Source organism: Artibeus jamaicensis, unplaced genomic scaffold (genome assembly GCF_021234435.1).
Source record: "Artibeus jamaicensis isolate MK-2021 breed Jamaican fruit bat unplaced genomic scaffold, CSHL_Jam_final scaffold_537, whole genome shotgun sequence".
NCBI classification, from domain to species: Eukaryota; Metazoa; Chordata; class Mammalia; order Chiroptera; family Phyllostomidae; genus Artibeus; species Artibeus jamaicensis.
Window position 1 is genome coordinate 45815633 of NW_026522047.1, and position 71786 is coordinate 45887418.

A 71786-nucleotide genomic window follows, 5' to 3' on the forward strand; every position below is an offset into this window, starting at 1 on the left:
GAGAGCTGGGGTTGCATGGGGTCAGGGTCCCTTCACAAAAGTAAAAGCCTTTCCCAGGCCCCCTCCTTGACTCCAGCAGAGCCCGCTGGGCTAGGGAACAGGTATAGGAGGTGGAGCACCTTGTTCCTCTGATCAGCTCCATAGCTCCCACTCCACCAAGGCAGCCACAAGTCCTGCCATCTGTCAGGCTCCCAACACTCTGGGAAGGGGCTGAGGGCCCCAGCAGCAGTGCAGCCTGTGGATTAAGGGCAAGAGGCCTCTGGACAGGAGAGGCCTAGGGAGACGAGGGGCATGTGAGGACAACAGTCATAAGGGTGGGGAGAAGGTAGCCAGGGGTGCAAGAGAGGCTCAGGGACACCAGGAAGGGCTGGGCCAGGCAGGGAGCCAGCGCTGGGGTCATGGCCTCAGATACAACAGCTGGGCGAGCTCTGAGAGACCCCTCCACTGGCTGCATTCACAGACATTTGTAGGTTTTTAGTATGGTCCCTTCAGACAGAGCTGAGGATTCAGGCTCAGCCTCCAGTTTGCTTGTCCAGGGCCAGGACCTAGTGCTAGGCCAGGGCCAGGCAGCTGGGTGGCACCCCTTGGCTACTTGATGGTGGGCTGCAGTTCTTCGAGGGCTGCTTTTCACAGCTTCATCTCTCCCACCTCCTTTGTCCACTGCTCCTGCTCCACCTTGATCTCCTCCTCCAGGCGACTCAACATATTGACAGCCTGGACCTCAGCCTCAAAGGAGCTCCTGTGTCCCTTAATGCCTTTGGTGAGACGTTGATCTCTGGGAGGAGGGCCAGTGCGTGCAGCCCTTGTCCTGCAGCTCCTGGCTGCTGCCTTCCAGAAAATCAGGAGGAACTCCTGGAAGCTGGGCTTGCTGTCAAAGTCCTCATCTTGACCATATATTTTTTTTAATTGATATTTCAGAGAGAGAGATGGGATAGAGATAGAAACATCAATTTGTTGTTCCCCTTATTTATGCATTCATTGGTTGATTCTTGTGTGCGCCCTGACCTGGCATCAAACTGCAGGCTTGGCGTATGGGGATAATGCTCTACCCACTGAGCGACCCACCAGGGCCACCTTGATCACGTTTTTTAGGCTCAGGTGGGTGTGTGTACCTCCAAGTTTCTCCATCATGAACTTCAGCTCCATCAGACTGATGAAGCCATCCTGGCCAGCATCTTACAACTTGAACATCTTCTCCATGTCCTTGATTTGCTTTCTGGAGAACTCCTAGAACTCGGTGAAGGGGTTAAAGACACAGCGGCTGGGTGACTCTGGCTGTGCATGCCCTGGTTGAGATGGGTACACTTCAGCAGCTTGATGCTTGGCTCCTTGTCCCACTGTCCAGTGCCATCCTCACCCCACCCCTGTCTGCAGCTACTGGCCCAGCTTGCTGGCTACCTTGTCTGTAGTCTTGGTGGGCCATGCAGCACAGGCCTCAGCCAACCCCTGCTTGCCTCAGCCCATACCACTTCTGGCCATGCTCTTTCTGTCTTGAGATATTACTAAAATTCTCTGTAAAACAGCCCTGGCTGGTGTGGCTCAGTGGACTGAGTGATGGACAGAGACTCAAAAAGTTGCCATTTCGATTCCCAGTCAGGGCACATGCCTGAGTTGCAGGCCAGGTCCCCAATGGGGGACACGTGAGAGGCAACCACACATTGATGTTTCTCTCCTTCTTCCTCCCTCCCTTGCCCTTTCTCTAAAAATAAATAATAAAATCTTTAAAACTCTCCTTAAAACACAATTTGTCTTTTTTTCAGGGCCTATTATTTTTATTTTTATTTATTTATTTTACTATGTGTTTTATTGATTATGCCATTACAGTTGTTCTATTCCTCTCATTCCCCTCCACCCTGCACACCCCCTCCCCAACCATTCTCCCCTTTAGTTTATGACCATGTGTCTCAAGTTCTTTAGATTCTATATTTCCCATACTATTCTTGCCCCCCATCTACTTTCTACCTACCGTCTATGCTACTTATTTTCTGTACCTTCTCCCTCCTTCTCCTCCTCCCACACCCCTGTTGCTAACCCTCCATGTGATCTTCATTTCTATGGTTCTGCTCCTGATCTAGCTGTCCTCTTAGTTTACTTTTGTTTTAAATGTGGTTGTTAATAACTGTGAGTTTGCTGGCCTTTCACTGCTCATCTTTTTTATCTCCTTTTCCTTAGGTAAGTCCCTTTAACATTTCATATAATAAGGGCTTGGTGATGATGAACTCCTTGAATTTGATCTTATCTGAGAAGCACTTTATCTGTCCTTCCATTCTAAATGAAAACTTTGCTGGATAGAGCAATCCTGGATGTAGGTCCTTGCCTTTCATGACTTGGAATACTTCTTTGCAGCCCCTTTTTGCCTGAAAGGTCTCTTTTGAGAAATCTGCTGACAGTCTGATGGGAACTCCTTTGTAAGTAACTGACCCCTTATTTCTTGCTGCTTCTAGGATTCTCTCCTTCATTTTAATCTTGGCTAATGTAATGATGATGTGCCTTGGTGTGTTCCTTCTTGAGTCCACCTACTTTGGGACTCTCTGAGCTTCCTGGGTTCCCTGGAAGTCTATTACCTTTGCCAGATTTAGGAAGCTCTTCTTTATTATTTGTTCAAATAAGTTTTCTACTTGTTGCTGTTTCTGTTCCCCTTCTGGTACCCCTGTAATTCAGATGTTGGAATGTTTAAAGATGTCCTGGAGGTTCCTAAGCCTCTCATTTTTTTTTTTTTTTTTGAATTCTTGTTTCTTCACTTTTCTCTTTGGTCATTTTTTTCTTCCTTCTGGTCCACTCCCTTAATTTGAGTCCCAGTTTCCTTTCCATTACTATTGATTTCCTGTGTATTTCCCTTCATTTCAATTAGTTTAGCCTCCATATGTTCCTCTAATTTGTGACTAAAATCAACCAGTTCTGTGAGTATCCTGATCACCAGTGTTTTGAACTGTGCATCTGAAAGACTGGCTATTTCTTCTTCACTTAGATTTATTGGCTCTGGGGCTCTGAGTTGTTCTTGAGCCATGTTTTGATCTGTTTGTGCCTGTTACGTATGAGGAGCAGAGCCTTAGGTGTTCACCAGGGTGGGGCCACCCAGGTCGCTGGTTTGTGATGCCATGTGGGGGCGGGGTCAGAGAGGGACAATGGTGGTCCCCTCTGCTGCTTCCCGCTGCTGGGGCCTGTGAGGTAAGTCTCACCACAGCTAGCTCCTTCACCGGTTTATCTGCACTCGCAGTGAGTCTGCCCGCTTCTCCACACCTGGGATCCGCCTACGGCTGCTGGCGCACCTGGGTCGCTGCCCAGGTTGTTTCGGTGGATCTTTCCTGCCTGACCCCACTCTCCTGGAAAAGACTATAAGTTGATCCAAAAATATATTACATGGGATATTTAAATATATCCTCAGGAAATAAAAAACACAGTAATAGTTCTTAGCATAAGAGTGCTTAGGAAAAACTTATTATTTCTTCAGAAAGTACAGAAGCATTTACTAGAGGAAAAATTCACAGAAGTTTAATCACATACAACCAAGGATAATTGAAATCATTGAGAGATTATGTTCAGCCACAAGTAACTGTAAACATCCAGAAACTGCATGAAATGGAGAAAAGGACTGAGTCTCACATGGAAGGACTGGCTCATAGAAGTCACTGCACAGTGTGGTAGAAGAACAAACTGTTTCATAGCCCTTTGCACTGCACCACTGTAGATGTCGTAGTGGAGTCAGAACCACAGTCAACAGTGGTATTGACAGAACAAGGTGATCACTTGTCAAAGTAGAACTCACATAAATACAGTCTAGAAAAGAGAGGTGTACCCTTCAGGTAACAGTCTCAGCCAAGACAGTCAACATTTGTAGCCCGGTGGGCTCAAATGGGCTTGCAGGAAAATCCAACCTACGCTGCATCTTTAATGCTGAATTCTGAACAACTGTAAAGCTTACTCCTGAGAACAAATGGAAGCCAGGCAGTCTGGTGGTGGATTACAGGATATTCTTGTTGGCAGGGCAAAGACGGAGGGAAACCAACACACACAAAAGCTCCAAGCTTCTGCCTGCCTCCTTTCATACAAGTGGCTTCAAAGCCAGTCTAATCCTATTTCACTCCTGCATTCAAGTTTCATGTAGGTGAGGCCTTGCTGATTTCTAACATGCAAACATGAAGGCAACAGACTGTAGACAATGTAGTTCACAGCATTACACATGTCATATAACAGAGTCAGGAAGTGTCACCTCCAAGTCTGGATCTTACTGTCCTGTCACAGGTATTTGCTTCTAAACATGGGCTTCCTAGTCCAAATCCCAGCCAGAAGCAACAACTAAGAGCAAGGGACAGTGGATGAAAATACTTCACACGGGACTACGGTCTGTAACATTACAAACTTGGCACACTTACAAACATGTGGCAAATATTTATTGAATAAAATACTGAATGTCAACTGTCATTGAAAAATTAAAAAATATTTATTGACAAGAAAATGGAAGAAAACCCTTCAGGCCAATGAAAAGGCACTTTTCTGTTAAGGTAGAATATATATATGGGTAAGGCATATTCATTCAATACTTGCTACAGGAAGTGACATGGAAAACAGGAACAAAGTCCAAAGTATCAGTTTTTAAATGTTCCTTGATTTGCAGAACACTTAAAAATCACAGAAAAATTAAACCTACTTAGCAAAACACTAAGTATTATTTTAAAATATTAGTAAAACATATTAGTAAAACACTTCAATTCCCCCAAGGATCTAACAAACTTCAATAAAGAAATACAAAATGTTTACTAACTGACCAGAAGGGAAAAAAATACCTATTGAACTTAAAACCTCTTGCTTACAGAATAGCTACAGAATTAATTACCTCAGTGCATATTTGCAAAAGTAAGTGGACTCAGTGCTACAGAAAATCACTGTAAGAACGAGTCAGTCATAGTGACCATGTATGCCTAACATTTATAGTATTTCTTCCATGCTGTGACTTTTGGGGAGTATGTGAATTAATTTGCACCAGGCTTACATGTAGTAGTTGCTGTAATGTGATTTCCTCCCAGGGCAGTTTTCGAGCTGCTCTGAAGGTATTCATTAAAACTTTGGCTTCATTTTCAGTCATACAGTATCTATCCAGTACACATTCTCACATGGTATGGTGGGGATGTGAGGCAAAATGAGGGGTTTCCTACAGTGTTTACATTCAACAGAATTCTCTCTACATGAAGTTTTTGTCACGGCTTTCCAAGGAGCTGGGACAGCTGAAGGCTCTCCCGTGTTCTTTACATGGACACGATGGCTCTGCAGTGTGCACTCTTACGTCTCTGTGAAAGGCTCCCCCCATTCCTTACATGCATACGCTTTCTCTTAGGTGTGAGTTCTTTCATGATTTTCTCAAGAACTGGGACGATGGAAGCTTATCCAGTCTTTACACTGAGAGCCCTTCCATTCTCTATACTCAACTGGAAGACATAATGCTTCCTAACAGTCCTTACATTTACAGATCCATCTCCAATCCGCACTATCACATGTGAGTGCAGAGCTGAGCGACAAATGCAGGTTCTCCCACATTCTTTGCATTAACAGGGTTCATCTCTACAACGTGTTCTCACATGTCTACGGTAACTACTTGGGCAACCAAAGGCTTTACCACATTTTACACATTCATAGGGCTTTTCTCCACTGTGTATTCTTTCATGCATTTGACAGTACCTGGGACAACCAAAAGCTTTTCCACATTGCTTACATTGATATGGTTTCTTCCCACTATGAGTTTTCTCATGAATTTGAAAGTAACTGGGACGACTAAAGGCTTTCACACATTCCTTACATTCATAGGGTTTCTCCCCAGAATGAGTTTTTTCATGATTTCTAAGAAAAGTGGATAACGGAAAGCTTTGCCACATTCCTTACATTCACGAGGCTACTTTCCATCATGAGTTCTTTTATGTTTTCTAAGATACCTGAGTAAACTGAAGGCTTTACCACATTCCTTACAATCATAGGGCTTTTCTCCCTTGTGTGTCATTTCATGACTTCGAAATTTTCTTGGACAAATGAAATCTCTCCCACACTCCTTACAGTTGAAAGGTCCATCTTTGCTGTGCTTGATCATGTGTTTTTGAAATACACTGAGAGAACTCCAGGCTTTACCACACTTCTTACACTCATAGGATTTCTCCTGAGTATGAGTTAATGCATGTCTACATAAATTACTTGAATACCTGTAGGCTTTACCACATACTGTACATTCGTAGGCCTTCTCTGCCCGGTGTTTCTTTTCATGCACTCCAACATACCGGCGCTGCTTGAAAGCTTTCCCACACTCCTTACATTTATAAGGCTTCTCTTCATATTCCCGACACTGGTATAGTTTGGCTCCAGTGAGTGATCTTGTGTGGCTAGTCAAGGATGAAAGATGAATGAAGACTTGTGCACACAACCTGGATTTAGGTAGTTTTATTTCAGTAGCAGTTTTTTTCTTTTCATCATGGTTTGGAATCTGGCTGAAGGTTTCTCTACATTCATTACCTTCTTTCCTTTTGTAGAGTCTCTCTATCATATGACAGCTGTAAAAATCAAAAGCGTATTATTAATACTTTTTATTAGTGGTTCCATATTTATTAATAGTATGACAATGACATTTTTACCATTTTCAAGGAAAGTGTAGGGTTTCTACACATACTTACTGTTTGAAGTGGCTGTACTAATAGCTCTGAAATTGGGCTTGATCATAGAGATTACAAAAACAGTAATATTCACTAATGCTGTTTCTGTGTACTGTTTCCAAGTGTACTTATTTATTTTTTTATACACTAAATATCCAGGTGACATTTGAGAAAAACATTTTGATGAAAGTAGTCTAAGAATCAATAAATTGGAAGCTGGGCTGGTATGATTCCTTTGCCTCTTTCCTAAATTTGGTGACATATTACGATTCTCTCAGGGGACACTGCTTTCTCACGTCAGGGGGACTCACCTGGGATTTGTCCCACGTTTCTCATACTGATCTTCACTGTCATGGTCTTCCCATTTTTCTTCCAAAACACATGCTAGGAAAAAACATTATAAATTATTAAAGAACATGAAAAATGGCTAGATTTTAGGGCCACAATGAGCTGTGATCATGACTAATTTAGTTATCTCTGTACTTTCTTTCCACATTTCACTCTTGAAACAGCACTGATGAACAAGCCACACTAGTTTTCTAACTGACTGAAACAGTAAGTAAGAAGCTGTCGTCACTACCTACGGAAGCCAGGTTCCTGATGGTTTCCTGCATCACGTCTCTGTACAGTTTCTTCTGGGTCGGATTCAGGATAGCCCACTCCTCCATGGTGAACTTCATGTTAACATCCTCCAAGGCCACGGAGTCCTAGAACATCCCACACATGTATATATACAGGAGGGTGGGTGAGACAGACGGCACTGGGGATCTACACACAAATCATATGAAGTTCGCACATGACATGGGGTCCCCAACATTTATTCTATGACTTGGTTGTCACACTAGTATTTATTAGCCACAACTCACTTTCTCAGGATACACATTTAATTTTTGTTACATTTTGTTACATTTTTATTGTGTTAGGCGAACGTGATAACCACTACACTACAGAAACCCCTTATATTTTTATTGTGATCACTTCAAGTCACTGCTCTCTAATGTCAGGGCACAGAGCTCTTTGAAGAAATTTTATCCAGATAAAAATTATTTCCAGAAGATTTTGTCCTGGGGACTTCCACCAAGATCGAGGCATAGGTGGAGACGCTGTGCCTTCTCACACAACCAAGTTTAGAGACAACAAAATTTTAGCAACAGAAAACACAGCCAAAACACAGAAAATTGAACTTTTCGGAAGTCTGATAACAACAAATTCTTCAGCTGGATCGGTAAGAGAGGTTGCACAGGAAAACTTGGTCAGACAGACTCAGGTGCACGCGGATCCCAGGTGTGGGTTGCAACAGACGGACCCAGTGAGGGCACAGGGTGGCAGGCTGACCGCGGTCACATATTCGAGCACAGATAGACCGGTGGGGGAGTGAGCAGTGAGACAAACGGAGCAGGCCCCAGTGGCGGGAAGCAGCAGAAGGGGCCACCATTGCTCTGCTCTGACCCCGCCCCCACATACAGCATCACAACCCAGCAACCTGGGTGGCCCTGCCTTGGTGAACACCTAAGGCTCCTCTCCTCATACTTAACGGGTGTGAACAGACCAAAAATGGCTCAAGAAGATCTCAAAACCCCAGAGCCCATAACTCTAAATGATAAAGAAATAGCGAAACTCTCAGATGCACAGTTCAAAAACACTGGTGATCAGGATGCTCACAGAACTGGTTGATTTTAGTCACAAATGAGAGGAACATATGAAGGCTAAACTAATTGAAATGAAGGGAAATGCACAGGAAACCAATAGTGATGGAAAGGAAACTGGGACTCAAATCAAGGGAGTGGACCAGAAGGAAGGAAAAAATGACCAAACAGAAAAATATGAAGAAACAAGAATTCAAAAAATGAGGAGAGGCTTAGGAACCTCCAGGACATCTTTAAACACTCCAACATTCGAATTATAGGGTTACCAGAAGGGGAAGAGGAACAGCCACCAGTGGAAAACTTATTTGAACAAATAATAAAGGAGAATTTCCCCAATCTGGCAAAGGAAATAGACTTCCAGGAAATCCAGGAAGCTCAGAGGGTCCCAAAGAAGTTGGACCCAAGAAGGAACACACCAAGGCACATCATCATTACATTAGCCAAGATGAAAATGAAAGAGAGAATCCTAGAAGCAGCAAGAGATAAGGGGACAGTCACCTACAAAGGAGTTCCCATCACACTGTCAGCTGATTTCTCAAAAGAGACCTTACAGGCAAGAAGGGGCTGGAAAGAGGTATTCCAAGTCATGAAATCCAAAGACCTACAACCAAGATTATTCTATCCAGCAAAACTTTCATTTAGAATGGAAGGACAGATAAAGTGCTTCTCACATAAGATCAAATTCAAGGAGTTCATCATCACCAAGCTCTTATTATATGAAATGTTAAAGGGACTTACCTAAGAAAAAAGTTAAAAAAACATGAACAGTGAAAGGACAGCAAAGTCACAGTTATTAACAACCACATCTAAAACAAAAGCAAACTAAAAGGACAGCTAGATCAGGAGTGGAAACATAGAAATGAAGATCTCATGGAGGGTTAGCAACAGGGGAGTGGGAGAAGGAGAAGGGGGGAAGAAGGTACAGAAATTAAGTACATAGATGGTAGGTAGAAAATAGGGGGAGGGCAAGAATAGTATGGGAAATATAGAATCTAAAGAACTTGAGACACATGGTCACAAACTAAAGGGGGGAATGGTGGGGGCAGGGGGTGCAGGGTGGAGGGGAATGAAGGGGGGAATAGAACAACTGTAATGGCATAATCAATAAAAAAAATAAATTAAAAGAAATAAAATAAATAAAATTAAGTGGAAAAATGTTTTAAGATGATAAACTCAGGGAGAGGCAGTGCTGATCTAAAAACACTCAGGAAAATTACACAAGAGGAACCTCCACCCAAAAGACTTCCCATAGGATGTCTGTGCCCAGGAAAGATCCTGGAAAGAGAGGTACAAAGATTTTATGCAAAGAAGTTCCAGGTGGTTATTAGCTACTGTTCTCTCATGTAAAATATCCACATGCACAAACCTTTTAAAAAACAGTCATTCACTGACTGTTGAAAAATAATAAACAATTAAAATATTGAGTCTGTTTTATTTAAAAGGAGACAAGAGGCTGACAGTGGACCACTGTGCTAAGTCACATGACCACAGCCAAAATTTAATACAGTCATATAACTGAGCCATGTAACAACATATAGCCAACAACAGACCACATACAGGCTGGTGGTACGATAAGATTTATAATGGATCTGAAAAACTCCTATCACCTAGTGATGTCATACCCATCATAACAAAGGGCAATGCATTACTCAGATATTTACAGTGATGCTGGTATAAAAAAGCTAACTCTGCTGCCAGGGCTAGAAAAGTATACCGTATACAGTTATTTACAGTACATAATACTTGATGATAATAAATGACTGTGTAACTGGTTTACGTGTTTCTGATACTATACTTCAGGGGTGTCCAACCTTTTGGTGTGTCTGGGCCACCCTGGAAGAAGAGGAGTTGTCTTGGAGCACACATTAAATACACAGACACCAATGAAACTGATGAGAGGGGGAAAATGTTTTAAGTAAATTTACAATTTTGTGTTGGGCCACAATCAAAGCCAGCCTGGGCCTCATGAGGCCCACTGACTGGACACTCTTCCTCTTTATTTTAAAGCATACTCTTTCTGTTTATTAAACATTTTTTGGGGGGAAACAGTATGCTGTTTTATGTAGGCAGCAGCCTCACAGATCTCATGTTCACTGTCTTTTTAATTTTAATTTAAAAATTTTTATTTACTTATTTTTAGAAAGGGACAGGGAGGGAGAGAGGGAAACATCAATGTGTGGGTGTCTCTCATGCGCCCCCTACTGGGGACCTGTCCTGCAACCAAGGCATGTGCTCTGACTGGGAATCAAACTAGTGATCCTTTGGTTCTCAGGCTGGCACTCAATCCACTGAGCCACACCAGCCACGGCTAATTTTAATTAAAATTACATTTTAATTATGTAATTAAAATTTATACTTTATTTTAATTTTTAAATATTTTATTGATTATGCTATTACAGTTGTTCTGGTTTTCCCCATTTGCCTCCCTCCACCCAGTGCTCTCTAATCCCTCAGGCAATCCCTCTGCCTCCACTGTTCATGTCCATGGGTCATGCATACAAGTCCTTTGGCTACTCCCTTTCCTACACCGTACTTTACACCCCCCTGGCTACTCTGTAACTACCTATTTGTACTTCTTAATCCCCTCACCTCTTCACCCATTCTCCTACAACCCCTTCCCATCTGGCAACCTTCTGGTAACTATCTTCTCTTGTTTTTAAGAGTCTCTCTTTATCTTTAACCTTTGGCGCTTTAATTATGTGTCTTGCAGTATTCCTCTTTGTGTCCATCATAATTGGAACTCTGTGCTTCCTGGACTTGCATGTCTATTTCCTTCACCAAATTAAGGAAGTTTTCTTTTATTTATTTATTTTTGTATAGATTTCCAATTTCTTGCTCTTTCTCCTTTCCTTCTTGCCCCCCTAGGATATGAATGTTGGGCCTCTTTAAGTTGTCCCAGAGGCTGTTTATACTATCCTCATTTTTTTCCCTTCTTTTTGTTCTACTTGATTGTTTTTTGCTCCCTTGTGTTCCAAATCATTGATTTGATTCTTGGCTTCATTCATTCTACTGTTGTTTCCCTGTAAATTGTTTCTTTATTCCAATTTTTATATCCTTCCTTTCTGACTGGATCTTTTTTATGCTGCTGAGGTCCTCACTAAGTTCCTTGAGCATCCTTATAAACAGTGCTTTGAACTCTGCATCTGATAGATTGCTTATCTGTTTCATTTAGCTCTTTTTCTGTAGTTTTTATCTATTCTTTCACTTGGGCCATGTGTCTTTGTCTCCTTGTTTTGGCAGCCTCCCTGTGCTTGTTTCTATGTATTAGGTAGAGCTGCTTTGACTCTGTGTCTTGATAGTGTGGCCTAATGCAGTAGCTGTCCTGTAGGTTCCAGTGGCACAGCCTCCCCTTTCACCCAAGCTGGGTACTCAAGGTGTGCCTTTGTGTAGGCCGAGTACACCCACCTCTTGGTGTTGCTGTTGGCAGATCAATGAAAGATATTTACCCAGGCCAGTCAGCTGCAAGGATTGGCTGTGATCACTGACCACCAACCTCTACCCTTCGTGGAGAATCAGCTGTGCAGGAGCAGGGTGGTGGTCCGTAGCTCTCCACTGGGTGCCTTTGCCCTGGGCTTTTATGAGTGGTGCAAGCCAAGGTCAGCCCCCACCTGTGTTTTGCCTGGGGCACCCTGCCACAGCTGTAAAGCAATCTGAGTTGGCTACTACTTGTGCTAGTCTTGGGGATTCCCAGGTAAAGCCAAGCTGTGATTCTAATCTGGCTGCTGCTAGGGCTCACTGAAGCCAGCTGTTGTTTGATACCCTTTAGGAGACAAAACCAGCCATTCTTCTGGGAAAACAACTTGGGTTGTTTTCCCCATAAATTGAGTGCAGTAGAGCCTCTATGGATCTCCAAGATGGGTCACACAGTGCTAGCCAGGTTGATGAAATCTCAGATATGGCATCAGCCTACTGACTTTGGGGGGGAGAGGGCACAGCAAAGGGACAATGGTCTGTGCTCACCCCAATGCCAGACACACTGCAGTCTCTCCCTGTATTGCGCTGGTGCCCTCAAGCTGCCACTCCGGTGCTGGAGCTCAGAGGGAGACAGTCATGGTAAATGAGTCCGTGTGTGGGTTCCCTAAGAGGAACTGCTAAGGGCTCTAAGCAGCCTCCTCCACCAACTCAACCCACACTGGTTTTGGTCAGAAGTTGTGAGGACTTATCTTCCTGGCACTGGAATCCGGGCTGGGTGTCCTGCTGTGGGTCTGGGATCTCTCACCCTCGAGATATCCTTCCCGAATTTTTATCCACATGGGTGTGGGGCCAACTTGTCCCACCTCTGTGCCCCTCCTACCAGTCTGGATGGATGTAGTTTCCTCAATTCTGTAATTGTCAGACTTCAATTCATCTCAACTTCAGAGTTATCAGACATCCATTCAACTCCATTTCTGACATTCCTGAGTGATAGCTGTTCTATATTTTAGTTGTAATTTTGATGTGGTTGTGCAAAGAGGTGAGCCATGTCTGCCTATGTTGCCATCTTGACCAGAAGCCTGCTGTGCCTTTTAACTGTATCATTTTCTCCTGTGCTTTATTTAATCTGTTGTTTTTATAAGTTTAGTGGCCTAAGCGTACAGTGTTATAGTCTACAGTAGTGTACAGTAACGTCCTTGGACTTCATATCCACTCACCAATCACTGACTCTGGCAGAGCAACCTCCAGTCCTGTAAGCTCCATTTATCGCAGTGTCCTATAAAGGCATAGCATTTTTTATTTTGTACACTATATTTTTACTGTACCTTTTCTATGTTTAGACTCACAAATACACACTCTACTGCATTACAATTGCCTACAGTATTCAGTACAATAACATGTTGTATAGGTTTGTAGTCTAGGGATAACAGGCTATACCATATAGCCTAGGGGTGTATTAGGCTACACCATGGTATTTTTGATATTTTATTTTTTTATTGATTTTAGGGAAAGGAAGGGGTAGGGAGAGAGATAGAGAGACAGAGAGAAACACAGTTGTTCCACTTATTTATACAGTCATTGGTTGCTGCTTATATGTGCCCTGACCAGGGATGGAACCTGCAACCTTCATCAACCTTGATCAGGATGATGTTCTAACCAAGTGAGCACCAGGACAGGGCTTCGCTATGTGAGTTTGTGTACCTGAAGTCAAAACAACAAAACTGCCTAAGGATAATTCTGGTTAAGGGGTGTAAGACTATTTCACTGCTGTTTCAACCTCTCCCGAGAATAAAATTTAAAACTGATCAGCCTGGAATTTCCTGATCTACACTAACTTGCCTAGTAAGACTCTTGCTGTTCCTTTTCCTAAGGAAAGGTGACCTTGCCTCAGACAATCCTTTTCTCTTTTCCTAATAACCTCTTAAATTGCATTTCTGCCTATAAAAAGCCTTCCATTTTGTGCAGCTCCTGGGAGATTCTATTTACTAAATAGGATGCTACTCGATTCATGAATGGGGAATAAAGCCGATTATTTCTTCAAATTTACTCAGTTGATTGTTTTTTTAACAGTTTGAAACGCACCTCAAAAACGAACAATTGATAACAATCCGGTGAATCAGAGAGGCAAAATGGCGCTTGGGAATTAGGGAGAGAGATTGGAAACGCGGGCATTTGTCGCACAACTAGGTCTGGGGGACAGGTGGTGGATTTGAGAGCCTGCTCCATGAACATGAAAACTCAGGAGAAAACCGGTTCTCTCGGGAAGAAAGGAGGGATAAGGAACCCCACGAGACCACAGCTTCTTCCATGCACAAACCCCAGAAACCGAGTCTGCCCCTAAAAAACCTCCGCGTGGTCACCGCACCAACTGGGAGACACGGCAATGCGGGTGCAGAGCTGTCCGGGGACGTAGTCGCTGTGAGCAGGGACAGATCGGGTGCCCTGAGTCACGGCTGCCGGCCCAGCGCCCACACTGCGAGCCCGAGAGGACTGAGGTAGGAGCCGAGGCCCCAGGGGACTTGGATCCGCAGACTCCAGTCCCGCCGCGGAGAGACCAGCCCGCCAAGGCCATTGGACCAGCCCCTCTTCCCGGGATCTGCACCCGGTCGCACACTCACCATTTCTAGGTTTTCTGAGTCTCCCTGACTCCCTTCTACAAGTCCCACAACCAGTACAGATCACAGTTCGAAGGATGAAGGCAGAGACACGTGGAACTTTAAGGGCAAGAGCGAAGGGACCCCGGACTCCGAAGGCACCGCGAGCCAGCGAGCAAGACTTCCGGGCGGCTGCTGCCGCCTAGTCCCGCCCACCTACCCCCGAGCTCCAGAGCTGATGGACAGTTCCCAAGGCAACGCTCCCAGTGCCTGAGTTACAGTCCCCGGTGCCCCAAACAGCTAAAACTCATCCCGTGCAGGGACCTGTGCACCGAAAACTTAGGGCCGAAAGTCCACCAGGCAACTGTGATCCTTCCTTGCAAACACAGACACTAAAGACACCTCATTGCATGCAATAGTTAATATGGCTCTATTTCGATCTTTGTTCGCAACTGGAGTCTGACGTGTGGTTTTGCCAAAAAAGATGCACAGACTCAGATACCAGGGATGCGAGCCACGGGGATCATTCCAGAACGTCAGTCAGACTCCAGAAAATTGCCCTGAACCCAAGAACAAGCCATCATTTCTGGGCGGAGGGCGGGGGGCGGTGGAATGACTTTTGGGTATTTAGAATAGCTAACTTTACATGAAAAATTTCCTAAGTCATAGAGCATACAAGCAGGTGGGTATGTTTCCTCAATGGTGATTGAGGGACTCTGCGAGGTCCTCAGCCATCCCTTACTTTTGGTAACACTATTTCATCACTAAATAATGAGACTTACCAGAAAACTGGGTTTGGTCTAAACAATAATCCCCAATAGGTGAGTTGGTGATGCTAGCATATTGTTTACTCTCACAAGGATAACTTCCCCCCCCGCCTGGCACCCTCCTTATAGTAGGCACAGATACTTTCTGACCATCTCCTCTCCATTCCCTGAGAAATGCTCGTCTTTAGTTGTCTCAGAGACAAACAGCCCCACACAAGTCCACCCAAACTGCAGCAATAACTCATCATGCCTGGAGGCCATCAGACACGTGGAGCCCGACGGGCAGAGCCAAAGAGCCACAGGTGGTCTCAGTGGAGAGAGACGAGGAGGGCTCAGGCTGCAACCAGGACTCCTCACACAAGGTGGGCCATGGTGGGAGCAGCAGCATCCCTGTGTGTCACCCTACAGGGTGGGAGGGAAAGTCTGTGGCTAGTCAACATAAAGAATTGAGAAACGGGGAAGAGATTTCTGTTTCACACTCATTTTTTCATCCTCCTTTTAACAGCTATCTGGAAACAAAATCCTCAAAGCAGTTTTACTGGAAATTAGTCTGATTTTCTAATGTCGAAAATACCTCTGATTTTTTTGTTTTGCTTTGTTTTATCTCCTAACTCTTCATCTTCGCTTCAAACAAAGGACCTTCTGTTCTAAGAATGTGTGTTCACTGGGGAAGTTGCATAAGTCTGGTCTCCTCTCTCACACTGTTGAACTTCAGACACATGATGCTGAGGAAATCACCTTTCATTCCTGCCCTTCCACAGCCCACTTCTATTTGTACCTGTGGGAACTGAACAGTCCAGCAGCAGCCCTCCCTGGGCAGAAAATGCTGATGTGCTTCCTGCACTGGTGGCCGTGGTTGCTCTGCTTGTCAAAGGTTCTTTAGCAACATTGGAAATCTTGCTTTCCTACACTGCCCTCACTTTGGCTCAAATAAACGCTTATAAAAATTCTCAAAGGAAAAAAAAAGTCCTTTAGTCACTATGGTCATCACTGTAGACATGACATCTTAAAATTGTGTTTGGTAAGAGGAGGTGGTTCCTGTGATTCTCATCATGGGAATACAAGGGCCAGAATACACTTCGAGTGTTGGTGCATCCACCCACTCCACAGAAACCCGTGAGGATTCAAGACATCTGCAAGGTGGTCCTCTCAGGCAAAGTGCTCCACCAAAGGAGCTCAGGGAGTCCTTTGAATGCATGGAGAGGGAGATTTTTTCATCATGATCTTGGGAAGTGACTGTAATGGAATAAATTACCCAAAGTTCTGGAAGGTGCTCTTGGCTCTGAAAAAGAATAAGAAATTGATCCTTTCTGTGGTTGAAAGCATGAAGTAACTGTAAGTGGCAAAGCATCAAGATTCATGTTTGTACTTAAAAATACTTTTTTTGTCATGGTCTGCTAAAATATTAACGTAATGTTTGAAGTAATAGTGGGAGAAAGAACCAACCAAATTGTTCTGTCTTGTGGGGAAGGCATGAATTGCCATAAATAATCATCTCAGCATTTATGTTAAAGATTTGGAAGTATGGCAAATAAGCACCCATAACGAGAACAAAACAGGCATCACGGAACCTTATTAAAAGGGTTACTTTTCAGTAGTTTTACAGGCCAGTTTCTCACACTTCAAGATTCCTAAGTAAGGTAGAATGTTGTAGATTCCATCAAGAGGAGTTCTGCTTTTAAGTCTAAAATGATAATGACGATGAGAAAGGAACAGTCATTCTTATAGTAATTCAAAATGCACATTGGAAGGGCTTAGTAACTGTAAGGCACTTGGCACCATGTATGGATTGGCTCATTTCTCTTCATCTTCTTAGACTTCTAAACATGGAAGCACTGCTGGGCTCTCTCCCCTGTTGAAGGAGGCAACTGAGACTTAGGGGAGCTACATGGACTGTTCAACTCACAGTGGCAGGCATCAGGGAGCTCAGATTCATCTCCAGGACAAAAAAGTCAAGCACTACCACGCAGCCCAATTCTCCTTTTATCATGAAGTGAAGACAAATGGTTCATTGACAAGGACAGACTCCTTTGTGTGAAGCAGAAACAAATTTATTTCTTCACAAGCATTATTAAGATCCACACTGTAGAATAGATTTCTTTGAGCCTTGGTTGAAATTTCAAGTGGGTTCCAGAGTCCTTTTTGTCCCTTTTTGGTGCTGAAATCCTGTGGTCACTTCAAGCATGGTGACAGCCAGGGCAGTCCAGCATTCATAGAAAGCATCTGGGAGCAGAGCTTTTGTCTGTAAGACGGAAATAAGGGCTTTGAAGGCGAGTCAGAAATGACATTTGACATAACAGCGAGGCTTAGTGTATGCACACCTTTTCTCAGGGCGCACCATCCTGTGTGGGTTCAGAACAAGCCGCTGCAGGCTGTGCCACAATGGTGTGCAGGAAGTTTTGAACTCAAGACACTTACCAGCAGGCTCAAGAGAAGCTTCTGCCTCTCCCTTCAACTACCCAGAAGAACTTGAATTAGAGGCTTTGGCCATAAGAAAAGATGATCAGCAATAACCTCCTTTTGACCCACCTATATAGCAGGGCAACCTTCTATTTACTAAACATCTGCTCTTCTTCTCACCCTGTAAGGACCCTTTGAAGACCCCAAGGTGCATGACCTCAGCCCTAGTGCAGGGTGTCTCAAATACCTGATCCCTTCTTATCTGAACCTGAACCTGTCCTGGGTGTGGGTGTAGGGTCTGTGCTGTGGAATGAACTCGAGAGGGGCGAGAGCAGTGCAGAAGAAGGTAACTCTCCAATTGGGAGGACTCCTTGGTGTGTGTCACTCAGTGTGTAGAGCAGCAAAATGAAAATGCCGAATACTTCAACGTTTTCAGATTTGAAGATAAATGAAAAATCCTTTCAATGTTCAATGTAAAAGTACACCACAAATATCTGTGATTCAAATCAATACAAAGCCGTGAGTTCCAAACAACAATGTCCTAAGTCACAACCACATAACCCAGATACAAAATTTGCAATGATGGCAAAAATGATGAGGAACCATGTCCATATCTTTATTGGGAATCACTATCATTTATCAAAGAGCAGGGCATTCTGTATTGCCACCTTCTACTTACTTTCACACCCTAGTGGTTCCTGAAACAGTTTTTAACATTTTTTAGATTACGGAAATACAAGTGGTTAATGATGATATCCTTACTCACGAGGCTGTACCCTCATGTAAGAATATATACACCCGTGACTCCCTGTTATGTCACATGTCATTTCTCACTTTCCTCCAAAGCTCTTAGTACCATATCACAAAACAAAGCTTTATGGTTTGCTATTCACCTCTCTATTCTCACAAAAGTATAAGTGCCAGGATTGGAGGAACTTGTTTGTTTCATGCCTCACATCCAAATCTCAGTGTCTTATCCCAGGTTTCTCTTCAGTGTGATTTCATTGAGCCATATAGTTAAGGGACAAAGGATGTCCAGGAACTGTCACAAAGACAGTAGGAAAATCCCAGCAAATGCCGAACTGGCCTTTTCCAACGACCCCTTCACAGAGGACAAACAAAGCAGTATAAAAAGTTTCACCTAACTATACATTAAAATACACTTCAGTTCACCCAGAGATCTAATAGGCTTCAAAAATGTTAGGAAAATATTAACTTATTTAAGGAAAAAGCACTGTCTAGTAATCTTATGGACTAACACTGCAAGATAACTCCCAGAGTTATCTCACCTCAGTATTTTTTTCTTATTTAGAAATCTACATTGTGCCCTTGCTGGTGTGGCTCAATGGATTGAGCATGGGCTTGTAGACCAAAGACTTGCTGGTTCAATTCCCAGTCGGAGCACATGCCTGGGTTTCAGACCAGGTCCCTGTTGGGGGGTGTGCGAGAGGCAACCACACATTGATGTATTCCTCCCTCCCTCTCTCCTTCCCTTCCCCTTTCTCTGAAAATAAATAAAACCAACACGAAATCTACATTGCAATGATATACTTCACAAAACAAGCTTGATAAACACTACATACATACAACTTTAAGACTAATTCTTCCATGTTGAAATTTGGAACATTATACATGGATTAATTTCCATCAAGATTTTTCATGTCATATAGCTTTCTCTCTTTTCCCTGAGATTTTTCACATGTAAGGATATATGCAAATTGAAGCTCTTCCAACACTGTTCATACTCAAAAGGTTTTATCCAATGAGTCCTTTCATGCCTTTGGAAGGAACTGGAATGACAGAAGGCTTTCCTACATTTAGCTATAGTGTATCTGAAAATTTCCCACCACTCCTTTTATGTTAAATTAGGATTATTATGCAAAATGATACCCTCTCCCTACAGGTCACCTGGTACAATCAAATTAAAACTTGGATGAATACCTTTGGAAGCCACACCCCTTTTTGATGTTTCCTCTTGGGAAAAACGTTGGACTTGCAAAGAGACCTCTCTGCTCCTAAAGTAAAATCAGGATGGGCAAGGATAGTGCATGCTCACTGTATTCAATAGTTTGTGTGTAAAGTTAAGGCTTTCCCACATTTCTTACATTTATAGTTTCTTCTCCAATGTGATATCTTTCATGTCCTTGGAAATCTTGTAGAGAAAGGAAAGCTTTACCACATTGCTTACATTTATAGGGTTTCCTTCATGTGTGAGTCTGTTCATGTTTTCAAAGATAACTGAGACAACTGAATTCTTTTCCACATGTTTTACATTCATAGGGTTTCTCTCCAGTGTGAGTTCTTTCATGTGTAAGGAACTGTGATATCTATAACTTTTACCACATTGTTTACATTCATAGGTTTCTCTCCTGTGTAAATCTATTTGTGTGATTCTAAGGTAGTATAATATCTGGCTTTACTACGTCCTCTATATTCATAAGGTTTCTCTTCAGTGTGATTTCTTTGATGTCTTCACAGGTAACTGGGACTACCGAATGCTTTACCACATGTTTTACACTCATAGGGTCTTTCTCCAGTGTGACTTCTCTCATGTGCTTTTAAAGAATTCTAATCACTGTAACCTTTCCCATGTACTTTACATTCATAGGATTTCTCCCGTGTGAATCCTTCTATGTCTTCGAAGATAATTAAGACGAGTGAATTCTTTTCCTCTGTGATTGGAATGTTTTACAATGTTTCCAATGTTTTACATTCATAGGGTTTCTCTCCACTGTGATTTCTTTCATGTGTTTTTAAGGAACTGTGATATCCAAAGGCTGCTCCACATTTTTTACATTCATAGGGTTTCTCTCTTGTATGAGTTCTTCTGTGTTTTTTCAAGGCAGTGGGACCACTGTAAGCTTTACCACATGCCTCACATTCATAGAATTTCTCTCCTGTGTGACTCACTTTGTGTGCTTCTAAGGAACTGTATAGTATTTGAAGGCTTTGCCACATTGCTTACACTCGTAGGGTTTCTTTCCTGTGTGAATCCTTTCACATTTTCGAAGATAACTGAGACAAGTGAATGCTTTTCTACATATTTTACATTCGTAGGGTTTCTCTCCAGAATGACTTCTCTTGTGTGTTTGTAGGGAACTGTGATGTCTGTAGGCTTTGCTGCACTGTTTACATTCATAGAGTTTCTTTCCAGTGTGACTCCTTTCACGAATTTTAAATGAACTGGGAGAAACGGATGCTTTCTCATTTTCCTTGCATTTATGAAGTCCGTCTCCACAGTGAGTGACCATGTGTGCTGGAAGGACTGAGAGATCACTAGATGCTATCCCACATGCCTTATACTTAAGATTTTCTTTGGTTTCATCTACTTGAAAATGCCTGATACTGAAGGCTTCACCATATATATTATGTTCATAAGGTTTATCTCCATTGTGATTTCTTTCATGTTTTCCAGTACACTGCAGACCAGTTATGTGGCTGTTCTCCATATGGCTTGTGTCCAGTGTGACCTCTGATATTCCAGTGGAGACAACTGCTGTATGAAGGCTTTCCACATGCTGTTTTCTTCACATGGTTTTCCTCCAAGAGATTTCTTGTTCAGATTGAGATTTGAAATAAGGCTGAAGTTGTCTCCACACTGAGTACCCTCTTTCCCATCACGGATTCGCTCTACCACATGACTTCTGGAAAACAACAAAAAGCACATTATTCATGATTTATTTAGGGTTGTCATAGTTATTAGAACATTTGAACTAAATTTCTATGGTTTATAGCAAAAAAAAAAAAAAAGGTTTTCTGCCTTGTCTGAATGGCTTGAAATTGAATATACTGAGTACTCTGCAAGAAGACTTCAGCCCTGCTATTATCAAAACAGTGATATTTATATATAGGGTCTATTAATGCTGTGTTTCATTAGAACTTGTTTTCAAACACCAAATCCCTTTGTTGTATATAAGAAAGTAATTTGGTGGAAATTTTCTGAGAAGTGGTAGCATAACAGGCTTCTCACGTTAGAGGCTGCTTTCTGTTGTGAGTGTGACTTACCTTTGTCTTCTCCCCTGGTGTTTGTACTGATCTTCAATGTCATCATCTTCCCACTTCTTTCCTAAAACACAGACCCAGAAAATTTATTCCCAAATAGTAGAGATTATAGAAAAATGATCAGTTCTAGTTCTATGATGGGCTGTGACTGTGCTCAGTTTATTTACCAGTGTCCTCCCTTCCAATATTACACATGTTAGAACAACTTTGATGGACAAGAAACACCTGTCTTCTGACTAACAAGGTGAAGACAACTTGTCACTTACCGACTGAGGCCAGGTTCCTGAAGGTTCCCCACTCACATCTCTGTAGATCTTCTTCTGTGCAGGCTGCAGTAAGACCAACTCCTCCAGACTGAAGTGCACAGCCACATCCTCAAAGGCCACTGAGTCCTGAAACAGCCCGAATATGTGCACAGTACAATGAGTGACACAGCCCCGGACACTCAGACCCCATTTACAGAAAGGTTCCATATGATTGTTTCCTAATCATATGTCTCCTGTTGTCTCCAAATATTCATTCTATTGTTTCAGTAAAAAAAAACAACATATCTTCTGTTCATATTTACTTCCTTATAAATTTTACCTTATCATAAACCCATGAAAATTAATACATTTTTAAGTGATCACACTGCATCCTATTTTTCTCTATGGCACAATTTAGAGTATGATGGGAAATGACAAATGCTATGGAAATGAAACAAGTATTATCATTTTAAGACTTTCAACCCAAGATGACTTCCAGTCAAGATGGTGAAGTAGGTAAATTCTATACTCGCATCCTCCCACCAACACATCAAAGTTACCACTATTGTACAGAACAACCATCACTGAGAACCACCCACAAGGTGCTGAACAGAAGTCCTACGACTAAAGATAGAAAAAAGAAGCCACATTGAGACTGGGAAGGGGTGGAAATGCACAATGAGCTGTTCCCTTACCCACGCGTGGTGGTTAAAACTCAGAAGGGCTCTCTCGGCTGCAGAAGTCCCCACTGAGGATCGAGGGCTGACTGAGAAAGCCAGTGGAAGTATGGCTGAGGGAGACAGAGGGCTTCTGGAGTCCCAGGCATTTCTCTTAAAGGGCATAGATTTACTCCAATTCACTCTCTCTGAGCTCTAGTGCTGGGGCAGCAGCTTGAAAGGCACCGGGAACATATGGGGAGGAAATTAATTGTCTGGATTTGAGGTGAGCTGGAGCGGCAGCTTTCTTAGAGACAGAAGTGCTGGCAGATGTCTTTGTTCCTTTGCTGAGACTCGTCCCCATAGAGCCTGCAGGTGGCCATATCCGGGTCTCCATCAACCTGGCTAACCCTGAGACCTTGCCCTACCCAAACGTTTAAGAAGTGACCACTCGATGGGTCCACCTCTTGCACAGGGTTATAGTCTTAATTTCCCACCTTTACCACCAGGATATATTGGAGCCATCCGAGCCTTGGCCATAGCTTCACTCAAACACACAGATAAATCCCAGCAAAACATCGATCCAGGACCATCTTAAGGAGGGTCCCAATCTCATACGCCTGCTCCCAAATGCTTAGAAATTTTCAAAACTGCCCACTCTGGTCAGCTGCACATGGAACTGAGGCACGGCAGGCTCAGCAACACCTCCCAGGGCAGGACACCATCAGGCAGCATAGCAGGTAAGCAAGTCTGAGCAAGTGAAGACAGTCCAGGGGCGTGCCCATGCCGCTCATGGAACCAACTGTCATGGTCACCTGTTGAGGGATTGTTCTGATACCAAGACCAGTACTGGTGTGGCTGAGAGGATAGGAAAAGGCTTGGATTTCACATAACAGAGGTCTCTGAGAGGGCAGGGCAAGCTATTCAAGCAGCTCTCAAATGACTTGAGAGAGTTTAAAAAATGGCCTGGGTTTTTACTGTGGTAACTTGGTGTTACAGAAAATAAAATACTCACTGATGGTCAGGCAGATTTTCTTCAGAACCACGCCGACTTACAGAGACCATTGTGGTGGGATTTTACAATGGAGAAAAATGAGCTTGGGCTTCATTCTGAGTACAGAGAGCATGGACAAGTGGGACTTCCTGACCAGAGACCAGGGTGAGGGTCAGTGGATGGAAAAGTACTTAGAGAAGAACCAGAAGAATCAGGGTTCCTGCTAAACCAACCTAACAGGATTCTTGGTGCACACAGGCCAGGGTAACCAGACACCACCTGACAGTGGAGGAGGAGGAACCTGGTCAGATAGGAGGGTGGGGGATTCTGCATCACCCAACTGGATTTTGCAAGGAATTATAAAGACAGGCCTGGGAGAAGATTCAGGAGCCTGACAAAGTTTGGTCAAGCAAAGAATCTTTGTCAGGGGCAAGGCCAGGGTGAGAGTTCTGCACACAGAAGGGCTTTTGTGGTTGGAATCTGAAGCCAGTGCCAGGGGAGGGAGCCTGGGACTTTCTCATCCATCTGTCCAGGTGAGGATAGGGAGGTCTAAGCTGTCAGCAAACACCAGACAGTGTGGAGTCTGACTGTTCACTACAAAAAGATAGATGGGTAAGAACAATATGCATTTGTGATGTGTTGTTTTTATAAAAGGAAATAGCAAGAGAAGGCTCAAGAAATAATAAAAACCTGTGTATTGTAGGGTGGCTGGAGTGACATTTCTGGAGGAACCAGACATGTGGGCAATGAGTCTTCTAAAGTTAGACTTCTCTATCTTACAGATTTATTTAAGATAAACAAAGAAATTTATATATACCATGTTTTACTGTCTAGTAGTCTTTCCTTAATTTTATTTTACATAGGAAGCCATTCTAAGATTTAATTCCTTTAAACTATAATGGTTACAAAAGCACAAACCACTGAAAATTAAAATGTACAAATCTCTTGCTAACTAAAAGGACAAGTTACAGTCATCCTACTTTGTCCCCCACCCTTATCTCACACGGGTGTCTTTTCAGGAATAAAAGGCATATTATGCTGCAATAGGCATTTGGTTTTAGCTGCTTACATGTAGAAGGATTTTCAGAGATTTACATAAGTGTTAAGTAGTTTTCTTCATGGACTTGAAATAGAAATTCAATTACTTTTGCCTTTTATAGTTCAATGGTCTCTAGGGATACCCAGGCACAAACACTGATGACGTCAAAATGAAAATTGACCTGAGAGTTTAAATACTCATCTCATATCTTGAAGTTCTCTTGCCTAAAAGAAACAACAATTGTTTAGTTTCACTATTTACTTGCCTTAACAGTATCATCTCTCTTAATCCACTTTCATTTTGAATCACAGAAAATTAAAAATGTTATTTCACACACAGGGAATAAAATTACAAAGTGCTCAAGGAAACTGGAGCCAAAGGGCTGCACTATCCAGTGGATAAAGGATCCAAAGGAAATGCAGTATTGGAATCAGCTCTGATGAGCAGCCTGCTTCCCACAGGGCAGAAGAAGAGCCCCTTTTAGAAGGTTCAGAAGGTTCTACATTCTAGCCTCTCCAGGTTGAGACAGAGCCCCTGAAGTAGGGGCTCTGGAGACAGTCCCTGGAGACAAAGGGGAGCAACAGCCCAGTGGTCGTGGGATTGAACTCTGGGAGCTCGGACACCCTCCTCTTTCAGGCTTTATCTCAATTGGATGCAGTGTCAGATTGAGCCCAATGAACTCCCAAATTCACAAACCTTACCCAGGACACAGGCTCCTGACTTTCAGACTTTCTCAATGTGCATGAATTACACCGAGTGCACCTCACTGCGGCTGCAAAACTCCATCCTATGCCTAGAAACAAGCCCAGGCGAGCCACAACTAAAACCTCAGGAGTGCTACCTGCCTTCCCTACCACATGCACCTGCATCCCAGCTTCTCCCAGGGCACAGGCTCCTTCCATGGTCGGCGTGAGCAAGAAGGACTCCTACAGGGGAGGCTCCCCAGAAACAACTGGGCCTTCAGCTACTTCCCTTTGCAGGTCATGGGGCCTTAGCTGGGTCACTGACCTTAGGCTTCAGCTCTTCATCACACTGCTTTGGACCACGTGGATATTTTAAATGACATAAAGCCCAGTGTTTGAAGAACCCTGAAAACTCATACAATGCCAATGTTTATGTGTAAATGAAAGAAGAAAACTGTAAGTCATATTTCTAGTTCAACAAGAAAAACCACAAATATTTATTACCTTCAGAAAATAATTATATTATTATTTCCATGACAGGAAGGCAAATAGTTAAGCATACCCAAATACTTCTGATGTTCAAGTCTAAGCCTTGGAATTCCACTTGAAATCACCCCGAAACCTCCCAAACAAAAAAGAAAATGAAGACTTTAGAATAGTACTACTCCTGCTCAGGGGAGAAAAATGAGGAACAAAAGTTTAAACACATTCAATGTAATACTGAAATATTTTGTTTTTTTCCTGAAATTTACCTCTCATGCCTCTTTGAAAATACTACTTCACATCACCTTTCAAGAGCTATTGATTAAATACATTTTAATGTAATACCAAAAACAAAGTAAGTCTTTTAAAGGTGACAGACTCAGGAAGGGGCAGTGCCCACAGGAGAGAACACCCAGAAAAGTTTCCAAGGAGGAACCTCCACCCAAAGAGCTTCCTAGAGGATGTCTGTGCCCAGGGAAGCTATTGGGGGAGAGGAACGTGGATTTCACACAACTTATTCCAGGTAGTTAACCTCCCAGTTTTTCTCTCATGTAAAACAATTTTAACACACAAAATTTAAATATTTAAAATGAGCCATGTGGAAAAATGATAAACAATCAAAATACATCTGTTAGAAATAAATGCACGCTGGAAGAGAAACAGTTGATTCTGCGAATCGGAGACCAAAAGGCGGCATCTAAGAACGTGGACAGAAACATGAAAACTTATAGGTTTATTGCCGGTCCCCGGAAGAGCTAGCTGGAGGGAAAGGGTCGTGGATTTGGGACCCTGCTCCTCAAACATTTTGAAAACTTCAGGTTCCCTTGAGAAGAAAGAAGGGACTGGGGACTACAGACGAGAGGTCCTCTCTTGCACGAAACCCCGGAGACAGAATCACAATTATACCGGAGGACCGTCGCTATGGTCACCGAACAGTCTGGGGAGACGAGGGGCTGCGGGTGCAGAGCTTCCCAGGGAGGGTCCGGGGCGAAGTCGCCGCTCAGACAGGACCTGGGGATCCGGGCTGCCGGCCCAGCCCCCACGACGCGAGCCAGTGGGGACCGAGATCCTCGCAGAGGCCCCGCCCAACGCGGGTCTGCAGACTCCTAGCGGGTCTCTCCAAGACCAGTAGCAACCAGCCCCTCCTCCCGTGTGAGGACATCCGGCCACTCACACTCACCATTTCCGGGCTTCTCCGGTCCCCCGGCTTCGTACGGCTCCGGGGGCCAGTGCAGGTAACGCCGGTTCAGAGACGGTTCAGACGTTTGAGCACGGCGGTGAGGCGAACGCCGGCGCGGCCACGAGCGCCCCCGGTTTGCCGAACGCGGCCCCACCCACCTGCTCTGCTGAGCCCCTGATTGGACAGTTCTGCCTGAGCGACGCTGCGGGTTACAGGTGAGTGGCTCCACAGAACCATCTTCCGTCGGTTGGCACGACCTGTCCCCTTCAAAGTTGTTTACTTTTTAAAATTATTTTTAATTTTATTTATTTTATTGTATTTTTCCATTACCATTTATCCCTCCCTATACCCTCTTCCACCACCCCCGCCCCTCAATCTTCATACTTGTCCGTGTCTATGACTATTCTTTTTTTCCTTTACTTTTTGCTGGATTCTCCCCGTCACTCCCCCGCCCAAGGCCCCGCAGAGTTGTCAACATGCTCTCTGTGAGTCTGTCTCTATTTTCCTTGTTAGTTCAGTTTGTTCATTAGATCCCACCAGTGAAATCATATGGTAACTGTCTTTCTCTGACTTCAAAGCTGCTTGCTTTTAACAACACTTTGTCCTGGTCCTAGAGGGACACTAGAATCTTTCTGCCCCTCTTTGTAAATGTGAGGACACAGGTGTGTGAAGGGAATATCAGACTCAGTTTCCAGGTGGAGTGACCCCCTTTTCTTGAGCAAGAGGGGCATCCAGGCCAAGCCAGGCTGGGACAAGGGTGTCTGGGGTCATTCTGGGTTAGAGGTTGGCGTAAGATGCAAGGCCACTCCCAGAACTGTGAACCTTGTTTATAAATCCATTTAGAACTGACCTCACCAGGCTCTGGCTGGGTAGCATCATCCTGATACACCAAGGCTGCAGGTTATAATCCCCAATCAGGGCACACATAAGAATCAACCAGTGAATGCATAAATAGGTACAGCAATGAATCACTCTCTCTCAACAAATCAATGTTTCTTTCTCTCTTTTCTCTCCCCCTTCCTCTCTCTCTCTCTCAAATCAATAAAACATACCTTTTGGTGTGGATTCAAAAAAAACATGAAGCATATTATTTATAATTTCTCTATTAGTGATTTTATATTAATTAGAATATTTGAACTACATTGGATGTTTTATAGCAAAGTGTAGGTTTTCTCTCTTATCCAAATTGTTTGACATTGAATACACTGAATGTTCTGCAAGACTTCGGCCTCGCTGTTATCAAAACAGTGATAGTAATTACAGGGTGTAATAATGGTGTTTCCATATGAACTATTTTATAACGCTGAACATATATCTTAAAAAGTATTTTATTTATTTATGTTTAGAGAGGGGAAGGAAGGGAGAAAGAGAGGGAGAGAAACATCAATGTGTGGTTACCTATCACATGCTCTCTACTGGAGACCTGGCCAGTGACGGAGGCATGTGCCCTGATTGGGAATCAAACCGGTGACCCTTTGGTTCACAGGCTGGCACTCAATCCACTGAGACACACCAACCAAGGCTCAATATATATGTCTTATAGGAAAGTAATTCGATGAAAATTTTCTCAAAAGTAGTAAATTTGGAGCGTGTATTGTTTTGGTTGCTTCTTTTTAAAACTTTGTTGTGTACCAGGTTTCTCATGTGAGACAATCTTTCTATTGTGAGTGGGACTCACGTTATTTTTTTCACTTGTTTTTGAGCTGATCTCCAATGTTATGATTTTCCCATTATTTACCTAAAATGTAGACCCAGAACAATGATTCCAAAATTTTAGAAATTCTAGAAATATCATTAATTTCTAGTTCTATGATGAACTGTGACTATGCCCAGTTTGTTTACCAATGTCCTCCCTTCCTACATTACACATGTTAGAACAACTCTGATGGGTAAGAAACACTGTCCTCTAATTAACAAGGAGATTAGTTGTCATCCTTACCTATGGAGGCCAGGTTCCTGAAAGTTTCCACATCACATCTCTATAGAGTTTCTTCTGTGGAGGATCTAGGATAGCTCACTCCTTCAGGGTGAAGCTCACAGCCACATCCTCAAAGGCCACCAAGTCCAAAAAACCCCAAATATGTGATTTGTAAGACTGATAGCATGGGACATCTAGACTCGACTTATAGGAAGGTTATATATGATTCCCCTCTTTCTAAGCATTTATTCTATAATAATCAGAAATTTACTTTCTTTTTACACTCTTTACTAATGTAACAACATCATAAACACATGGGAATTATCAACACATTTTTACTGTGATAACATTATATCCTATTTTTCTAATTGTAAGGTTCAGAAAATACTGGAAAATGACAGACCACAGACAAGTGTATTAAAAAGTTGTGGTTTGTATATATGATAGGATATTATTACTCGGCCATAAACAAAAAGAATGAAGTCTTACCATTTGGGACAGCATGGATGGACCTAGAGGGTACTATGCTAAGTGAAACAAGTCAGGTAGAGAAAGAGAAATACCATATATTTCACTTACACATGGAATCTAAAGAACAAAACACACAAACAAAATAGAAACAAAACCGTAGATGCAGAAAACAGACTGATGGTTGGCAGATGGGGGCCTGGGGGGCTGAGTGAAAAAGGTGAGGGGATTAAGAAGTACAAATTGGTAGTTACAAAACAGTCATGAGGATGTAAAGTATAACACAGGCAGTGTAGTCACTAATGTTGTGATAACTAAGTATGTTGCCAGGCAGGTACTGGACGAATAGAGAGAGCACTTGGGAAGCCACATGATTGTGTAACTGCTATGCTGTACACCTGAAACCAGTGCTATATAATATTGAATATAAACCGTAATTGAAAAAAAAGAAAATATCAGAAATGCTATACAAATAAAACAAAGATTATTTATTTAAAAAACATCAATTGCTTTGGGAAAAATTCTTTCATCTCCTTATTACCCACCATTTTTATCACTTCATTAAACAGGCAGTAACATCTATGTGAGGTTTCTGTGACTTAAAACAGTGAAAAATTAGAAGTCTTTTCTTCTATTCCCATCCCCAAATACAAACAGCGCATGAGGCCTGTGGAAAGCCAACTTGGAACGAAGCTTAGCTGGCCATATTGCCCTGGAGTCCTCCAGGCCATTAGAAGTAGAGATATACCTCATTTTACTGAGCTTCACTTTATTGTGCTTGGCAGATAATGCATTTTCATCAGTACAGATACAAGGGTCTCCACCAGCAGTAAGTTTGTGACTCACTGAAGGCTCAAATAATACATACACACTAATCTTTTAGACAAAATGGTATTTCACACTTAACAGGCTGCAGCAGTGTAAACAGAACTTGTTTATACACCAGGAAACCAGAAAATTCTTGTCACTTTCTTCATGGAGACATTCACTTTATCCGATGGTCTGGAACCAAACCTGTAACATCTCTGAGGTATGCTTCTAATCAGAGGCAGCTGACGGAATAAAAATATTTTTGTGGGGAAGCTCTGCTTTTTACTTTGAAATTTGTCACAGTCTCAATTATTCCTTTCTCTCTGTGTCTGATTACGGTCTAGAAAACCACTGGGAATTTAGAGCTCAGGCACGAGGATAAAAGCATGACAACTTAGACCACAGTAGTGCTGACCTCATGCATTTCTCAGGGCTGCTTCCAGCCAACTTTTGGTGCACATAGGCTGCAGACTAAGATGATGATACGCAGAAGTGCTCTTTCCAGCAAAACCATAATAGTGTAGGAGGCAGCCTGACCTCAAGGTCCCAGCTAATGTGGACCGCACAGTCACAGGAATTCAGCTGACAAAAACCAGATGGCCAACTAAGGATGCTGGCAGTGAAGATCCATGTCAAGGCCTAAGAAAGACATCCTACACGTTCTGCAGGTCCTACATGTCCTGCCCGACGACAGTCTTTACTCCCCCGCTTTTAGCCCTATAAAATTTGCTGGTTTGGCGAGAACTGTTAAGATGGTCTTTGGGATGAGAGACCCTCCATCTTTTTGGGTCACCAGCACCTGAATAAACCTCCTTCCTTTTCCATCGGTACCTGTCTCACGAGTTTGGCTTTCATTGCAGCAGACAGCTGAGCCTGGGTTTGGTTATGATTCTGGGATCTCTGCATTTGGATCTTATCTCATCTTATGACAATTCCCTACTCTGAACATGTATTTGTCAAGCAAGACATATTTTGATAGGTTACCTTTTGTTTTATCATAGGTTTTTTTTTGTGGGCAGAATTAACACCCTACCCTAAGTAGAATCTGATGTGAGGACTGATGTAACCATGTGCATCAAGTTAAAGGAAAAATGTTTATAAATCAAAGGTACTTTCTAAGGAGAATAAGCAAGGGTAAGTTGCTCCTGGTGGCTTGTGCAGAAAAGAATGGGTTGGCTTTTTAATGTGTGTAGCGATAGAGGTTGCAGGTTTGAAGGTTGATCCTCCTACCTGCTGACACAAAAGGAAAAGGGGCAGGTGTCAACCTTCATAACTCGTTTACCCATGTGGGCCAGGCAGGGTGAGCTGGTATCTGAAGCCTGTTAGGAGTCAAGTATTTAAAATGAGGGCAGTGTCTTTATTAACATTCATTCCTGAGGGTTTTTTTTCATTCCTGAATGAGTGATGCCAAATCTCATTGACATTAGTTAAAACTTGAATCTCAAGTAAAAAATAATGTGGAAAGCGCAAGCAGTATATTATAATTAATAAGACAAATCTTCAAAAAGGTATTCTAATCTAGTCATCCCAGGTGTTGGAGAGATCCAGGAAAGTGTCATTATGGTTCCAAAATCTGTTCAAATATTTTAGTAATGTTATTGTTTATTTTAACATGTTGTCTCATTTGTTGTGTTATGGGCGAAGCCTTGCCAGTGCATTTTATCCACATGCATCAAGTAACCCTTTAGGGGGACAGAACTCTCTCTAGCTGATAAGTAGTTCTAAGCCAACTGGTCATACCATGTCTGCAAAGAGTTGTCCTTCAAGTATATCAGCTGAAGCATTAAGTGATTGCTTCATGTATTTTGAGTGCTCTACACATTTCTTGATTGGCATTACTGATGTGCCCAGGTCAGCCCCAGTGACTGACAGGCCACTGACTGAATGAGTGCATCGTAGGAAAACAGCAAGCACATTTGTGTTGGACGGCCCCGAGGGGTTCAAAGGAGGACGCCCAAAATGCAACACTGACATGCAGGGTGCACGGGCTGTCCAGGTGATGTTACATGGCAGGCCCAGAAGTGAAGAGGTAAGGGTGGTGGCTCGGCTGTGCTACTGCAATAAACCACAGACCGTGGGAGAGACCATTCTGACAGAAATGTCTAGTGTAGAAAGGCTTCTGCTTATTAGGGGCCAGTAAGCCCGATAATCAGATAAATATAATTGGTCCCAAAGATTGGGAATTAAATCTAATGTCTTAAACAAAGTATTTACAAAGTTCATGGCAGGAGAGGGAAGTCTCTTGAAGTTTGTGGAATGTTTAGGTTACCGGCCTGTTACAAATCATGTGGGCTCCTAAGTTAATACCAGCAGAACAAATATGTAGTAAGCAATTTGAATCAACTTATTACCTTGAGCAATGAAATGAGACTCTGCAGTTTAAGGTTGGGGTGGCCTTGATTTGGAAATCAAGGAAAGTTGATTGGAAATGTGGAAAGTTGGGGTGGCCTTGATTTGTACTTGGGTACTGTAAGTTATTCTCAAAGTTTTCTATGCCATAGGGGGAGACCTTGGATAATGAGTTGTTGCTGTACGTGGAGCCATACAGATAGGTCACTGCAAGAGCAAGAAGAAAAAAAACCAAACAAACTTGTAAAATGTTCAGATGGGTTTGATTCTTGACCAGGGAATTCTCTACTGGTAGCACAATTGACTAATTGTGCAGTTTGACTAATGGATCTGATGCTTGGGTCCAATCTTGGATCAGGGATGGCCGGATGAGGGACGGAACACAGCATCTCTGCAGAGGGCTCCATCAGACATGGTGGCAGCACCCTCTCTCTAAAGTACATGAACTCTGCGGTTACTCATGTGATTCCAAGGGACAAAGTGGCCCCTGTATCTAAAGACATGGCTCCTCTGTAACAGATATCATCATTGTGATGGGAACACAATTCCTCCTATAAGTTGGATATCCCAGAGGGGCCAGTGTTTGCTCTGTCCTGCAAGTATCATTACATTTTCAATGAGGAGCCTCTGGTTAGCAAGCCTGAGGACCCAGCATTCAGGACCCAGCACAGGAGGGAAAGTTGGCTGTGGAGAGTCATCACCTCAGGCCCTGAAATCAGGGCTCCACTCACAAAGACCCGCCAGATGCCAGCAGCACTTTTCTAACTGTGGGCAGCACCAGCTGAGTAAAATGGTTTTTGGTGCCAGAATGCCTTGGGTAGTTTCATTTGCCACGGGTGGTTTAGAGACCCTTGGGTGCATCATAGTAAGCTGACACCTCTCTATTAAGGAGAGTAGGGAGATGATAAGGGAGTCACTGGTCCTTGGACAGTTCTTCAGTGTCTGGTTTGCCCATTCAACATCAGTAAGTTTTAAAGTATCATGTGAAAGTAAGCAAGCAGATCTCATAAACAGGCAATCGCTGCGGACACTGCAGGTAGTAGAATGGGCCTATGACACAGGTTCTGCCAACTGCCTCTGTCATTCTCTCCATTAATTCCCCAGCTCAGAGAAATTTTCTAGAGTGGGATATGCATGGATTTCTGATGTTTCCAAGTGAGCAGTCACAAGTAGGCTTGAGTTGAAAACAAAGAGCCAGAGATGGTCTGTGGGGGCGATGGAAGGAAATGATGCTGGTGCCTGTGACTAAGGACGTGTCCCCAGGCAGAGACCATATGGGATGCGCCTTTATGCTTCAGGACCACAGTACACTCAAGAGATCTGTCCAAGGAGCCTGGTTTAAACTCTGGGACAGGTTCTGGGAGCCCTGTCACTTCACTCCTGGTTATGTTCCTGAGATGAGGGCAGTGTAACCCTAGAGGGTGTTTTTCTCATTTAAGACAGGGCTGCAAGGAAGACCCAGCAGGGACTAAATCTTCCTCACAGACCTTTAATTTTTCTCAGAAGGATCCCACGGCTGTGGAAAGAAGTGAACACACAAAATCAAGGTTCACCCTGGCTGGTGTGGCTCAGTGGATTGAGCACCAGCCTGTGAACTAGGGAGTCACTGGTTCGATTCCCAGTCAGGGCACATGCCTGGGTTGCAGGGAGGTCCCCAGTGGGGGGTGCATGAGAAGCAACCACACACTGATGATTCTCTCCCTCTCTTTCTCCCTCCCTTCCCATCTGTCTGGAAAGAAATAAAATCTTTAAAAAAAAAATCAGGGTTTGAGAGGGCTTCACATTCTCCCAGGATATGAAAGCCAGTGTTACTCGTGTGTGTGTGTGTATGTGTATGTATACTTTCACTAATGTATGGTGATGTCGCCATCAAGTGATGGAAAGTATGCCTTCAGCTCAGGATAGCACCCTTGTGGTGCTGATCTGAACAAAACCCCTCCACATGATGTTATTTAACTCTAAAAATATGAAAAATATTTCCCTTGTTGTTTAGTAGAACTTGAAGCTGTTAACTGTATTTTCCAGCCTTATAGAAATTGCTGGTCTGAGTACACAAAAATGAATCCTGTAAATAGCAAAATGGGCTGTGGGGCTGTGTGGATCACTGAAATAAAGGTCTTCCAGATACTCCTGCAAGAAAAAAAAGCATTAAAAAATTAAAATTTAATTAAAAGAAATTAAAAATTTCCCATTTTGCCTGGGCCTGGGTGGCTTAGTTAGTTGGGCATCGACCCACAAAACGAAAGGTTGCTGGTTGGGTTCCTGGTCAGGGCACATGTCTGGGTTGCAGGCTGGTCTCTGGTTGGCACACACGCAAGACGAAAAAGACTGATGATTCTCTTCCACCTCGATGTTTCTCTCCCTCTCTCTCCCTCCCTTCCCCTCTCTCTAAAAGTAGATAAAATCTTAAAATTCCCCCCATCTCTCCTGTTATACTCAGTTATATTACTCAAAATGAGAGGCACCTGTCTGTGAAAGACACCCCAGTAGTTCCTTGGATTGCTGCCTTTACACATCCCCATCTCTTTATGGCATATCCACTGGGGAATCACAGCAGACCTGCGCAGATGCCAACCTACGCATAAACTAGGGATGTGCCAGAACACACAGGTGAACATGACTGTCTAGCTGGGAGGACTCCATGCACTAATGGGGTGTACAAGGTGTCAGTGTGTACAGAAGCAACATGAAAAATGCAAATGCTGTAACATTTCAATTTTTAAAGATAAACGAAAACTCTCTTAAATTACATCGTCAAACACAGAAAAATACCACAAATATCTGTGGCCAAAATCAAGTTCCAGATAGCAAGGTTCAAGCTCACGACCACATGTTATATACACAAAATCTGTGATGACAGAAATGAAGACAGGCCGTGGCTACATCTTCATCTTTATGGGAAATCATGATTGTTAAGGAAATCAGAAAGTCTGTGTTCCACCCTCTGTTTACTTCCGTGTCCAAGCGCTTCCCGAAAAAGTGGTTAAGATATATTACACGTGCAAATACATGTCACCAGTAATGACATCCTCACTCAGAGGCTCTGACCCTCATAGAAAGGAAATATTTACACCCTGCCCTCCCTATTATGTCACATCATTTTTACTTTCTTCAAAGCCCACATTCCCATCGGATAAACTAAAGCTTTACCATTTGTTAACTATTTTTCCCCAAAACCAATAAGCATCAGGACTGCAAGAACATGTATGTCTTATGTCACTATGTCCAAATCCTAAGGGTGACGACTGTTTGTGCTGAATTGGGCACGACGGCTCTAAAGTGCGTGACAGTGAGGGATGGCGGTACTAACAGCATGGGCACCGTGACAGTGAGGGATGGCGGTACTAACAGCATGGGCACCGTGACAGTGAGGGATGGCGGTACTAACAGCATGGGCACCGTGACAGTGAGGGATGGCGGTACTAACAGCATGGGCACGGCCTCTGAGCAAGAGAGGCCTGATTAGACCAGTGGTCCTGTCTTTCTCTCTTGCCAGGTTTGTGTTCTCTCACAACTTACCTGCACTTAGAGGCCTCAGTTGAGTCATAAAAGTAAATTAAAAACATTATGTAATACACTAAGAAGTGAATACTTTAACTGAAGTGCTTATGGTAAGTAGTGTAATATATGGTAGGAAACGTATCAGTGTTTAGCTGGTAAGTACTAAAGGCACAGCTGTTCTGGAGGACTGGGAGCTGGCCTGCAGTCTCTGTAAGGCCAAGTCTTACCCTGTTGAAGAAAGAAATGTCACATATTTCCTTCTTCAAAGGTAGTCAGTGACCATGATGGACCAGGACAAAAATAAATGTAATTTGTAACCCTGTCAAAAATAGTAAAAATGCCCATTTTTAAAAAGATTTTATTTTTGGAGAGAAGGTAAGGGAGGTAGAAGGAAATGGAGAGAAACATCGATGTGGGAGAGAACATTGATCTGCTGCCTCCCGCACACCCCCAACCAGAGACCGTGCCCACAACCCAGTCATGTGCTGACTGGGACAATGGGCAACCTTTCACTCTGTGGGATGACGCCCAGAGCACTGAGCCACACCAGTCAGAGCAAAAGTGACAATTTTAAATCATAAAAATAACCAACATTTCTCTCTTCTTACTCATATGACTGACTAGGGCTTCTTACAAATTAAGTTTAGCTCCACTACCATGTTTTGCCTTCTTGGTGATAAGGTTTAGGATTACCACTAACATGACTTTATCTCCTCACAGCATTCGATATACAAAACTGTCCTGGTGCCTTGAAGAGCCATCAAGCCATCTATCACAGGCCAGATGCTGTGAAAGGCCTGAGCAGCCTTTTATGCCACACCCCACAGTCAAGCCACTGTGTGGCTCTTGTTATCATTAGAATTCATTGCGCCCCTCTTTGACTACAGGCACGGTTCTGCTCCACCTGCGGGTCACTGGCACTGGAGCACTAAAAACCATGACTTAAGGTTTTGGTATTAAGAGTGAGTGAAAATTAGTGTCACAATAAAAACTGTAACTATAAAAAAATAAAACAAAATATGCCTGAGGAAAATTTACCTGAATTTGAAAACAAATGATAAAACCAACTATGTGTAATGTATAATTTTAAATGCAGAAAATTACGAAGTTTACTCGGAAATCCCTAATTATAATCAGACATTTTAACATATCCTTTCAGGAAATGAAAACCAAAATATTTACTAGCACATGGCTGAGAAAAGTTAGTCTTTTTATGAAAAACCCACAGAAGTTCTTTTAATGAAAACCCATTTTTTGTTCATTTAACAAAAAATGTACATACTTTTAGTGACATACAGTCAGACATAACTGAAAACATACCAAGGGACTGCATGCAGCTACAAGTAACAGGAAACACGCACAGCCTCCCGACAGGAGGGAGATGCTGGATCTCACTCGGAAGCACCGGGGCGAGGCAGCCACTGCACACGCAGCAGAGGCGGCAACACTGTAAACATCATGGAGTCAGGAAAGCGCACTCGACAGCAGTGTTCACAGCGTAAGGTGTTTCCTATACAGATTAGATCTTACAGACAAGAGCATGAAGTCTGACTCAGTTTTCTGGTGGACATGAGGGCTTACAGAAAAATCCATACGGAGGGATCTTTGATGTGGATGTTGTGAAGATATCAGTGGAAAGCTACACCTCTCAGAAAATGGATATGGGACAGTTGGTGAAGGTTTTGATGCTAGTCTTGGTTGACAATCAAAGAATCAAAAAAAAATGGTCTGGAAGATGGAGTCCTTGAAGTGCCTATGTATCTATCTGTCCAAATGGTAGCTCCAAAATCTGATTAATGCCCTTTTTGTTTTGCCTTCCAAATTTAATGCAAGTGAGGCTATTAATGAATTCTAACATAAAACCATAAAGGAGATGGATTCTGGAAACCAATGTTAAGATAACATTACTCATACTTCCAACCTTAGATTTTGTTGCCCTATTACAGGTTTCTCTTCGTACGCCAAAGTCAATTCACCAAACAACAGTCAGAAGGAAAAACAAAAAGCAAAGGAAAAATGTAAAAAGAATATTCATTCACATGAGAATTTCATAAAATTGCCATATTTAAAATTTATTCTAAATATTTATCAGTATAAACATGGAGAAAAAAACCCTCTATACCCATCACCCTCAAAAAGGAGCTTTGTCAGAGGGAAAGGTAGGATACAAAGGGGAACCCGAAAAACCTGGAATTTACTTATAAAAAATTGTGTATTTATTTTGATGTTTTTTTTTAAAAGATTTTATTTATTTATCTTTAGAGAGGAAGGGAAGGAGAGAAGGAGAGAAACATCAATGTGTGGTTGCCTCTCATGTGTCCCCTGCTGGGAACTGGCCTGCAACCCAGGCATGTGCCCTGACTGGGAATCGAACCTCGATCATGTGGTTTGCAGGCCCGAGCTCAATCCACTGAGCTATGCCAGCCAGGGCTTATTTTGATGTTTAAACTCCAGTCACCTTCAAAGTCCTCTGCATTTGACGCAATACACCTTTCAAGATGTTTTTTCCACTGCTCAAAACAGTTTTTGAATTCATTGATTTTGATGCCTTTTAGTGCTTCTGCAGTTTTTTTTCACCTCTTCCACATCCACATACTTTTCCCTTTGAGGACTTTCTTCATCCATAGAAACAAACAAACAAAAAGTCACCAGGGGTGAGATTGGGTGAATAAGGAGGATGGGCCATGGGCGTCATGCCATATTTGGTCAAAAACTGCTGAACACTCAGCATGGTGTGGGCAAATGCACTTGTAAATCACCCATCATGAAATGGGCAAATGAACCTAATGAGTCTTCACAAACATTCACTGAAGCTTAATGCAACTTCCTATCACACTGCTAGCTGGTGCACTGATACAGGTTCCTAGAACATTCACTAGTGGGGGAAGCCTGTATTACAAGGGGCCCACCCTCCAGAAGATGATTGCGGGTTTTTTGGGGTCTTCCCTCATCTATCTATACATATATAAAATAAGCTAGAAATATAAAGGGTTGGTGCAAGTTGGTACAAGGCCACTAAGAAAATCAAACTACCAAACTTCTTTTTTAAATGACCCCTTAATACAGAACAATGAAACATTATTATTATTTTTTAAAGATTTTTATTTAGAGGGGAAGGGAAGGAGAGAGGGAGAGAAACATCAATGTATGGTTGCCTCTCATGCATCCCCCACTGGGAACTGGCCTGCAACTCAGGCATGTGCCCTGACTGGGAACTGAACTGCGGTTGTTTGGTTTGCAGGCTGCACTCAATCCATTAAGCCACACCAGCCAGGGCCAATGAAACATTATTAAAAGAATTATCTAAATTCATATAAGAAACACATTTTAAATACCTATGGATCTAACAGGTCTCAAAATGGAGAAACATATTAAACATTGTAAGAAAAACACTATTAATTTTATGTACTATTGTTTAAAGACAACTCTCAGAATTATCTCACCTGAATATTCATTTCTGAAGGTAATTAGTAGAAATCCAAGGTCCAGTAATGCACTTTAAGAGGTTTAGTAAACACAATATATTTACAACTTCAAAAAGAACTTTTTCATGTTGAAAGTTTGCTGGATTAATTTCTACTAAGCTTTCTCATTTTACTTACATGTTTATTTCTCTTCCATGGGAGATTTCACATGTAAGGGTGAGAGCCAGTTCAAGTCTTTTCCATGCTGTTTACATTCAAGAGGTTTTATCCAGTGATCCCTTTTGTGTGTTTGAAAGGAATGGGAAAGACTGAAGCCCCTCCCACATTCTATACTTGTATATGGTTTCTCTACAGTGTGCACTGTTAGGTGTCTTCGGAAGTTTGTGTGGTAACTGAAGGCTTTTCCACACTCCTTACATTCATAGGGTTTCTCTCCAGTGTGAGTTCTTTCATGGATTAGAAGGTAACTGAGATACCTGAATGCTTTACTACATATTTTACACACATAAGGTTTCTCTCCAGTGTGAGTTCTTTCATGTGTTCGAAGATAACTGGGACATCTAAATGTTTTACTACATATTTTACATTCATAGGGTTTCTCTGTAGTATGAGTTCTTTCATGTATTTGAAGATAACTAGGATACCTGAATGTTTTACTACATGTTTTACATTCATAGGGTTTCTCTCCTGTGTGATTTCTTTCATGAATTTGAAGATAACTAGGGCATCTAAATGCTTTACTACATATTTTACATTCATAGGGTTTCTCTGCAGTGTGAGTTCTTTCATGTCTTCGAAGATCACTGAGACACCTAAATGCTTTAATACATATTTTACATTGATAGGGTTTCTCTCCAGTGTGACTTCTTTCATGTGTTTGAAGACTTTGATAACATCTGAAGGCTTTTCCACAGTCCTTACATCCATATGGTTTCTCTCCAGTATGAGTTCTTTTATGTTTTCGAAGGTAACTGAGACAGGTGAATGCTTTACTACATATTTTACATTCATAGGGTTTCTCTTCAGTGTGAGTTCTTTCATGTACTTGAAGATAACTGGGATACCTGAATGCTTTATGACATATTTTACATTCATAGGGTTTTTCTACAGTGTGAGTTCTTTCATGTTTTCGAAGATAATTGAGACAACTAAATGCTTTACTACATTTTTTACATTCATAGGGTTTCTCTCCAGTGTGAGTCCTTTCATGTGTTTGAAAACTTTGATAATATCTGAAGGCTTTTCTACATTCCTTACATTCATAGGGTTTCTGTACACTGTGCGTTACTTCATGCATTCGAAGAGAACTAGAAGTAGTGAAGGCTTTCCCACACTGTTTACACTCATAGGGTTGTTCTCCAGTGTGCGTTCTTTCATGTAATCGAAGTGAACTTGAACAACTGAAGACTCTTCTACATTCCTTACATTTATAAGGAGAATCTGTAGTGTGTGTTACCATGTGTTTTTGAAGGGTTTTGAGGCACATGAAGACTTTTCCACATTCCTTACATTTATAGGTTCTCTCTCTATTGTGATTTATTTCATGTTGTTCGAAGCACTGCAGATAACTAAATGCTCTCCCACACACCTTGCATTTATATGGCTTCTTTCCATATTTCAGATATTCACATTGTCCAGAGTGACATCTAATGAGTCTATCAAGAGATGAATGATACACAAAGACTTTTCCACATGAACTGAGCTCATATGGTTTTGCTCCAGTAAGTTTCTTCTTCAGATTGAAATTTGAAATAAGGTTGAAGTTTCCTTCACATTGACTATCCTCTTTACTTTCACAGAGTTTCTCTATCATATGACTTCTATAAAAAACAAGAAGCACATTATTAGTGATTCCTTATTAATGATTTTATATTCTTCATATTTACTATGATTTGTAGGAAAAGTATAAGTATTCTGCCGTGTCTAAATTGTTTGAAATTAAATGTACTGAATGCTTTCCAGAAAGACTTCACCCATGCTATTATCAAACCGTGATATTCATATATGGGGTTTATTAATACAGTTTCCAAGTGAACAATTTTGCAAACACTGAACATTTATGTTACATTTTAAACATTTTTAAACTGTAACATATATGTTATAGAAAGCATTTTTAGTAAAACAAAAGCATATTTAGTAAAAATTTTCTAACAAAGACACGTTAAGCAGGGTTTATTAATTTTGTTTGTTTTTTTATAAAAGTTTCATAGCAAATGAGAATTCTCACATGAGACACTGTTTCTATTGTGCAGCTCACCTTAGTTTTCTCCCCTGCTTTTTGTATTGATCTTCAATGTCAGGATCTCTCCATTTTCCCCCTAAAATTCAGAAGCAGAAAAATTATTCCAAAGCATTAGAATTACGAAAAAAAAATATTAGCTTCTAGATCTACAATGAGCTGTTACCACGCCCAGTTTATTTACCAGTGTTGGCCCTTCCCACATTCCACAACATGGAACGATGTTGATGAACAAGAAACACTTGTTTTCTATTGACAATCGAAGGAATGTCCTCATCCTTACCTATGGAGGCCAGGTTCCTAAAGGTTTCCATCATCACATCTCTGTAGAGCTTCTTCTGTGAAGGATTCAGTAAGGCCCACTCCTCCAGACTGAAGTTCACAGCCACATCCTCAAAGGATACTGAGTCCTGAAACATCCCAAATATGTGAAGAGGAGGTTGTGTGAGACTGACAGAATTGGGATGCCTAAACTCCACTTGCAGGAAGGTTATGTATGATCCTCTAGTCTCCAAACATCTCATCTATGGTATGATCATCAAAAGCTTATTCTCTGTTCACAGTTTCTCCTAAATTTAATACCATCACTAACACATGGAAATGACACATTTTACTGGAATCACTTTACACCTTATGTATCTTCAATGTCATGGTTCTGAGCATGCAGGAAAAGAACTGAAATATTATACAGATAAAAAAACATAGCTCTGGCTGGTGTGGTTCAGTGGATTGAGTACTGGCCTGTGAACTGAAAGATCTCCAGTTCAATTCCCAGGCAGGGCACATACCTGGGATGCAGACCAGGTCCCCAGTTAGGGGTGTGTGAGAGGAAACTGATTGATGCATCTCTCCCACATTGTGTTTCTCTTCCTCTCTCTCTCCATCCCTTTTCCTCTCTCTAAAAATAAAGAAAATCTTTAAAAAAAATGTATCTTTTAAGACCATCAATTCCAAGAAAATGAAAAAAAATTCATTTTCTTCCTTATTACCCACCATTTACAGCCCTCCAGGAGGCAGAGGGTAAAATTAGTATCAAGTTTTAATGAATAAAATATAGTGAAGAATTGGGTGCTTTTCTTTTCACCCCATCACCAAACAGGTAAGTCCACAAGACTCAAAGGAATCAAACTTTGAACAAAGCTAGCTGACAGTGTCATCCTAAAATTCTCCAAGCCTTTACCAGTAATCAGTTAATATACCCCAAATATGCTTGTGGAGACTGATCACTTTTAACTTGTGTTTTATTTATCACGGACTGAGTTCTTTCTTTCTCTCTCTGTCCAATTTAATGAGGTTGAAAAATTACTTAAAATTTACAACTCAGACACAAGGAAGAAGGCATGACAAGACTACAAAATCCCTGTATTCATGTGCTCAGGGCTGCTTCCAGCCAAAATTGAGAACACACAGTGAGATAACAGGCTGGGAGAGCTCTTTACCATCAAAGTATACCTGGGTACCTGGGCCTTGCTGACCTTGCAAAACAAGTTAAGAGCTGCAGGTTGCAAGGAAGTTCAAGGAAGTCCAGCTCACAACTGTAGATCACATAAAGGATGCAATAGTGCTTTTCTCCAAAAAACCCAAAATTTTCATTGTCCAATTTCATGAGGAAGTGTTTACCAACAAGTCACTCTAGAAAATTTGTCACTAGTACATCTACTATGAAATGTTAAAAAATTCATGATAAACATGGAGGATTAAAAAATGAATAAGGATAAAATATCTTTTATTTCTTATCATGTAATATATGACACTTTGTTTAAAATAATATTAGTAATAGTAATAATAATGTAATAGTAATATTAGTAAAAATGCTTATGGGTAATTGAAATCAATGACAGCAACGTGACAAGGAACAGTGACGGGGTAAGTGGGAACGGTGCAGTTTGAGGTGCTTGCACAACCAGCAAAGTGGTACAGTGAGACAGGACAGAGCATGAGGGTTAGTTGTAAAAGTGTACTCAAAACTCAAAGGCAAAAAATAAAAAAGTTTTATAATGTGTGACTGATATGTTATGGAAGAAATTAAAAATTAGGTAAAATGCTTAATTAAAGCCAAAGAAGGCAGAAAAAAGATGGAAGACAAACAGAAACAAAGGACTGGGGCACCAAATAGAAAATAGTAAAAGGTTTGGTAAATACTAATCCATCTGTAACAATAATCACTTTAATCATCAATGATCTCAACACAATTGAAAGATACAATAGTTAATATCAGATTTTTAAAAATCACATTATATACTGTCTACAAGAAATCCACTATATTTTTTCTTAAAGATAGATTGGGAACAATGCCACTTTATTTTTTCACGCATTAACAATAATTTTTTTGTTATTGTTACCATGGTGAATGTTTACCTAATCTGACTTAACCGTAAAGATCTACAAAGGACATGTAAGTGTGTAATTCTTCCCATTTTAAAGAAACCCAGCTGCAGAGTCCATTTGCCCAAGGTTACCCTACAGGTGATGTAGGAGACAGAATTTGGACCTAGGTCTTCTGTGTCTAGTGCTGTACTTGCTCCTTCTAGCCCAGCCCTCCTCAGGATGTTTTTAGAAGAAGCACCAAAGAACACCCTATTCCAGTGTCCCCATGATGGAGAGCATAGCATCATGGACAGAGGGAAGGGCCATCGGAGAGGGGGTCAACAGACTTCCTTCTCCGTGGCTTTGCAGCCCAGTCATGCTCCCCTGCCCCCAACATTCCCTGGTCCCTCTACTCTGTGACATCACAGATGGCCTCCTCCATGCTCTGCCAGCTACATGAGTGAGGCTCAAAGGTTAGACCTGAGAGCAGGAGGAAGTATTTGTCCTGTTTCTGAAGGGATGCTGTCGCCATCACTCCTGGACACCTTCTGCTTTGGTCCAAGGTAAGTTCACTTTAACTTACCTTGACCCTACTGTTTTTCTTTCTGGGTCCCAGTCTTTCTACCTGTGTTGAAAGACCTTCAAGGGCTCCTCCACCTCTAGAAGAAGCATTCCTGTCTGACCTTGTTGATCCTTTTTGTTCTGGTTCAAGTCCAGTGGAGTCAATGGAGACCTGAAGTTCACAGCCAATAGGGGAACAACCCAGGGCCCTTTTCCTTGGCTCCTGCTTCCATCTAGGAGGGCACTGGCAGTACAAGAAGCCCACTCCACCCTCCCTAGCGAGCATCAACTCTACATGTTTGTCAACATGGGCATTTGTTTATTGAGCCTTTCCAATGTGCCAGTTGTAATAAGCACTTTCCATCATTAGGTAATCCTCATACCCATTTTCTAGGATAGATACTATTATTACCATTCCCATTTTACAAATTGGAAAACCGAGGTTCAAGGAAGTAAACTCTAAATCTCATAGTTAATATGTACTAGATCTTTAAGAATTATACCCCAAAGAATATGTAAATACTACATGGCTTTCCCTAAGAACCTTAGAATTTCTGAAGAGGGTTCGAAAGTCTTCTCTATAAACACTCTGAGGAGAAAGTGGTCTCCTCATGAAAAGGAAATCCACTTTAACTATAAAGCTGTAGATAGATAAAAAGTAAAAAAGTGAAGGAAAATATACCGCACCAACAGTAATCAAAGGGAAGCTGGCATAGGTATATAAATGAAAGATAATGAAGATTTCAAACCAAAGATAACTGAGAGATAAAGAGGGGTATCTCAGAATGATGAAGGGGTCCCTTCACTAAGAAGGCACAGTAATTCTTTATATGTATGTACATGACAACATAGGTGCAAAACACAAAAGGCAAGAGCTGGTAAACACAAGGAGAAATACTGTCTTCATCTACTATTGTGGCTGGAGACTTTAACACCACCTCATCATGAATTATAAATTCCAGCATGGAGAACATCAGGAAGGACAGAGTGGAACTGGGCAGCACTATGAAACAACTGGATTTAGTCATAATCTGTGGAATACTTCACACAACAGCAGAATACACACTCACCAAGACAGAACACATCCTGGGACATAAAACATACCTTAAAATTTGAAGAACAAAAATTATACAAAATATGCTCTTAGGCCACAATGAAAGTAATCTAGAAATCAGTATCAGGAAGAAAGTGGAAAAACTCACAAGAAGAGATAACTCCTGGAATAATGAGAGAGCACACCAAGGGTCAAGGATACACAAGCCAATTGCTTTCCTATGGACTTCACAACTATACTCAAGTGATCTTTGACAAAGGAGGAAAGATGATTCAGTGGAAAAAGAAAGTATTTTAAACAAATAATGCTGGAAATAATGGATATCGCCATACAAACACACACAGAGAACAAATGTGGAAACAAGCCTTACACCTTTCACAATAATTAACTCAAAATACATCAGAGATCTACATGTAAAATGCAAAAGTAATAAACTCCTACATATGAGGAAATCTTGATGCAAATAAAAGAACAATGAGGTATTGCTACACATTTATTAGATGGCTGAAACTCAAAATACAACTACTTAGAAATACCATCAATTCTTCAATTGATGGGATTGAAGGTGCAGGTAATCCTCCTTTGCTGCTGGTGGGAATGAAAGTGGGCATATCTACATTGGAGATGGGAACTTCCACTCAAAAGAGAAGATGCTCTTACTACAAATAATAACATCCAGCAGTTACACTCCTTGGAATAGACTTAAAGGAACTGAAACCTTATGTTCACCCAAAAACCTGTACATGAATATGTATAGGTGCTTTACTCACAATTGGCATGAGTTAGAGTAAGCATGATGTCCTTCATGAGGCAAACAGACAATCAGTGGCAAATCCATTCAATGAAATACTATTCAGTGATTTAAAAAATGAGGTATTAAGGAAGGAAAATACATGAAGAAACCTTAAAAGTGCATTGCTCAGTGACAGAAGCGAATGTGGCAAGGCTATGCACTGTACCACTGTGGGTACAATACGGTCTGGAAAAGACAAAACTAGGAATCAATAAACGAAGTCTCTGGGTTTGAAGGATTTAATGGCTGGAGTGAGAAATGAATGAGTAGGTGAAGCAAAGATTTCTGCAAAGTAAAACTACAGTATATGACATAAAAATAATGGATACACGTGGTTATACATTTGCCCAAACCCCATAGATCCCGTAACAGAGTCAAGCTCACATAAACTGTAAAATTTACTGCATCAGTATTGGCTTAGCAGTAGTAACATATGTACCACAGTCATATAAGATTTAAAAAAAAATAGAGCAAACAGTGTGGATACACAGGGGTTATGTGGGAACTCTTTGTGCCCTCTGATCAAGTTTTCTGTAAACCTAAAATGGCTTTTAAAAAACTGAAGTCTGTCAAACACTAGACAAAGAAAAATGAAGACAGACTCATTACAATAAGTGACTGATAATTTAAACAGGCCATGTATCATTAACTTACCTTTTCTACATAAGAAAGCACTCCATCATTGAACCCTACTAAATGATATAAAAATGCAGACCAAAGATGAATGAGCTGATGGATTTAAGTTCCCAGTCCAAGAATCTGTTTAAAATTCAGGCATTTGCTCTGGCAAGTGTGGCTCAGGTGTTTGGAGTGTTGCCCTGTAAACCTAAAGGTTGCCAGTTCAATTCCTGGTCAGGACACATGCCTAGGTTGTGGGTTTGTCTATTGGTTGGGGTGCATACAGGAGACAACCAATTGATGTTTCACTATTTTTCCCTCTCTTTCCCTACCCTTCTTCTCCCTCTAAAAGCAATGATAAAAATGTCCTTGGGTGATGATTTTTAAAAATTCAGATATTTAATAGTAACATAAAAAATCCCATTTGTATAAAAAAATAAAATTAATAAAAAGGCAGGCCATAAGGTATATAAATCTCTTTCTAACTAAAAGGACAAAAAGCATCATGACACTTTTCTCTCTACTATATTTCACAGTAAGAATATTTTCAGGAATGAGTAAGATATTTTTTAAAGGATTTCATTTATTTTTAGACAGAGGGGAAGGGAAGGAAAAAGAGAGGGACAGATACATCGGTGTGTGGTTGCCTCTCCAGTACCTCCTGCTGGAGACCTGGCCCACAACCCAGGCATGTGCCCCAACTGGGAATTGAAGTGGTGACTCTCCAGTTCACAGGCCAGCACTCAATCTACTGAGCTATACAAGCCAGGGCTAGGAATGAGTAAGACATTACAATGCATTACAGGTTTGCAAATAAGCTCTGAAATGGACCAGGAATTTCATCTATTTACATAACCCCTGATGTGTTTCATCATATTATTGAAAATAAATATTCAATAGTTTTTTCCCCCATTTCCATAAAATAGGAGTTCATTTACCTTAGGAATAGTATAGCCTTTTTCATGTCAAAGTTCTCTAGGTGCTAGAGGTGCTATCAGGAAGGCTGTGGTAAAATTCCTTAAGCCAAACCTCTGGTGTTAGGTGTGCTCGGGGGAACGGAGAGGGGAGTCTGGGTCTTTGCTGGAGCACAGAGAGGCACAGAGAGAGCAGCAGCAGACAGGCTGGTGGAAGAGCTGCCTAGTCAATAGGACATTAGCTTCCATCTGGGTGGATTTGTGGGGAATGGAAATGCTCCCCGACTCTCAGAAGTATCATGGAAGTGAAACTGAATAAAGATATTTGACTGCCTGTTGACAATACTGGTTGAAAGAGTATTAAATAAAAATTCAGGAACTTCCAGCCAAGATGGAGGTGTAGGTGGAAACACTACGCCTCCTCACACAACCAAATTTAAAGACAACAAAGATTTAGAAACAAAAACACAACCAGAAGAGACAGAAAATTAACTGTACAGAAGTCTGATAATGAACCATTCATCCAGACCAGTAAGAGGGGCAGAGTTGGCGGCCAGTGGAAAAAGGTCATGGCAGGAAAAAGCAGTGGTTGGCACACCCAGGTGTGCAGGTGGCTCGGGGCTAGCAGACCTCGGGCACGGGGAGGAAATGAGCAGACCCAGTGAGGCGCACAAGGTGGTTGGCTGACTGTGGTCACACATTCAAGTGCAGATAAACCAGGAAAAAATGAGCAGCAGACAGACAGTGCAACCCAGGGCCCCAGCACCAGGAGATAAAGTCTAAAAACACTGATTGAAAACACTTGGGGGGGGGGTGTTGAGGTGCGGGGAAAGACTCCCAGCCTCATAGGAGAGTTCGTTGGAGAGACCCACAGGGTCTTAGAATGTATACAAAGCTGCCCACCTGGGAACCAGCACCAGAGGGGCCCAATTTGCTTGTGAGAAGCGGTGGAAGGAACTGAAATCTGAGAGAGCAGAGAAAGCGCCATTGTTTCCTCTCTGACTCTGCCCCCATATACAGCATCACAACCCAGCAACTGGGTTGCCCCACCCTGGTGAACACCTAAGGCCCCGCCCCTCACTATGTAACAGGTGCTACCAGACAAAAAAATCATGTCTCAATCAGAAGAACAAATCAAAGCCCCAGAGCCAATATTTTTTTTCTTTTATTTATTTATTTTTTAAATTTTATTTAGTTATTTTTCAAGTACAGTTTTTTTGTTTATTTCTCCCATCCCAGCAGCCCCTGCCCCTTGCTCCCCACCTCCCTCCCACTTCCACCCCCCTTAGTTCCCGTCCCTGTGTCCTTCCTTTGTTCCTCCAAATCCCTCCCCCTTTTTCCCCTTAACTTCCCTTCCCTCTCCCCTCTGGTCGCTGTCCCCTTGTTCTCTATTTCAGTGTCTTTGTTTTTGTTTTTTTTTTCTGCTTGCTCGTTTGTTTTGTTGCTTAGCTTCCTGTTAAAGGTGAGATCATATGGTATTTGTCTTTCAACACCTGGCCTATTTCACTCAGCATAATGCTTTCCAGTTCCATCCATGTTGTTGCAAAGGGTAGGAGCTCCTTCTTTCTCTCTGCTGCATAGAATTCCATTGTGTATATGTACCACAATTTTTTGATCCATTCATTTACTGACCGGCACCTAGGTTGCTTCCAGCTCTTGGCTATTGTAAATTGTGCTGCTATGAACATTGTGGTGCATAGGTTCTTTGATATTGATGTTTTAGGATTCTTAGGATATAATCCTAGCAGTGGAATTGCTGGGTCAAAAGGCAGGTCGACTTTTATTTTCTGAGAAAATTCCATACTGTTTTCCATAATGTTTGTACCAGTCTGCAATCCCACCAACAGTGAACTAAGGACCCCTTTTCCCCACAACCTCTCCAACATTTGTTGTTTGTTGCTTTATTTATGATAGCTATCCTGACCTGTGTAAAGTGGTATCTCATTGTGGTTTTAATTTGCATCTCTCTCATAGCTAACAATATTGAGCATCTCTTCATGTGTCTCTGGATGTTCTGTGTGTCCTCCTTGGAGAAGTGTCTGTTCAAGTCCTTTTCTCATTTTTTAATTGGGTTGGGTGTCTTCTTAGAGTGGGTTGGGTGTCTTCTTAGAGTGGAGTCTTCTTAGAGTGGAGTTCTTATATAAAGAATGTGTAAGTTCTTTATATATTTTGGAGATTAAACCTTTGTCTGAGGTATCATTGGCAAATATTTTTTCCATACAGTTGGTTGTCTTGCTAATTTAATACTGTTTTCTTTGGCCACGCAGAAGCTTTTTATTTTGATGAGATCCCATTTGTTTATTCTTTCCTTTATATCCCTTGCTCTAGGGGACATATCAGTAAAAAAGTTGCTGTGTGAAATATCTGAAATTTTCTTGCCAATGTTCTCCTCTAGGACTTTAATGGTGTCACAGCTTATATTTAAGTCTTTTATCCACCTAGAATTTATTTTGGTATATGGTGTAAGTTGGTGCTCAAGTTTCATTTTTTTGCACATAGCTGTCCAGTTCTCCCAGCACCATTTGTTGAAGAGGCTATCTTTACTCCATTTTATGTTACTGCCCCCTTTGTCAAATATTAATAGACTGTAGAGAGTTGGGTTGATTTCTGGGCTCTCTGTTCTGTTCCATTGGTCTATGTGCCTGTTTTTATGGCAGTACCAGGCTGTTTTGATTACAGTGGCTTTGTAATACAGTTTGATATCAGGTATTGTGATCCCTCCTACTTTGTTCTTCTTTCTCAAAAGTGCAGCTGCTATTTGGGGTCGTTTATGGTTCCATATAAATTTTTGAAGTGTTTGTTCTATGTCTGTGAAATATGCCATTGGTACTTTAATAGGTATTGCATTGAATCTGTATATTGCTTTGGGTAGTATGGACATTTTGATGATGTTAATTCTTCCAATCCATGAACAAGGTATATGTTTCCATTTGTTTGTGTCTTCCTTGAATTCTTTCTTCATGGCTGTGTAGTTTTCTGCATACAGTCTTTTACCTCCTTAGTTAGGTTTATTCCCAGATATTTTATTTTTCTTTTTGCTGTATCGAATAGGATTTTTTCCTTGATTTCTGCTTCTGCTGATTCATTGTTGGTATACAAAAATGCCTTTGATTTCTGGATATTGACTTTGTAACCAGCTGTTTTGCCAAATTCATTAATTAGTTCAAGCAGTTTTTGGGTAGAGTCTATAGGATTTTCCATGTACACTATCATGTCATCTACAAACAGTGACAGTTTTGCTTCCTCCTTTCCTATTTGGATGCCTTTTATTTGCTTTTCCTGCCTGATCGCTGTGGCTAAAACTTCCAATACTATATTGAATAGAAGTGGTGAAAGTGGACATCCTTGTCTTGTTCCTGATTGTAGTGGAAAAGCTTTTAGTTTTTTCCCGTTGAGTATGATATTGGCTGTAGGTCTCTCATATATGGCCTTTATTATATTGAGAAATGCTCCCTGTATTCTCACTTTGCTGAGTGTTTTTTATCATAAATAGATGTTGTACTTTATAGAAAGCTTTTTCCGCATCTATTGATATGATCATGTGGTTTTTGTCTTTGCTTTTGTTTATGTGATGTATTACATATACTGATTTGCGAATATTGAACCATCCTTGCATACCTGGGATGAATCCCACTTGATCTTGGTGTATGATCTTTTTGATATATTGTTGGCAGAGCCAATACTTTTAAGCGACCAAGAGATAGCCAACCTATCAGATGCACAGTTCAAAGCACTGGTGATCAGGATGCTCACAGAACTGGTTGATTTTCGTTGCAAATTAGATGAAAAAATGAAGGCTACACTAAGTGAAATGAAGGAAAATGCACAGGGTTACAATAGTGATGGAAAGAAAACTGGGCCTCAAATCAATGGAGTGGATCAGAAGGAAGAAAGAAACAACCAAAAAGAAAAGAATGAGGAAACAAGTATTTTTAAAAAATTAGGAGAGGCTTAGGAACCTCCAGGACATCTTTAAATGCTCCAACATCAGAAGGGGAAGAGGAAGAGCAACAAGTGAAAAAGTTATCTGAACAAATAATACAGGAGAACTTCCCCAATCTGGTAAAGGAAATAGACTTCCAGGAAATCCAGGAGGCTCAGAGATCCCAAAGAAGTTGGACCCAAGGAGGAACACACCAAGGCACATCATAATTACATTACCCAAGATGAAAATGAAAGAGAGAATTCTAGACGCAGCAAGAGATAAGGAGACAGTCACCTACAAAACAGTTCCCATCAGACTGTCAGCTGATTTCTTTAAAAGAGACCTTACAGGCAAGAAGGGGCTGGAAAGAGGTATTCCAAGTCATGAAAGGCAAGAACCTACAACCAAGATTGCTCTACAGCAAAGCTTTCATTTAGAATGGAAGGGCAGATACAGTGCTTCTCAGATAAGGTCAAACTCCAGGAGTTCATCATCACCAAGCCCTTATTATATGAAATGTTAAAGGGACTTATCTAAGAAAAAGAAGATATGAAATATGAACAGTGAAAGGACAGCAAACTCACAGTTACTAACAACCACACCTAAAACAAAAGCAAACTAAGTGGACAGCTAGATCAGGAGCAGAGCCACAGAAATGGAGATCAGATGGAGGGTTAGCAACAGGGTAGTGAGAGGAGGAGAGAGGGGGAGAAGTTACAGAAAATAAGTAGCATAGACAGTGGGGAGAAAATAGATGGGGGGGGTGAGGGCAAGAGTAGTGTGGGAAATGTAGAACTAAAGAACTTAATACACATGGAAATGAACTAAAGGAGGGGAATATAGTGGGGAGGGGGTGTGCAGGGTGGAGGGGAATGAAGGGGAGAAATGGGGCAACTATAGTGGCACAATCAATAAAATATATTTTAAAAATAAAAATAAAAATTCATCTGAGTAAAAAAACAAAAACAAAAACAAAAAAACTCAGCCTGATTCAGTTTAAGATCCTGACCCAAATGGACTCCCCAGTTCATTTAAAATTTTTTTTCTTTGCCCTGGTTAGTGTGGCTCAGTGGGTTGAGTGCTGGTCTGCGAACCAAAGGGTCACTGGTTTGACTCCCAGTCAGGGTACATACCTGGGTTGTGGGCCAGGTCCCCAGTTGGGGGGCTCGTGAGAGGCAACCACAATTGATATTCCTCTCCCTCTCTTTCTCCCTCACAGTCTCTAAAAATAAATAAAAGGTAAATTTTTTTCTTAAACTCCTCAATTCATAAACCCTTTGTCCACGAGATAGAAGCTCTGATCTTTACAGAATTTCTCACTGTGCACAAATCACACTCTGATTGTACCTATACTGTAGATGCAAAACTCAAACATAAGATCTAAAAATGTCTAGGCCTAAGGAAACCACAATTACAATCAACAAAAGGACATCATCCCCCTCCCCCATGTGCACATACGCCCCAGCTCCCCAGGGCTGCAGCTTCTCAGTGTACAGGCTCCTTCCACGGCAGGTGTGAGCAGGTGGGACACCAGCAGGGGATGCTCCCCAGGTGGAACCACTGCTCCTTCAAGCACTTTCCTTTTGTAAAAAAAATATAAATAAGTGGAACCATATCAAAATGGAGCTGCCACCCCAGAGGAACTGCCTTGCATGTCTTATGCCTCAAACCTTGGTGTGTCAAAACAAGGCAAAATAACCTTTGGGCTGGACTTAAAGCAACATGTGTCCCAAAGACCTGTTTGCAAGGACTGATGACTACCTTACTCAAAGTTTAAAACACTATGTTATGCCATGTTGACCAATAGACGTACCTTCCTTCTACTGATGTAACTACTCCCTTTCCTTTTCTCATAAATACAGCTTGCCTTTATCTCCTAAGTGGAGCTTAGGAGATAAGATTTGGGCTTGTGTCTGAATCACTGCTTCACAAGTAGTTATTCTTACTGATCTCACACAAATGCCCTTTGCCACTCACTTTGAAAGACATTTTGTTTGTTTGTTTGTTTTCTAGGTGAGCACCTCACAGGCTCAAAGAACCTTGACCATACACCCCTGCTTTACACTGGATTTGCTTTGGACAATCATTTAAAATCCACCAAAATCACTTAAACCAAGTATTTATGCAGAGAGGAAGGAAGAAAATTGTAAAGGTCTTTAGTACTTCAACTAGAACAACTTAAATATCTCTTTCTTTATATACATATTTTAAAGATTTCAGTTAATTATATTTCCTGTGAAACTTACTACACATGCTCAGGGAGAGTGAAAAAAGAATTACATAAAAATGAAATGTAATACTGGAATATTTTATTTTTCCTTAATTCACGTCTTTCATACCTGTTTGGAACTATTTTATATTGTTTCAAGCTCTGTTGATTAAATACATTTTACTTAAATAAGTTAATAAATGTTTTCAAGTGACAGACGCAGGGAGGGGCAGTGCTGAGAGGAGAGAACACACAGGAAAGTTTCCAAAGAGGAACCTCCACTCAAAGGACTTCCCGTAGGATGTCTGTGCCCAGGGATAGGAACCAGGATTTCACACAAATGTCTTCCAGGTGGTTCTTGTCTAGTATCCTCCCATGCAAAATATCTACAAATATATCTTTAAATTTTTTTCATTTATTTATTTTTAGAGAGAGGGAAAGGGAGGGAGAAGGAGAGGGATAGAGACATTAATGTAAGAAACACCTATCGGTTGCCTCTCCATCTCTCCCCTGCAGGGGACTGAACTCGCAACCCAGGCTTGTGCCCTGACCGGGAATCCAACTGGCGGTCTTTGGCTTTGTGGAAGACCACCCAAACAACTGAGCCACGCTGGCTAGGGAAGAAATAGAAATCTTTTAAAAAGGGCATTTGCAAAGCTCTGAGGGAGAAAGATAAGCAACTGGAATGTTGGGTCTGTTTGAAATGCACCCCATTGAACAAATAGTTGATAATAATGCTGCGAATCGGAGAGAGGAAGTTGGTTTAGGGAATGGCTGCAGGAACTGAAAATTCAGGGACTTACTGCCACCCCTAGGAAGAACGGGGTGGGAATAGGTTTATGGACTTCAGACCCTGCTTCCCGAACATTTGGAAAACTCAGGAGAAAGAGGGTCCCCCCCTCTGGGGAGACAGAAGGGACTGGGGACCCCACGGACCTCAGATGCTCCCACGCGCGAGCCCCGGAGCCCGAGTCACGACTGTCTCCTGATCGCCCTCCCGTGGTCAGCGCGCCACCCGGGGAGACGCGGGGCCGCGGACGCAGAGCTGCCCAGAGAGGCTCCTAAGTCTACGTCGCCGCGCAGTGACGGGCCTGGACGCCCGGGTCCCGGCTGCCGGCCCAGCACCCTCGCCGAGAGCCGGAGCGGACCGAAGTTGGAGCGGCGCCCCGGGGCGGACTCCGGACTTTACCCCGGGGAAGCCGGGCTCCGCCATGGCAGGTTCCTACCAGCCCGTCTTCCCCGTCTCCCCACCTAGGAGCAGCACACTCACCATTTCTAGGTTTCCTGGGTGTCTTTGAGTCCTTCCTACGACCCTCACGTTTAGTGCAGATCAAAATGCGACAGAAGCTGTGACAGAGCCACCAGTGACCTTTAAAAGGAGCCGACACCGAACCCAGAGCAGCGCTGGAGACGTCCACGCCCGAGCTCAACATAACCCCACCCACCTGCCTCAGCGGCGCCTCTGATTGGACAGTTCCTACGGCCCAGAGTGACAGTTTGCGGGAGGACCCTGATCCTCTGAAACCGCTTTAGCCTGTGTGCAGTACCCGACCTAACATAAACAGATCTTTTCTAGTCCTGGGGCTTTTGTATTGTTTCTCCCCAGCTCTTTGCGAAGCCGAGAGCACAGTTGTGCACAGGGAATCCTGATTTGGTTTCCAGACAGAGCAAGTTAGTACAGACAAGAGGACGATCCAAGCCAGGACACACTGGAACAAGAGGGTCTTATATGCTCCAAGGGTCAAGGGCTTCAGGGTAAGGCTGTGAGTCCACTCAGAGAACTCTGACCTTTGTTTACAAACACAGACACTTAGTGTGAAGAGTCTGGCTCTGTTTTAGTCTTTGATCCTTGCAAGCCTGGAACCTCCCACCCATCCCTGCCCCACATCCACTCATTTGGTTCTTAAGAGAAAGAATCACAAAGCACCTGACTGGTGGGGAGCTGCACCCAGCCTGGGTGCAAAGACACTTCTCAGTCTAAATACAGGTTGCGAGATGTGCTCATTACATTCTCAGGCGTACATTTTACCTTAGAAGGAAATTCAGATCAGTTTTTGCCTGTGTTCCTAGAGAACTTTGAAATGCAAACACTGTAATATCCATAAGATAACTGATTCTTATTGTTAATTATTAAATAAAAACAATAAATAATTATGTAAATGTGGGATGCACTTGGAAACTTTTCTCCACACAGCTTTATTGTGGTAAAATTGACTAAAAATTGTCTATATTTGAATATTACAATGTGATTTGATATACATATACTGGCAACACAATTTTGTATTCCCAGCAATTTTGCACAAGGGTGTTTTCACTTTGTTGCTGGTGTCCTTTGAAGCACAGAAGTCGGTAATTTCATGAAGTCTAAATTACCTAGTTTTTCCCCATTATTTCTCTTTGTGTCATATCTAACAATATTTGGCCAAATCCAACGCCAGGAATTTTCTCCTATGTTTTATCTAAGTATTTTGTAATTTCATCTTGTGTTTAGGCCTTTGATCCATTTGAAGTGGGTGGATCCATTTGATCCACTATTAGAGTGGGTGGTGTGATGTCATCGTACAACCCGTTTTTTCTGCAAGTGAATATCCAGTTGGCTGAGCAGCGATTTATGACAAAAAGTATTCTTTTCGCATTTTGGTACCATTATCAAATTTCAGTTGCCCATAGAAATAAGGGTTTATTTCTCAAATCTTAATCTATCCCATAGATCTGTATGTTTATCCTTATGTCAGTACAAGACTTACCTTGATTCTCTTTGGTTTGTACAGTGTTTTGGACCAAGATATTAGTCCTATTGCTCTGTTTCCTTAATCAAGAACAGTTTGGTAATTCTGGTTGATTCGTAATTTCATATAAATTTATAGAACAGTTTTCCAATTTCTATAAAGGATACGGCTGGGGTCACAATAGATATTGCCCTCAATGTCTGGGACAGTGTTGTCATCTGATTCATGAAATTCAGATGCTTTTCCCATTTATTAATTTATTTTGACCATATTTTGCAGTTCGTAGAATATTTGCTTCCTATTTTTCTCATTAGATTTATTTAAGTATTTATTCTCTTTGATTCTATTCTATATTTATTCTATATGCATTTCACTTGTAAATTTCATTATCAGACTGATCACTGGGAGTGTGAAAATATATAATTGGTTTTTATATTCTGACCTCCAATCCTGCAAACTTTTTGAACTCAATTACTAATTTCAATGGTCTTTTAAAAGTTTTCTCTATATAAGATACCTCACCTGGCAGTAAAGATAGTTTTGCATCTTTCTAACCAATCTGCATGCATTTTATTTCTCTCCTTAAAATGGTTCTCGCTAAAATCTTCAGACAACTGTTGAGTAGCAGTGACAGATTAGATGTGCTTTGTTCCTTACCTTTAGGGAAAAGCACTCAATCTTTCCCAGTTAAAGCACTCAGTAGCCGTGGGTTTTCCACAGATCCTCATAATGAGGTTTGGAAATTTACTCCCATTCTGGGTATGCGGAATGTGTTAATTATGAAAGTACTGTGTTTCATCAATTATTGTCTTTGAGTCTATTGAGAGGATCTTGCCATTTTTCTTTCTTAATCTAGTGGTCTACGATTTTAATGGATTTTGAGATGTTAACCAAACTTTCCTCCCTGGAGGAAATCCCACTTAACTCATGGTGTATAATTTTTTTGGATATTTTGCTGGATCATGTTTGCTAGAATTTGTTGAGGATCCTTATTTACAAAAAGAATGGGTATGTTAGGCCTTTTTTTTTTTTTCTGTGACAACTTGATAGTTTTAGAATCAGAGTAATAATGGCCTTGGAAAAAAGTGTGAAGGGTTGTCTGCATTCAGGGTTTTTTGGTTTTTGTTTTTGTTTTTTGAAGAGTTTGTGAAGAATCCATTCTAACCTTTAGAAGTTTTGGAGAATTCTATTTATGTTGAAGCCATCTGGGCCTGTGCTTACTTTGTGGGTGCTCTTTTGTTTACTAATTCAACCACTTCACTTTTACAGTTCCATTTAGATTTTCTGTTATTTTAAAATTATTTTCAGTGGTTTGTTTCTCTTTAGGTCTTTGTCCATTTTATCTTATATACTGAATTGTTACATAAAATTATTGAATTTCTTTATAATTCTCTTATTTCTGTAATGTCAGTAGTTATATCCCATTATCTTCCTGATTTTTTAACTTTGAATCTTCCCTCTTTTTCTCTAGATTAACCTACTAAAGATTTGTCCATTGTTTTGCTTCCCATAGAACCCATTTCTGGTTACATTGATCTTCTGTGTGTTTTTTAAAATTCCTCTTTTGTTCATTTCTGCACTAATTTTCATTATTTCCTTTTCCATTCTTTGGGTTTAGTATCACCCAAAGATATTTAGTACCTTTTCAAGTCTTTTAAGGCAAAAGTTTAGGTTGTCGATTTGATATTTTTTCTTTGTTAATATTTGCAAAAATGAAATCTGTTTTGTTTTAGATACAGATTATAAACATTAACCCTTTTGGCTTGCTACAATGTCTCTCAATATCTCTGCTGATATTTTTCACTTTTCTGCATATTTGCCTGATATTTGTATAATCTCTACAGCTTTTACGTGGGTGCTGTTTATAGAAGTATCTTTCCCCTGCTTTTACTTTTTGTTTATTTTTAGAGAGAGGGGAAGGGAGGGAAAGAGAGAGGGAGAGAAAAATTGATGTGAGAAACATTGATTGGTTGCCCTCCATACCTGCCCCAACTGGGGACTGAACCTGCAACTCAGACATGTGCCCTGATTGGGAATTGAACTTGCAACCTTTTGGTTTGCAGGACCACACCCAACTAACTGAGCCACACTGGCCAGGGCATGACTTCCCTACATTTACTTTTAACCCACCTGTATTTTTAATTCTAAAATGTGTTTCCTGTGCATAACATATATTTGGATCATGGTTGTTGTTGTTAATTGGAGGTGACAACCTCTGACTCCTCTTGTTTGGATTATGTGATTCATTCACATTTGGTATCATTGACATAGTTTCGAGTAAACCTACTGTTTTATTTTTTGTTTTCTTCAGTTCCCATGTTGTTTTTAGTTTCTCTAGTTCTTTATAGCTTTCCTTTGCATTAATTAGATCTTTTTTACTGTAGCATTTTAATTTTTACATGACTTCACTCTATTTTGGAAAGTTTTTTAGGGGCCACTCTACTGTTTAACACATACCATATTTTGCCATATATAATGATCACTTTTTGCCCAAATTTTTGAAGGAAAAATAAGGATGCACATTGTACATGAGTAGTACTAACTGTATCTATAAAAATGTTTTTAATTTTTATTTATGCTTATGTATTAAAAGTGTAACTCTAGAAAGCAATAACAATAACCATATGCAAACTAATACCATGAAATACAGTAATCAATTTTACATATAAATAACAAATTAAATTTAAAAATTAAAATGAAAGATTTTTTCCCTGAAAGTTTGAGCCAAAAACGTGGGTACGAATTATACAGGAGCACAAATTTCAGATTTTTCCTAGAAGACGGTCATCATGGTCTTGGAACCAGGCACGGACCTCCGGCCGTGCTGGGGAGAGGAGGCTCTTGTCCTTGCCCCGCAGAAAGCTACAGCTCATACTCAGCAATGAGGTTCAGTATTTTAAAATGTTATACACATGTATAATTTTGAAAATAACATTGAATTTTGAAAGTCAGAAGAAGTCATTCAGAGATCTGAGTTCAAGGTCATCTGCTCAGCAGGAGCAGCTGGTGAAATGGACCCTGAGATTTTCCTCTGGCCTCTGCCTGTTCCGTCTGAGCCTTTTGGGCAGTGTCCACTCCTCTTCTTGGTGTCCAGGCTTTGAGAGGGGGGTGGTGGTTGTCAAGGCCCAGAGGAGAAGTCCCATCCCTCCCAGCCCCATCCCAGATCTCAGGAAGCCTGAGGAGTAATGGCCTCAAACCATGAGACAGCCCCCCCCATCTGTGGTCTGACCCCATCTAATGCATGTGTGATGGGAGTCCCATGCACAATAAGCTTCCAATATTTCCAAAGTTTTGGTCATTCATTGATTTATCATAAGTTACAGTGTGCTTTCAACATTCAGCCAGGTACCAATCTGCCCTCAGAAGCTTACAAGCAAATGCAAGAGAAATTTAAAAATTTATGATATAGAGCAAAGAGCTTGAGACATGCCCAGTGTTCCAAGCATTTTTCAAACATTAACTCTATAATGCTTTTTACAAGCTCACAGGGGGGTATGCTTATTATTGTCAGGTGAAGAAACAGAGGCACCAACCACACTGCCCTAAAACTTGCCCTAGAAACTGTAAGTATTTAACATCTTATAGCCCTGGCCGGTAGCTCTGTTGGTTGGAGCGTGGTCCCTGTCTGGCAAGGTTGTGGGTTCCATCTCTGGTCAAGACACGTGCAAGAGATGAGCGGAGCAACAAGTCAACGTCTTTCTCTCTCTCTCTCTTCCTCTCTCTAAGATCAATGAAAAAACAAAATGTCTCATAGTTTCTGTGATTCAGGAATCTGGGCGCAGCTTAGCAGGGTACATCTGACTGACTTAAGGTATCTACAGGCTGATGCCGTGGTCTCAGTTGAGGCTCTATTAGGGTCAATTTGCTTCCACACTCACACATGGGTGTTGTCAGGATTCAGTTGGGACCGAGACCTCAGTTTCTGCCTGTTAGTTGGCTGGGCACTCCCTCAGTTCTGTCCTACGGGGTCTCTACATGGAGCTCAAACCACTGGTGCTTTCTCTCCCATTTCCAGAAGTATAACAGAGGAAGAGGGAGAGAGGGGAGGGGAGGGAGAGGGCAACTCAAGGAAGCAAGTAGGAGGGAAGCGAAAAATTGTACGTGACATCCATCACCTTGGCTGTATTCTGTTGTGCAGGAGCCAGTTACTAACTGCTTAGTGGTGACACAGAGATGTGCACAGCAAGAGGCAGGGGCCACTGGAAGCCACTGTGGAGGCTGTGTGCCATGTAGGTCCACGTGAGGCACAAGGTCTGATTCCACATATAACAGAGACCCAGGAAATGTTATGGCATGGATGACCACATCCGAATTTTCTTAACTTCAGCCCTTAAAGGTGCAGGCCTTAAAATGTGACCCAGAGGAGTGTGATTTCCCCAAGAGCAGACAGCTGAAACTCAGGACTGTTCCACGCTCCACCCCACCCCTTCCTGTAATTCTTCCATCTCTTTTTGCATCAGACACAGGTGACACCAGCCACAGGACAAACAAAGAGATCTGAACTCAGCTCTACCTGCTCAAAGCTGGAACTCGGGTTACGTTTCCAGGGAGCTATGGGGAGGGCTGTGTCGGATGTCTATGTGCAGTTATAGAGATGAAGTGGCCAAGGAGCCTGAGCAGTCACCAGCACAGGGGGCCCTCTGAGTGGGTCTGATTCAATGAAGGGGCTTGGGTAATGGACTCTTGAGGAAGGTGTGCTCATATCCTTGGTGATGGAACACAACAGAACTTAGAACTCTGGTAGCCAGGCACCCACATTCCAGAGAAAGGCCCCTCTCTGGTTCACTTGATGAGGTGGTTGAGAGAGTGGCAGCATGTTCTCCAGTTACCTCCCGACTTTCTGAGGCTGTGGGTTCAGGAAAGCTGATAATGAAAGCTGTTTCACCCACCGTAGACCATGGCTCTGGCCTCCCCTCCAACATCTCTGCAGGGCGAACCCTCACGTAACAGGGTAGCCCAGGGCAGGCCAGTCCAGGTCAGGTCACAACTGTGATCCTGCATGAGCAGCTATACCCCCTTGTCCCTTTTTCTGTGTGCATTGGCGAGTGGAAAAGGTGGCTGGGGGCTTCCCAGGCAGGAGTAAATTGTTAGGTGTTGGAAGCTTGGTTGGTCCATCAAGTGTCAATCCCAGGTCATGGCTGGTAACATGAGAAGGTGAGTGCTGAGGACCAAGCTCATCTACTAATTTGTAATTCCGGGCCCTCCGGGTGTCTTTCGTTTCCTCCCTGGCTGCCCCTCTATGCCTGATCTGGGAGCAGAATTTGTGGAAGGACTTCTCACTGTGGTGATACCTAAGCTAGCCCCTGATGTCTTTTGGCCTGTGTACTGGGCACTGTCTTTACAGAGCTCCATTCAGGAGATCATGGAGGAGCTGGTCTGAGGTGAGAGTGGGTGCAGATGGTTCTCTACCCCCAAGGCCCTGAAATGGCACAGGCAAGCCCAGACCCCAGACCCCAGACTCAGATCTGGGGAACTTCCCAGGGCCCTCCAAGGGCTTTCCCACGAGAGTAGCCCACTGTCCCACTCCCAAAAGAATGTGCACCTCCACTCCTGCCCACCCCACTCTGTAGCTAGTGGAAGAATAGAAAGCCAGGTCTCACATGTTTGCAGGAATATTAGAGAAAATGATAGGTTGTCTGACTTCACACCAGGCCGTGAGCATCTTGCATTTTGCTGCTGTTTTGGTGGTTGAACTGCCTGCCCCAGGTAGCCTGTGTAGCAGTCAGGGCCACTGTCCCTCCAGACCTTCTCCAGGCCTCACACACATGACACTTAATAGGATGGTTTGTACACAAAAAGGGAGGATGAGATTCTATTATTCTACAGGTTTCTGTGCAACTTGTCATCTCACAGACCAGGACACCCCACAGCCAGGAGCTGGGGCCTCGCTCACTCTCATGGTGTCCCATAAAAGAGGCCACCTGCCACAGCAGTGCAGTGTTTCAATGCTGTTGGGCCTTGACATGAGCAGCTTGTGGAGTGGAGGTGCAGGGACCTCTGAACCTGGGATTTGCCCTGGGAAGCGATTTAGTGTCCTGGAGGGGAGGAAAGGGGTGGGAGAAATTGGGGGAGGCTGTTAAGGGTCCTAGGCTGCTCCACGTGGGAGCCTTGGTCGGTGTCTGGAGGTTGAAGGTGAGGGGTTTCAGAGGAGGGTCTGTGGGGACACCTGGGAGCTGGGGCTCATCACCACTCCCACCCTGATGACCCAGGTGGTCGTTTTCTTCCTCAGCACCTTTCTCACTTACCTGCAGCTGCTGGACACAGAGATGGAGTGTTATCAGGAGGTGAGCACCGGGAGTGAGCATCCTGAACCCTGAGCTCCCAGCACTGGAAAAACCTCAGCCTCAGTCTCCACGTTTGTCAGCAGGGAGGGTGGGACTGGAGAGTTTCTGTCCTTAACTCCAGGTCCCTGCTTCTCTAGGGACCAGAGCCTGGCCCAGTTCCAAGTCCTGTTACTGGGAGTGCCTGCCCCCCTGGTGGGCCCTTGAGGTAGTGCAGCATGAGAAAAGGTGGGGATGGGGGTCAGCAATGAGCTAAGGAGCTGGCTTGCAGGGTGAAATGGCCAAACTTCTCTGAGAGTTAATAAGAAGGGGCCCAAATATGCAGCAAAGGTTTGTTTCACCAGTTTTTCACTTTCTGTAAATTATATATAATTAGTTCATTGATACATGCACCGGCCTGCAGTGCCCGCCCGTCATGGATGAAATATGAGACAAATTAGAGGTAGTTGGTAAGACCGACTACTGAGTCCTGTGGAGGAAAAGGAACAGCATGGCTACTCCCCCAAGGGGGGAGTGCCTCAGAAAAGCCTGGCCACTCTCTCAGGGGGAGAGCACGCTGACCCCTAGACAGGAAAGGGTTTAATTTGGGTTTAATTTGCACAGGAATACAGGCACAGCTCATTAATCATTGTCAGGCAGTAAGAATCAAACAGTAGATAGCATACGAAGAACTATTAGGACTTCTTCTGAGTCAAGGTCTATCAGCTAAAAGGCTACAAAACTTTGGGAAACAAACTCATTTCCTCCTCAGACCTTTATCATTTAACTAAGAGCATTCTTGGCAAAGCAGGCTTCACAGGATTTTACATACCCTTTCTCAGGCCTGATCAGCCGGGGAGCTTGCCCTTTCCAGCACAGGGCGGTACCACCCTCTGTCATTGTTTCAGGCTTAAGTCAGGCAGAGGAGGCAGATAGCCAAGGAATTTTTGGAGACTTCTCAAGGACTCAGGGGAGTCAGGCTTAGTCAAAGCTGAGGGGTGAGGGTCCATCACCCCCTTTCTCCATAGCCCCCCCAAGTCCTTCCCTGGGGCCTCCCTGTGATCGTGCCTGTCTTACGTGATTCCCCCCTTGGGGAATCTTACCCATCATTGACTGACTGACCAAGCAATGGGGGCCAGTTATGGATGAAGTAAAAGGAGCAGAAGTGGTGCTCCTGCCAGGGAGATAAGCTTTGCCTCCTTAGTGGCTTATGGTCCGAAGGTCATTCACTCAGCCTTAGCCATTGGGCGGGGGGGGGGAGGGTTACAGTTCCTGAAACCAGGCAGGGCGGCTCCCAACAGTTCATGGGTTTTTGTTTTTTATTGCAGCTCTTCACATTTAGTATTTACAACAACCTGCTTTCATTACTCATTTCATATTGTTTACAGCAAGCACCTCAGCTGGTCATGCCTTTTTGTTTAACTGAGTGATGCTAACTTTCGTTCCTGAGAACTATGGGCAGTAGGTTGTCCTGTCATTGGTTTCTTGTCCTGTTCCATTGACTTTAATCCCATGGTGATGCTAAGATACACCTTGAGAAATGTTCTAAATTGCAGACCTAGCGTTTTTTACCTTCCTAGTAGAGCAACAGACCAATTCCCACTTAGTAACCAGGATTAATCACCCCAGCCAGAGCCAAATTTTATCCTTTGCCAGTTGATTTAAAGGCACGAGGGCTCCGAAATGGTCAGGGACAGGCTTACCATCCAGTTTGGTGAAATCCAAGTGTCTCCTGGTTGAAGCCAGTGGGTCACTAAGGATCAGAATGGTAACAGTGAATGGCGCCACTCCCATTTCCACCCTCGATCCCTGGGAAATGCTGGCTGTGGGAAAATCAGTGCTGTATGATGAACTCTGTTCTAGAGCACACACAGCTTCCTGCAGAACATTGCCCCAAACCTGCAAGGCAGAGTGACCCAGGGGACAGTGACTATCCTGCAAAGCCCATTCTACCATTGTATCAGTCCAGCTGCCTTAGGATGGTAGGGAATATGGGAAGACCAGTGAATCCCATGAGCATTTGCTCACTGCCACACTGTTTCCTATACAGTGAGTACCTTCACCAGAGCCAATGCTGTGTGCAACACTGTGACAGTGGGTAAGACGTCTGTCAGTCCATGTGTGGCAGCTCTGACAGAAGCACTGCACGTAGAGAAGGCAAATCTTCCCAGAGAGTCTATCCTAGAAAGAACAAAACACTGACCCTTCCATGCAAATATTCCAAGTCAGCCCTGCCACCCAGGGCTGGCCACCTCGGGATGGTGCCCTCTCAGGGACTCTGCCTTGGTCTCTGGATACATGGAAACCTGCCTTACCTTCAGGGTGCTGCTTTGCCTATTCTTGAAAATCACTTGACCATGTATGTGAGGGTTTGTTTCTGGGTTCCAGATTCTGTTCTTGGTTTGTGTGCCAGTATTACAATTTTAATTACTGTAGCTTTCTAGTAACTTTTTAGATTACAAAGTATGATGCCTTCAACTTAGATCTTTTCACTGAAGACAGCAAGTAACAAGAATTAGAGAAGGGCTTCTGTCAGACATGTACAGAATTCTAATGACTTGAAGACCAGACACAGCAGTATTATTTTTCTCAGTACCATGACAATACGGAGAACACAACTTTCTTTCTTTCTTTTTTTTTTTTTTTTGCAGTATGAAACTTAACTGCTAGTTCTGGTAGGTTCAAACAATTCAACTGTTACTCACTGCATTATGTGAAAGTTGTGAATCTGAGCACTGGTGCAAAGGCAGCTGAAAAGTATTTGGGAACTCTAGATAAGCTGTGGGGGAAAATTACTTTACAGAGGATATTATTTAATATAGATGAAATATCCCTATTATTGCAATGGATGCCTGAAGGGACTTTCATCCATAATGAAGTCAAGTCAAGGTCAGGGCTCAAGGCCTTTAAGGACAGGGTAAGTCATGCTTGGGGTCCATGCTGCAGACCGCCAATGGAAGCCCTGTGTGACCTGGCAGTGAGAACCCCAGGGCCTTCCAGCACAGTGGTCAGCACACACTGCCAGGGCACTGTGGGGCTGTAAGAAGTCACAGACGACCCAGCCCCTCTTCTGAGACACCTTCCTGAATTACTAGGGCAGCAAAATGGAGAAATACTGCCTGGAAAAGAACACGCCTTGCTGGAGTTCACTTCTTGTTGCTAATACTCCCAGGCATCCTTTTTTATTGACCTGTATCCCAAATCGAAGTGGTGTCTCTCCCTCCAAACAATGTGTTTCTGTTAAGCTAAAGGTTACTATGAGTTTAAAAAAAAAAGTTTGTAAGTCCTAGCTGGTGTAGCTCAGTGGATTGAGCACGGGCCTGTGAACCAAAAGATTGTGGTTCGATTCCCTGTCAGGGCACATTCCTGGGTTGCAGGCCAGTTCCCAGCAGGGGATGCACCAGAAGCAACCATACATTGATATTTCTCTTCTTCTCTCCTTCCCTTCTAAAGATAAATAAATTAAATAAAAAAAAATAAAGTTTATAAAGTAAAAAGTTACAGTAAAATGTTTAACTTCTTGAAATTATTAAAATAAATTTCTGCTGCCTAAGTGTACAGCAGCGTAGTGATGCCCTGGACCTTCACATTTGCTCACCACTCACTCATGGCCCCACCTACAGTGCCTTCCAGTCTTGCAAGCTCCATTCACAGTTAAGTGTCCTATACAGGTGTACCACTTAAAAAACTTTTATATTTTTACTGTCCCCTCTTCCATGTTTAGATGTTTAAATACACAAGTTCCTCTGTGTTACAATTTCCATTTGTACTCAACACAGTAACACGCTGCACAGATGTGCAGCCTAGGAGCAGCAGACTCCACCGCACAGTACAGGCGTGCAGTGGGCTATGCCATGTAGGTTCATGTAAGCTCACTATGATGTCTGCACAACAGAATCACCTGACGATGCATTCCTCATAAAGTGGCTCCATTGTTAAGTGGTGCACATGTGTAATATTTGCTCTTGATGACTTAGAAAACAGTAAGAAAATATTCCTGAAATAGAAAAATGGAAACATTCTTTGACCAAAAAAAAAGCTACACATAGCTTTAATCACAAATCATCTAAAGTAATAAAAAACATTGAAAGAATACATTCAGCTACAAGTAACAGGGCCCCTCCCCACCAGTCTTCCGGAAGGGAAAAAATGTGCTGCTTCTCACATTTCTCAGGTGAAAGGGCCACATCAAGGCAGCCAGTGTACAATGCAGTGGAGAAGCAAACTCCTGCATCCTTCTCCGTGAGCACACAATTGTAGATGTCAGTGAATCAGGACCACATGCTCACTGGCACTGCTGACAATATGAGGTGTTCCCTGTACAAACCAGACCTTAAATGGACATAATCTAGAGAACAGGGGAAACAGACAATATTCCCAAGTGTAAGAGTCTGAATCAGTTTCCTAGTGGACAAGAGCGCTGACAAAAAAATCTAAACTCTGATGGATCTTTGATGTGGGTCTTCTGAAAATCAGTGGGAAATCTTTATCTCTTAGAAAATGAATATAAAATAGTTGGTGGTTTTGAGGATACTTTTTTAAAAAAGATTTTATTTATCTTTAGAAGGGAAGGGGAGAGGGAGAGAAATATCAATGTATCGTTGTGTCTCATGCGTCCCCTGACTGGAACTGGCCTGTAACCCAGGCACGTGCCCTGACTGGGAACCGAACCGCGGTTGTTTGGTTTGCAGGCCCATGCTCAATCCACTGAACTACACCTGCCAGGGCCATTTTGAGGATACTTTTGATTGGAAGTACAAAAACCAAAATCCTAAACATGGAATAAAATATGGTGTCTTTGAAACTCCTATGTAGCTCTCCCTGAATGATAGCTCCAAAATCTGACTAATGCCTTCTTTGCTGCTCTTTCGGAAGTCTTGTGCAATTCTGGTGAATTCTAAGAAGGAAACATAAAAGGGATGAATTTTGGAAAAACCAGCTAATAACATTACTTGCAGGGCTACATCCCAGCTCTAGATTTTTGTCCTATCACAGGTCTCTCTTCTTAAAGTCTATTCAGCAAATAGTCAGAAAAAAAGAAGCAAAAGTAAAGTCCAAATGTGAAAATAACTCACATGAAACCATATTCTTTCATAAACTTGCCATAACAACTATTCCGACTGTTTAGAATTATGAAGAAAGGCTCTTTTACTTGAAATTCAAGAGAGAAACCTTGTCACTAAGAAAGGTAGAATATATATAATGAACTAGGGATTTATAGGAATTGCCACAAGGCCAGTAGGAAAATCCCAATACCATACTGTCGAATTTCAATGGCCTCTTAGCACATAATGAATAAAAATTAAACCTAAATGCATATTTGAAATACACTTCAACTCACCCATCAATCCAACAGGTTCAAATAAAAGTTTTAAATAGATTTAAGAATAAAATACTACCTATTAATCTTATATACTATTTTTGAATAGTACATATTCATTGTATAATACTGTCCCTTCAATATTCACAATTTCTTGTTTCACTCCTTTAGGCATCCAATGGCTGCTTCTCGTATGTGGCCTGGCTGGGGACTGAACCCACCACTCTGGTGTACCTGGATGATGCTCTAACCAACTGACCTACTTGGTCAGAGCTGGTTACAACTTTATTAATAACTCTTTTGTGCTGTTGTCTGGAACATTATACATGGATTAATTTCCATTTGGCTTTTTCATTCTACTTATATTTTTGTTTTGGTCAGTCAGTTCTCACATGTAAGGCTGTAGACTATTAGATGTTGTTCCCACAGTTTACACTCATTTTTACACAGGGAGTCCTCTCATACCTTTGGAAGGAACTGGGATGACTAGTCCTTCCACACTCCTTACCTGCGTGTCTCTCAGGTGTGCATCACACATATCTTTGAAGGGCTGTGTGACAAAGGCTTTATCACATTTAAATTCACAGAATTCCTCTTCAGTGCGAGTTCATGTATTTAAAAACCTGAGAAGACTATGTTGTTTCTATTCAGGGTTTGCTGTGTGATTTCTTTCATGTCATCAAAAACACCTGAAGCTCTTCAAAGTTTGACATTAATAAGGCTTCTCATGAAGTTTTTGTTTGTTTCTAAGGAACTGTAGGCTTCGCCACATTGCCACCATTCCAAGGATTTCTCTGATGCTTTCTCTTATGAATTCTGAAGGAAGAGGAGTATCTGAAGGCTTTACCACACTGTTGGCATTCATAGGGTTTTTCTCCAGTGTGCACTCTCATGTGGATTTTCAAGGTCTGGGGACGAGAGAAGGCCTTTCCACAGTCCTTGCATTCATTAGGTTTCCCTTCAGTATGAGTCTTTTCATGTTTCCCAAACCAAGATAAACATCTGAAGGCTTTACCACATTGTTTACATTCATAGGGTTTCTCTCCATTATGAGTTCTTTTGTGTGTTTCTAAGGAACTGTAATCTCTGTAGGTTTTGCCACATTGCTTACACTCACAGGTTTCCTCTACAGAATGACTTCTTTCATGCTTTTGGAAGGGAAGGTAATACCTAAAGGCTTTCCCACATTGTTGACATTCATAGGGTTTCTCTCCCATGTGCAATCCCATGTGTCGTTTTAAGGTTTGGTAACGCAGGAAGCTTCTCCCACAGTCCTTGCATTCATAGGGTTTCTCTCCAGTATGGGTTCTTTCATGTAACTGAAAGGAAGAGTAGTAACTAAAGGCTTTACCACATTCTTTACATTTATAAGGCTTCTCCCCAGTGTGAATCCTTTCATGTACTCGAAATGAACTGGGAGAAATAAAAGCTCTCTGACATTCCTTACATTTATAAGGTCCTTCTCCAGTGTGAGTGATCATGTGTACACGAATGCCTGAGAGGCCACCAAAGGTTCTCCCACATTCCTTACATTCGTAAGGTTTCTCTCCCGTATGAGCTCTTTCATGTTTTCGGCAAGAACTGGGACAATTGAAGGCTTTACCACACTGCTTGCATTTATGTGGTTTCTCTCCCGTGTGAGTTCTTTCATGTATTTGTAAGGAACTGTGAGATCTAAAGGCTTTTCCACACTCCTTACATTGATAGGGTCTCTCACCAGTGTGAGTTCTTTCATGTGCCCTCAACGAAGTGGAACAACTGAAATTTCTACCACATTCCTGACATTTATATGGAGAATCCCTAGTGTGCATTATCATGTGTCTCCGAAATCCTGTCTGCCACATGAAGGCTTTCCCACATTCCTTACATTTGTAGGGTGTTTCTCCTGTGTGAATCCTTTTATGTGCTTGAAGGGATGCAGGAGCAGAAAATGTTTTCCCACATTCCTTACATTTATACTTGTTCTCTTTATTATGACTTCTCTCATGTTTTTCAGCCCATTGACGATAACTGAAGGCTCTCCCACACACCTTACATCTATACAGCTTCTTCCCATATTTCTGATAGCTGTAACATTTGTGTCCAGTACATCTGACATGTTTATTCAGGGATGAGTGATGCATGAAGACTTTGCCACATGTGCTGCATTCATGTGGTTTCACTCCGGTGGTTTCCTTGTTCAGATTTCTATCTGAAACAAGAATAAAGTTTTCTCCACATTGACTACCCTCTTTATTTTTGCAGAGTTTCTCTACCATATAATTTCTGTAAAAAAAATGAGAAGTACACACAGTATTAACAATTTCTTTATTAACAATTTTTAATTTATTTAGATATTTAAACTATCCCTTCACATGAAAAGTATAGTTGTTCTAGCCCTGACCTGTGTGGTTCAGTTGGCTGGGTTGTCGCCCTGGAAAGCGAAAGGTCACTGGTTTGATTCCTGGTCAGGGCACATGCTGGGTTGTGGGTTTGGTCCCCAGCTGGAGTGGTGTACACGAGGCAACTGGTCGATGTCTCTCTCCCTTTCTTTCTCCCTCCCCCATTCTCTACAAAAAGAAAAGTGTAGGTGTTCTGCTTTGTCTCAATTGTTTACAGTTCAATAGAAGAAATGTTCTGCAAAGAGGATTTCACCCTTTCTATTATTAAAACAATAATCACATAAAAACTTAATAATATTTTATGTAAGCTATTTTGCAAACACTGAACATCTATGTCATACATAAAAACGTATTTTTGGTGAAAATTTTCTAATACAATAACTCAATTTGAAGTAGGGATTATTTGTTTTGTTTCCTTTAAAAATTTTTCATAATATAATCAGATCTTCAAATCAGCCACTACTTTCTACTGTGTGACTCACCTTAGTTTTCTCCCCTGGTTTTTATACAGTTCTTCAATGTCATGAGTGTCCCATTTTTTTCCTAAAATGCAAACAAGAAAAAAACCCCAAAATATTAAAATTAGAGAAATATTAGATTCTAGGTTTGTTTTTAGCTGTGACCATGCCTTGTTTATTTACCGATGTCCCACCTTTCACCAACCAAATCTTGGAAAAAACACCAATGAGAAACACTTGTTCTCCAATTGATGAATTGAAGGTAACTTTTCATCCGTACCTATGAAGGCCAGGTTCTTGAAAGTTTTCCGCATCACATCCTTGTAGAGTTTCTTCTGTGAAGAATCCAGTAAGGCCCACTCTTCCAGGGTGAAGGTCAGAACCACATCCTCAATGGCCAGTGGATCCTAAAACACCGCAAATATGTGTAGCACAGGATGAGTGAGACTGACAGCACTGGACGCCTAGATCCCATTTATATGACAGTCACATATGATTCTGTCATCTCCAAATATTTATTTTATGATTGATTATCATAAACTTACTCATTGCCTACACTGACTTCCTCATAAGTTAACGGTGTCACAAACACATGTTGCTGCTCTCTAATGGCAGAGACCACAGTATGTTGGGAAATAGCAGAATGTGATATAAATGAAACAAGTATTTTCATTTTAAGACCATCAGTACTTCATGAGAAAAACTCATTTCCTTCCTTATTACCACATACAGGCCTCAAAGAGGGAAGAGTCAAATCAATATAATATTTACTCAGTAAAAACAGAGTGAAGAGCTGAAAGCTTTTTCTTCCACTC

The 71786-nt window shown here is 42.1% G+C and overlaps 3 protein-coding genes and 2 pseudogenes across 7 annotated transcripts in view; all 5 read right to left on the bottom strand.

Annotated features, from left to right (window-relative positions):
* Positions 1-588: 588 nt before the first annotated feature.
* On the bottom strand, positions 589-5083 carry LOC119038863 (EF-hand domain-containing protein D2-like; annotated as a pseudogene).
* LOC119038878 (zinc finger protein 709-like) lies at positions 4346-14470 on the bottom strand (annotated as a pseudogene).
* A 2974-nt stretch (positions 14471-17444) lies between these two features.
* On the bottom strand, positions 17445-26873 carry LOC119038881 (putative zinc finger protein 833). Its single transcript, XM_053658497.1, is given in 5 exon segments — positions 17445-20378; positions 20381-21094; positions 21456-21516; positions 21719-21844; positions 26733-26873. Coding segments are annotated over 2 exon segments (759 nt in total). The 5' UTR covers positions 20900-21094; positions 21456-21516; positions 21719-21844; positions 26733-26873; the 3' UTR covers positions 17445-20138.
* A 2761-nt stretch (positions 26874-29634) lies between these two features.
* Positions 29635-55254, bottom strand: LOC119038861 (zinc finger protein 791-like). Of its 4 annotated transcripts, none has more exons than XM_037131405.2 (5): positions 55094-55254; positions 41726-41852; positions 41461-41521; positions 39381-41023; positions 29635-34407 (listed from the first exon to the last, which is right to left on the bottom strand). In XM_037131405.2, the coding sequence occupies exons 1-4, from the start codon at positions 55094-55096 to the stop codon at positions 39385-39387; spliced, it is 1830 nt and encodes a 609-aa protein (XP_036987300.2). In that variant the 5' UTR covers positions 55097-55254; the 3' UTR covers positions 29635-34407; positions 39381-39384. The 4 variants fall into 4 exon arrangements, with proteins under 4 accessions (XP_036987300.2, XP_036987301.2, XP_036987299.2 ...); XM_037131406.2 differs by lacking the exon at positions 29635-34407 and adding an exon at positions 42231-42340 and having other exon boundaries at positions 37873-41023; XM_053658496.1 differs by lacking the exon at positions 29635-34407 and adding an exon at positions 37874-38393.
* Positions 55255-66361: 11107 nt separating this feature from the next.
* LOC119038884 (zinc finger protein 709-like) overlaps positions 66362-71786 on the bottom strand; it is a 13941-nt gene continuing 8516 nt past the window's right edge. The window contains exons 1-4 of one of the 2 annotated variants that reach the window (XM_053658074.1): positions 71252-71280; positions 70996-71056; positions 70516-70681; positions 66362-70397 (exon numbers count right to left, since the gene is read on the bottom strand). In XM_053658074.1, coding sequence (XP_053514049.1) covers positions 68879-70390 — 1512 coding nt within the window. In that variant the 5' untranslated portion in view covers positions 70391-70397; positions 70516-70681; positions 70996-71056; positions 71252-71280 and the 3' untranslated portion in view covers positions 66362-68878. Of the gene's footprint in view, positions 70398-70515; positions 70682-70995; positions 71057-71251; positions 71379-71786 lie in introns of those variants that run through there. The other variant, XM_037131446.2, reaches the window with a different exon arrangement.

What these genes read in the sequence shown, in the direction of transcription:
- LOC119038861 (XM_037131405.2), bottom strand. An exon ending in TAGGAACCTGGCCTCCATAG is followed by an intron (nt 41,522 to 41,725) that starts GTAAGGATGAGG and finishes TCTGAATTTTAG; the next exon opens with GGGGAAAATGGAGAGATCCT. An exon ending in AAGCAGGGGAGAAAACTAAG is followed by an intron (nt 41,024 to 41,460) that starts GTGAGCTGCACA and finishes TGTTTTTTATAG; the next exon opens with AAGTCATATGATAGAGAAAC.